A 72,089-nucleotide genomic window follows, 5' to 3' on the forward strand; every position below is an offset into this window, starting at 1 on the left:
GGACATTTCGACCTCTTTCAGGATTTCGTTGGATACGGGATTTCTTCATCTAATGCTAGACAGAAGAATTCTCAGTAACTTCTTTGGGTTGTATGTGTTCAACACACAGAGTTGAAACTTTCTTTAGGAAGAGCAGATTGGAAACCCTCTTGTTGTGGAATTTGCAAGTGGAGATTTCACCCGATTTGGGGCCAACTGTAGAAAAGGAAATATCTTCGTATGAAAACTAGAGAGAATCATTTTCAGAAACCACTTTGTGATGTGTGCGTTCCACTCACAGAGTTTAACCTATCTTTAGGAAGAGCAGATTTGAAACCCTCTTTTTGAGGAATCTGCAAGTGGAGATTTCACCCGATTTGGGGCCAACGGTAGAAAAGGAAATATCTTCGTATAAAAACTACAGAGAATCTTTGTCAGAAACCACTTTGTGACGTGTGCATTCCACTCACAGAGTTTAACCTTTCTTTTCATAGAGCAGTTTGTAAACACTCTGTTTGCAAAGTCTGCAAATGGACATTTGGACCTCTTTCAAGATTTCGTTGGAAACGGGATTTCTTCATCTAATGCTAGACAGAAGAATTCTCAGTAACTTCTTTGGGTTGCGTGTGTTCTACTCACAGAGTTGAACCTTTCTTTATGAAGAGCAGATTTGAAACCCTCTTTTTGTGGAATTTGCAAGTGGAGATTTCACCCGATTTGTGGCCAACGGTAGAATAGGAAATATCTTCGTATAAAAACTAGAGAGAATCATTTTCAGAAAGCACTTTGTGATGTGTGCGTTCCACTCACAGAGTTTAACCTTTCTTTTCATAGAGCAGTTTGGAAACACTCTGTTTGTAAAGTCTGCAAGTGGATATTTGGACCTCTTTCAGGATGTCGTTGGAAACGGGATTTCATCATCTAATGCAAGATAGAAGGATTCTCAGTAACTTCTTTGTTTTGCGTGTGTAGAACCCACAGAGTTGAACCTTCCTTTACACAGAGCAGATTTGAAACCCTCTTCTTTTGGAATTTGCATGTGGAGATTTCAAGCGCTTTGGGGCCAACGGTAGAAAAGGAAATATCTTCGTATAAAAGCTAGAGAGAATCATTTTCAGAAACCACTTTGTGACGTGTGCGTTCCACTCCAGAGTTTAACCTTTCTTTTCATAGAGCAGTTTGGAAACACTCTGTTTGTAAAGTCTGCAAGTGGATATTTGGACCTCTTTGAGTGTTTCGTTGGAAACGGGATTTCTTCATCAATGCTAGACAGAAGAATTCTCAGTAACATCTTTGTTTTGCGTGTGTACATCTCACAGAGTTGAAACTTTCTTTAGGAAGCGCAGATTTGAAACCCTCATTTTGTGGAATTTGCAAGTGGAGATTACACCCGATTTGCGGCCAACGGTAGAAAAGGAAATGTCTTCGTATGAAAACTAGAGAGAATCATTTTCAGAAACCACTTTGTGATGTGTGTGTTCCACTAACAGAGTTTAACCTTTCTTTTCATAGAACAGTTTGGAAACACTCCGTTTGTAAAGTCTGCAAGTGGATATTTGGACCTCTTTGAGGATTTCGTTGGAAACGGGGTTTCTTCATCAAATGCTAGGCGGAAGAATTCTCAGTTACTTCTCTGTTTTGTGTGTGTACAACTCACAGAGTTGAACCTTCCTTTAGACAGAGCAGAGTTGAAACCCTCTTTTTGTGGAATTTGCAAGTGGAGATTTTACCCGATTTGGGGACAACGGTAGAAAAGGAAATATCTTCGTATAAAAACTATAGAGAATCATTTTCAGAAACCACTTAGTGATGTGTGCGTTCCACTCACAGAGTTTAACTTTTCTTCTCATAGAGCAGTTTGGGAACACTCTGTTTGTAAAGTCTGCAAGTGGATATTTGGACCTCTTTGAGGATTTCGTTGGAAACGGGATTTTTCATCTAATGCTAGACAGAAGAATTCTCAGTAACTTTTTGGATTGCGTGTGTTCAAATCACAGAGTTGAACCTTTCTTTAGGAAGAAAAGATTTGAAACCCTCTTTTTGTGGAATTTGCAAGTGGAGATTTCACCCGATTTGGGGCTAATGGTAAAAAAGGAAATATCTTCGTATAAAAACTAGAGAGAATCATTTTCAGAAACCACTTTGTGATGTGTGTGTTCCACTCCAGAGTTTAACCTTTCTTTTCATAGAGCAGTTTGGAAACATTCTGTTTGTAAAGTCTGCAAGTGGATGTTTAGACCTCCTTGAGTATTTCGCTGGAAACGGGATTTCTTCTTCAAATGCTAGAGAGAAGAATTCTCAGTAACTTCTTTGTTTTGCGTGTGTACAACTCCAGAGTTGAACCTTCCTTTGGACAGAGCAGATTTGAAACCCTCTTTTTGTGGAATTTGCAAGTGAAGATTTCAAGAGCTTTGGGGCCAATGGTAGAAAAGGAGATATCTTCGATTAAAAACTAGAAAGAATCATTTTCAGAAACCACTTTGTGATGTGTGCGTTCCACTCACAGAGTTTAACCTTTCTTTTCATAGAGCAGTTTGGAAACACTCTGTTTGTAAAGTCTGCAAGTGGATATTTGGACCTCTTTGAGGATATCGTTGGAAACGGGATTTCTTCATCTAATGGTAGACAGAAGAATTCTCAGTAACTTCTTTGGGTTGCGTGTGTACAACTCACAGAATTGAACCTTCCTTTAGACAGAGCAGATTTGAAACCCTCTTTTTGTGGAATTTGCAAGTGGAGATTTCACCCGATTTGGGGCCAATGGTAGAAAAGGAAATATCTTCGTATAAATACTACAGAGAATCATTCTCAAAAACCACTTTGTGATGAGTGCGTTCCACTCACAGTGTTTAACCTTTCTTTTCATAGAGCACTTTGGAAACACTGTGTTTGTAAAGTCTGCAAGTGGATATTTGGACCTCTTTGAGGATTTCGCTGGAAACGGGATTTCCTCATCTAATGCTATACAGAAGAATTCTCAGTAACTTCTTTGTTTTGCGTGTGTAAAACTCACTGAGTTGAACCTTCCTTTAGACAGAGCACATTTGAAACCCTCTTTTTGTGGAATTTGCAAGAGGAGATTTCAAGCGCTTTGGGGCCAACGGTAGAATAGGAAATATCTTCGTAAAAATACTACAGAGAATCATTCTCAGAAACCACTTTGTGATGTGTGCATTCCACTCACATAGTTTAACCTTTCTTTTCATAGAGCAGTTTGGAAACACTCTGTTTGTAAAGTCTGCAAGTGGATATTTGGATCGCTATGAGGATTTCGTTGGAAACGGGATTTCTTCATCTAATGCTAGACAGAAGAATTCTCAGTAACTTCTTTGGGTTGCATGTGTACAACTCACAGAGTTGAACCTTCCTTTAGACAGAGCAGATTTGATACCCTCTTTTTGTGGAATTTGCAAGTGAAGATTTCACCCGATTTGGGGCCAACGGTAGAAAAGGAAATATCTTCGTATATATACTACATAGAATCATTCTCAAAAACCACTTTGTGATGTGTGCGTTCCACTCACAGTGTTTAACCTTTCTTTTCATAGAGCAGTTTGGAAACACTCTGTTTGTAAAGTCTGCAAGTGGATATTTGGACCTCTTTGAGGATTTCTTTGGAAACGGGATTTCTTCATCTAATGCTTGACAGAAGAATTCTCAGTAACTTCTTTGGGTTTCGTGTGTTGAACTCACAGAGTTTAACCTTTGTTTAGGAAGAGCAGATTTGAAACCCTCTTTTTGTGGAATTTGCAAGTGGAGATTTCAAGCGCTTTGGAGCCAACGGTAGAAATGGAAATATCTTCATATAAAAACTAGAGAGAATCATTTTCAGAAACCACTTTGTGATGTGTGCGTTCCACTCACAGAGTTTAAACTTTCTTTAGGAAGAGCAGATTTGAAACCCTCTTTTTGAGGAATCTGCAAGTGGAGATTTCACCCGATTTGGGGCCAACTGTAGAAAAGGAAATATCTTCGTATAAAAACTAGAGAGAATCATTTTCAGAAACCACTTTGTGATGTGTGCGTTCCACTCACAGAGCTTAACCTTTCTTTTCATAGAGCAGTTTGGGAACACTCTGTTTGTAAAGTCTGCAAGTGGATATTTGGACCTCTTTGAGGATTTCGTTGGAAACGGGATTTCTTCTTCAAATGCTAGACAGAAGAATTCTCAGTAACTTCTTTGTTTTGCGTGTGTACAACTCACAGAGTTGAACCTTCCTTTAGACAGAGCAGATTTGAAACCCTCTTTTTGTGTAATTTGCAAGTGGAGATTTCAAGCTAGTTGGGGCCAACGGTAGAAAAGGAAATATCTTCGTATAAAAACCACAGAGAATCTTTCTCAGAAACCACTTTGTGACGTGTGCATTCCACTCACAGAGTTTAACCTTTCTTTTCATAGAGCAGTTTGTAAACACTCTGTTTGTAAAGTCTGCAAGTGGACATTTCGACCTCTTTCAGGATTTCGTTGGATACGGGATTTCTTCATCTAATGCTAGACACAAGAATTCTCAGTAACTTCTTTGGGTTGTATGTGTTCAACACACAGAGTTGAAACTTTCTTTAGGAAGAGCAGATTGGAAACCCTCTTGTTGTGGAATTTGCAAGTGGAGATTTCACCCGATATGGGGCCAACGGTAGAAAAGGAAATATCTTCGTATGAAAACTAGAGAGAATCATTTTCAGAAACCACTTTGTGATGTGTGCGTTCCACTCACAGAGTTTAACCTTTCTTTAGGAAGAGCAGATTTGAAACCCTCTTTTTGAGGAATCTGCAAGTGGAGATTTCACCCGATTTGGGGCCAACGGTAGAAAAGGAAATATCTTCGTATAAAAACTACAGAGAATATTTCTCAGAAACCACTTTGTGACGTGTGCATTCCACTCACAGAGTTTAACCTTTCTTTTCATAGAGCAGTTTGTAAACACTCTGTTTGCAAAGTCTGCAAATGGACATTTGGACCTCTTTCAAGATTTCGTTGGAAACGGGATTTCTTCATCTAATGCTAGACAGAAGAATTCTCAGTAACTTCTTTGGGTTGCGTGTGTTCAACTCACATAGTTGAACCTTTCTTTATGAAGAGCAGATTTGAAACCCTCTTTTTGTGGAATTTGCAAGTGGAGATTTCAAGCTCTTTGGGGCCAACGGTGGAAAAGGAAATATCTTCGTATAAAAACTACAGAGAATCTTTCTCAGAAACCACTTTGTGATGTGTGCGTTGCACTCACAGAGTTTAACCTTTCTTTTCATAGAACAGTTTGAAAACACTCTGTTTCTAAAGTCTGCAAGTGGATATTTGGAACTCTTTGAGTGTTTCGTTGGAAACGGGATGTCTTCATCTAATGCTAGACAGAAGAATTCTCAGTAACTTCTTTGGGTTGCGTGTGTTCAACACACAGAGTTGAAACTTTCTTTAGGAAGCGCAGATTTGAAACCATCTTTTTGTGGAATTTGGAATTGGAGATTACACCCGATTTGCGGCCAACGGTAGAAAAGGAAATATCTTCGTATGAAAACTAGAGAGAATCATTTTCAGAAACCACTTTGTGATGTGTGTGTTCCACTAACAGAGTTTAACCTTTCTTTTCATAGAACAGTTTGGAAACACTCTGTTTGTAAAGTCTGCAAGTGGATATTTGGACCTCTTTGAGGATTTTGTTGGAAACGGGGTTTCTTCATCAAATGCTAGACAGAAGGTTTCTCAGTAACTTCTCTGTTTTGTGTGTGTACAACTCACAGAGTTGAACCTTCCTTTAGACAGAGCAGAGTTGAAACCCTCTTTTTGTGGAATTTGCAAGTGGAGATTTTACCCGATTTGGGGCCAACGGTAGAAAAGGAAATATCTTCGTATAAAAACTATAGAGAATCATTTTCAGAAACCACTTTGTGATGTGTGCGTTCCAGTCACAGAGTTTAACTTTTCTTCTCATAGAGCAGTTTGGGAACACTCTGTTTTAAAGTCTGCAAGTGGATATTTGGACCTCCTTGAGGATTTCATTGGAAACGGGATTTCTTCATCTAATGCTAGACAGAAGAATTCTCAGTAACTTTTTGGATTGTGTGTGTTCATCTCACAGAGTTGAACCTTTCTTTAGGAAGAAAAGATTTGAAACCCTCTTTTTGTGGAATTTGCAAGTGGAGATTTCAAGCGCTTTGGGGCCAACGGTAGAAAAGGAAATATCTTCGTATAAAAACTACAGAGAATCATTCTCAGAAAACACTTTGTGATGTGTGCATTCCACTCACAGAGTTTAACCTTTCTTTCATAGAGCAGTTTGGAAACACTCTGTTAGTAAAGTCTGCAAGTGGACAATTGGACCTATTTGAGAATTTCGTTGTAAACGGGATTTCTTCATCTAATGCTAGACAGAAGAATACTCAGTAACTTCTTTGGGTTGCATGTGTTCAACTCACAGAGTTGAACATTTCTTTTGGAAGAGCAGATGTGAAACCCTCTTTTTGTGGAATTTGCAAGTGGAGATTTCACCCGATTTGGGACCAATGGTAGAAAAGGAAATATCTTGGTATAAAAACTAGAGAGAATCATTTTCAGAAACCACTTTGTGATGTGTGCGTTCCACTCCAGAGTTTAGCCTTTCTTTTCATAGAGCAGTTTGAAAACACTCTGTTTGTAAAGTCTGCAAGTGGATATTTGGACCTCCTTGAGTATTTCGCTGGAAACGGGATTTCTTCTTCAAATGCTAGACAGAAGAATTCTCAGTAACTTCTTTGTTTTGCGTGTGTACAATTCCAGAGTTGAGCCTTCCTTTAGACAGAGCAGATTTGAAACCCTCTTTTTGTGGAATTTGCAAGTGAAGGTTTCAAGCGCTTTGGGGCCAACGGTACAAAAGGAGATATCTTCGATTAAAAACTAGAGAGAATCATTTTCAGAAACCACTTTGTGATGTGTGCGTTCCACTCACAGAGTTTAACCTTTCTTTTCATAGAGCAGTTTGGAAACACTCTGTTTGTAAAGTCTGCAAGTGGATATTTGGACCTCTTTGAGGATTTCGTTGGAAACGGGATTTCTTCATCTAATGCTAGACAGAAGAATTCTCAGTAACTTCTTTGGGTTGCATGTGTACAACTCACAGAATTGAACCTTCCTTTAGACAGAGCAGATTTAAAACCCTCTTTTTGTGGAATTTGCAAGTGGAGATTTCACCCGATTTGGGGCCAACGGTAGAAAAGGAAATATCTTCGTATAAATAGTACAGAGAATCATTCTCAAAAACCACTTTGTGATGAGTGCGTTCCACTCACAGTGTTTAACCTTTCTTTTCATAGAGCACTTTGGAAACACTCTGTTTGTGAAGTCTGCAAGTGGATATTTGGACCTCTTTGAGGATTTCGCTGGAAACGGGATTTCTTCACCTAATGCTATACAGAAGAATTCTCAGTAACTTCTTTGTTTTGCGTGTGTACAACTCACAGAGTTGAACCTTCCTTTAGACAGAGCAGATTTGAAACCCTCTTTTTGTGGAATTTCAAGTGGAGATTTCAAGCGCTTTGGGGCTAACCGTAGAAAAGGAAATATCTTAGTATAAATACTACAGAGAATCATTCTCAGAAACCGCTTTGTGATGTGTGCATTCCACTCACATAGTTTAACCTTTCTTTTCATAGAGCAGTTTGGAAACACTCTGTTTGTAAAGTCTGCAAGTGGATATTTGGACCTCTTTGAGGATTTCGTTGGAAACGGGATTTCTTCATCTAATGCTTGACAGAAGAATTCTCAGAAACTTCTTTGGGTTTCGTGTGTTGAACTCACAGAGTTTAACCTTTCTTTAGGAAGAGCAGATTTGAAACCCTCTTTTTGTGGAATTTGCAAGTGGAGATTTCAAGCGCTTTGGATCCAACGGTAGAAATGGAAATATCTTCATATAAAAACTAGAGAGAATCATTTTCAGAAACCACTTTGTGATGTGTGCGTTCCACTCACAGAGTTTAACCTTTCTTTAGGAAGAGCAGATTTGAAACCCTCTTTTTGAGGAATCTGCAAGTGGAGATTTCACCCGATTTGGGGCCAACGGTAGAAAAGGAAATATCTTCGTATAAAAACTAGAGAGAATCATTTTCAGAAACCACTTTGTGATGTGTGCGTTCCACTCACAGGGTTTAACCTTTCTTTTCATAGAGCAGTTTGGGAACACTCTGTTTGTAAAGTCTGCAAGTGGATATTTGGACCTCTTTGAGGATTTCATTGGAAACGGGATTTCTTCTTCAAATGCTAGACAGAAGAATTCTCAGTAACTTCTTTGTTTTGCGTGTGTACAACTCACAGAGTTGAACCTTCCTTTAGACAGAGCAGATTTGAAACCCTCTTTTTGTGGAATTTGCAAGTGGAGATTTCAAGCTCCTTGGGGCCAACGGTAGAAAAGGAAATATCTTCGTATAAATACTACAGAGAATCTTTCTCAGAAACCACTTTGTGACGTGTGCATTCCACTCACAGTGTTTAAGCTTTCTTTTCATAGAGCAGTTTCTAAACACTCTGTTTGCAAAGTCTGCAAGTGGACATTTGGACCTCTTTCAGGATTTCGTTGGAAACGGGATTTCTTCATCTAATGCTAGACAGAAGAATTCTCAGTAACTTCTTTGGGTTGCGTGTGTTCAACACACAGAGTTGAAACTTTCTTTAGGAAGAGCAGATTGGAAACCCTCTTTTTGTGGAATTTGCAAGTAGAGATTTCACCCGATTTGGGGCCAACGGTAGAAAAGGAAATATCTTCGAATAAAAACTCGAGAGAATCATTTTGAGAAACCACTTTGTGATGGGTGTATCCCACTCACAGAGTTTAACCTTTCTTTTCATAGAGCAGTTTGGGAACTCTCTGTTTGTAAAGTCTGCAAGTGGATATTTGGACCTCTTTGAGGATTTCGTTGGAAACGGGATTTCTTCTTCAAATGCTAGACACAAGAATTCTCAGTAACTTCTTTGTTTTGCGTGTGTACAACTCACAGAGTTGAACCTTCCTTTAGACAGAGCAGATTTGAAACCCTCTTTTTGTGGAATTTGCAAGTGGAGATTTCAAGCTCCTTGGGGCCAACGGTAGAAAAGGAAATATCTTCGTATAAAAACTACAGAGAATGTTTCTCAGAAACCACTTTGTGACGTGTGCATTCCACTCACAGAGTTTAACCTTTCTTTTCATAGAGCAGTTTCTAAACACTCTGTTTGCAAAGTCTGCAAGTGGACATTTGGACCTCTTTGAGGATTTCTTTGGAAACGGGATTTCTTCATCTAATGCTTCACAGAAGAATTCTCAGAAACTTCTTTGGGTTTCGTGTGTTGAACTCACAGAGTTTAACCTTTCTTTAGGAAGAGCAGATTTGAAACCCTCTTTTTGCAGAATTTGCAAGTGGAGATTTCAAGCGCTTCGGATCCAACGGTAGAAATGGAAATATCTTCATATAAAAACTAGAGAGAATCATTTTCAGAAACCACTTTGTGATGTGTGCGTTCCACTCACAGAGTTTAACCTTTCTTTAGGAAGAGCAGATTTGAAACCCTCTTTTTGAGGAATCTGCAAGTGGAGATTTCACCCGATTTGGGGCCAATGGTAGAAAAGGAAATATCTTCGTATAAAAACTAGAGAGAATCATTTTCAGAAACCACTTTGTGATGTGTGCGTTCCACTCACAGGGTTTAACCTTTCTTTTCATAGAGCAGTTTGGAAACACTCTGTTTGTAAAGTCTGCAAGTGGACATTTGGACCTCTTTGAGGATTTCGTTGGAAACGGGATTTCTTCATCTAATGCTAGACAGAAGAATTCTCAGTAAGTTCTTTGCTTCATGTTTGTACAACTCACAGAGTTGAACCTTTCTTTAGACAGAGCAGATTTGAAACCCTCTTTTTGTGGAATTTGCAAGTGGAGATTTCACCCGATTTGGGACCAATGGTAGAAAAGGAAATATCTTGGTATAAAAACTAGAGAGAATCATTTTCAGAAACCACTTTGTGATGTTTGCGTTCCACTCACAGAGTTTAACCTTTCTTTCATAGAGCAGTTTGGAAACACTCTGTTAGTAAAGTCTGCAAGTGGACAATTGGACCTCTTTGAGGATTTCGTTGTAAACGGGATTTCTTCATCTAATGCTAGACAGAAGAATACTCAGTAACTTCTTTGGGTTGCATGTGTTCAACTCACAGAGTTGAACATTTCTTTTGGAAGAGCAGATTTGAAACCCTCTTTTTGTGGAATTTGCAAGTGGAGATTTCACCCGATTTGGGACCAATTGTAGAAAAGGAAATATCTTGGTATAAAAACTAGAGAGAATCATTTTCAGAAACCACTTTGTGATGTGTGCGTTCCACTCCAGAGTTTAGCCTTTCTTTTCATAGAGCAGTTTGAAAACACTCTGTTTGTAAAGTCTGCAAGTGGATATTTGGACCTCCTTGAGTATTTCGCTGGAAACGGGATTTCTTCTTCAAATGCTAGACAGAAGAATTCTCAGTAACTTCTTTGTTTTGCGTGTGTACAATTCCAGAGTTGAGCCTTCCTTTAGACAGAGCAGATTTGAAACCCTCTTTTTGTGGAATTTGCAAGTGAAGGTTTCAAGCGCTTTGGGGCCAACGGTACAAAAGGAGATATCTTCGATTAAAAACTAGAGAGAATCATTTTCAGAAACCACTTTGTGATGTGTGCGTTCCACTCACAGAGTTTAACCTTTCTTTTCATAGAGCAGTTTGGAAACACTCTGTTTGTAAAGTCTGCAAGTGGATATTTGGACCTCTTTGAGGATTTCGTTGGAAACGGGATTTCTTCATCTAATGCTAGACAGAAGAATTCTCAGTAACTTCTTTGGGTTGCGTGTGTACAACTCACAGAATTGAACCTTCCTTTAGACAGAGCAGATTTAAAACCCTCTTTTTGTGGAATTTGCAAGTGGAGATTTCACCCGATTTGGGGCCAACGGTAGAAAAGGAAATATCTTCGTATAAATAGTACAGAGAATCATTCTCAAAAACCACTTTGTGATGAGTGCGTTCCACTCACAGTGTTTAACCTTTCTTTTCATAGAGCACTTTGGAAACACTCTGTTTGTGAAGTCTGCAAGTGGATATTTGGACCTCTTTGAGGATTTCGCTGGAAACGGGATTTCTTCATCTAATGCTATACAGAAGAATTCTCAGTAACTTCTTTGTTTTGCGTGTGTACAACTCACAGAGTTGAACCTTCCTTTAGACAGAGCAGATTTGAAACCCTCTTTTTGTGGAATTTCAAGTGGAGATTTCAAGCGCTTTGGGGCTAACCGTAGAAAAGGAGATATCTTCGTATAAATACTACAGAGAATCATTCTCAGAAACCGCTTTGTGATGTGTGCATTCCACTCACATAGTTTAACCTTTCTTTTCATAGAGCAGTTTGGAAACACTCTGTTTGTGAAGTCTGCAAGTGGATATTTGGACCGCTTAGAGGATTTCGTTGGAAACGGGATTTCTTCATCTAATGCTTGACAGAAGAATTCTCAGAAACTTCTTTGGGTTTCGTGTGTTGAACTCACAGAGTTTAACCTTTCTTTAGGAAGAGCAGATTTGAAACCCTCTTTTTGTGGAATTTGCAAGTGGAGATTTCAAGCGCTTTGGATCCAACGGTAGAAATGGAAATATCTTCATATAAAAACTAGAGAGAATCATTTTCAGAAACCACTTTGTGATGTGTGCGTTCCACTCACAGAGTTTAACCTTTCTTTTCATAGAGCAGTTTGGAAACACTCTGTTTGTAAAGTCTGCAAGTGGATATTTGGACCTCTTTGAGGATTTCGTTGGAAACGGGATTTCTTCATCTAATGCTAGACAGAAGAATTCTCAGTAACTTCTTTGGGTTGCGTGTGTACAACTCACAGAATTGAACCTTCCTTTAGACAGAGCAGATTTAAAACCCTCTTTTTGTGGAATTTGCAAATGGAGATTTCACCCGATTTGGGGCCAACGGTAGAAAAGGAAATATCTTCGTATAAATAGTACAGAGAATCATTCTCAAAAACCACTTTGTGATGAGTGCGTTCCACTCACAGTGTTTAACCTTTCTTTTCATAGAGAACTTTGGAAACACTCTGTTTGTGAAGTCTGCAAGTGGATATTTGGACCTCTTTGAGGATTTCGCTGGAAACGGGATTTCTTCATCTAATGCTATACAGAAGAATTCTCAGTAACTTCTTTGTTTTGCGTGTGTACAACTCACAGAGTTGAACCTTCCTTTAGACAGAGCAGATTTGAAACCCTCTTTTTGTGGAATTTCAAGTGGAGATTTCAAGCGCTTTGGGGCTAACCGTAGAAAAGGAGATATCTTCGTATAAATACTACAGAGAATCATTCTCAGAAACCGCTTTGTGATGTGTGCATTCCACTCACATAGTTTAACCTTTCTTTTCATAGAGCAGTTTGGAAACACTCTGTTTGTGAAGTCTGCAAGTGGATATTTGGACCGCTTAGAGGATTTCGTTGGAAACGGGATTTCTTCGTCTAATGCTTGACAGAAGAATTCTCAGAAACTTCTTTGGGTTTCGTGTGTTGAACTCACAGAGTTTAACCTTTCTTTAGGAAGAGCAGATTTGAAACCCTCTTTTTGTGGAATTTGCAAGTGGAGATTTCAAGCGCTTTGGATCCAACGGTAGAAATGGAAATATCTTCATATAAAAACTAGAGAGAATCATTTTCAGAAACCACTTTGTGATGTGTGCGTTCCACTCACAGAGTTTAACCTTTCTTTAGGAAGAGCAGATTTGAAACCCTCTTTTTGAGGAATCTGCAAGTGGAGATTTCACCCGATTTGGGGCCAACGGTAGAAAAGGAAATATCTTCGTATAAAAACTAGAGAGAATCATTTTCAGAAACCACTTTGTGATGTGTGCGTTCCACTCACAGGGTTTAACCTTTCTTTTCATAGAGCAGTTTGGGAACACTCTGTTTGTAAAGTCTGCAAGTGGATATTTGGACCTCTTTGAGGATTTCATTGGAAACGGGATTTCTTCTTCAAATGCTAGACAGAAGAATTCTCAGTAACTTCTTTGTTTTGCGTGTGTACAACTCACAGAGTTGAACCTTCCTTTAGACAGAGCAGATTTGAAACCCTCTTTTTGTGGAATTTGCAAGTGGAGATTTCAAGCTCCTTGGGGCCAACGGTAGAAAAGGAAATATCTTCGTATAAATACTACAGAGAATCTTTCTCAGAAACCACTTTGTGACGTGTGCATTCCACTCACAGTGTTTAAGCTTTCTTTTCATAGAGCAGTTTCTAAACACTCTGTTTGCAAAGTCTGCAAGTGGAGATTTGGACCTCTTTCAGGATTTCGTTGGAAACGGGATTTCTTCATCTAATGCTAGACAGAAGAATTCTCAGTAACTTCTTTGGGTTGCGTGTGTTCAACACACAGAGTTGAAACTTTCTTTAGGAAGAGCAGATTGGAAACCCTCTTTTTGTGGAATTTGCAAGTGGAGATTTCACCCGATTTGGGGCCAACGGTAGAAAAGGAAATATCTTCGAATAAAAACTCGAGAGAATCATTTTGAGAAACCACTTTGTGATGGGTGTATCCCACTCACAGAGTTTAACCTTTCTTTTCATAGAGCAGTTTGGGAACACTCTGTTTGTAAAGTCTGCAAGTGGATATTTGGACCTCTTTGAGGATTTCGTTGGAAATGGGATTTCTTCTTCAAATGCTAGACACAAGAATTCTCAGTAACTTCTTTGTTTTGCGTGTGTACAACTCACAGAGTTGAACCTTCCTTTAGACAGAGCAGATTTGAAACCCTCTTTTTGTGGAATTTGCAAGTGGAGATTTCAAGTTCCTTGGGGCCAACGGTAGAAAAGGAAATATCTTCGTATAAAAACTACAGAGAATGTTTCTCAGAAACCACTTTGTGACGTGTGCATTCCACTCACAGAGTTTAACCTTTCTTTTCATAGAGCAGTTTCTAAACACTCTGTTTGCAAAGTCTGCAAGTGGACATTTGGACCTCTTTGAGGATTATTTTGGAAATGGGATTTCTTCATCTAATGCTTCACAGAAGAATTCTCAGAAACTTCTTTGGGTTTCGTGTGTTGAACTCACAGAGTTTAACCTTTGTTTAGGAAGAGCAGATTTGAAACCCTCTTTTTGCGGAATTTGCAAGTGGAGATTTCAGGCGCTTCGGATCCAACGGTAGAAATGGAAATACCTTCACATAAAAACTAGAGAGAATCATTTTCAGAAACCACTTTGTGATGTGTGCGTTCCACTCACAGAGTTTAACCTTTCTTTAGGAAGAGCAGATTTGAAACCCTCTTTTTGAGGAATCTGCAAGTGGAGATTTCACCCGATTTGGGGCCAACGGTAGAAAAGGAAATATCTTCGTATAAAAACTAGAGAGAATCATTTTCAGAAACCACTTTGTGATGTGTGCGTTCCACTCACAGGGTTTAACCTTTCTTTTCATAGAGCAGTTTGGAAACACTCTGTTTGTAAAGTCTGCAAGTGGACATTTGGACCTCTTTGAGGATTTCTTTGGAAACGGGATTTCTTAATCTAATGCTTGACAGAAGAATTCTCAGAAAATTCTTTGCGTTGCGTGTGTTTAACACACAGAGTTGAAACTTTCTTTAGGAAGAGCAGATTGGAAACCCTCTTTTTGTGGAATTTGCAAGTGGAGATTTCACCCGATTTGGGGCTAACGGTAGAAAAGGAAATATCTTCGTATAAAAACTCGAGAGAATCATTTTCAGAAACCACTTTGTGATGTGTGCATCCCACTCACAGGGTTTAACCTTTCTTTTCATAGAGCTGTTTGGAAACACTCTATTTGTAAAGTCTGCAAGTGGATATATGGACCTCATGGAGGATTTCGTTGGAAACGGGATTTCTTCCTCTAATGCTAGACAGAAGAATTCTCAGTAACTTCTTTGGGTTGCGTGTGTTCAACTCACAGAGTTGAACCTTTCTTTAGGAAGAGCAGATTTGAAACCCTCTTTTTGTGGAATTTGCAAGTGGACACTTCAAGCGCTTTGGGGCCAACGGTAGAAAAGGAAATATCTTCGTATAAAAACTACAGAGAATCATTCTCACAAACCACTTTGTGATGTGTGCGTTCCACTCACTGTGTTAATCCTTTCTTTTCATAGAGCAGTTTGGAAACACTCTGTTTGTAAAGTCAGCAAGTGGATATTTGGACCTGTTTCAGGATTTCGTTGGAAACGGGATTTCTTCATCTAATTCTAGACAGAAGAATTCTCAGTAACTTCTTTGTTTTGTGTGTGTACAACTCACAGAGTTGAACCTTACTTTAGGCAGAGCAGATATGAAACCCTCTTTTTGTGGAATCTGCAAGTGGAGATTTCACCCGATTTGGGGCCAATGGTAGAAAAGGAAATATCTTCGAATAAAAACTAGAGAGAATCATTTGCAGAAACCACTTTGTGATGTGTGCGTTCCACTCACAGAGTTTTACCTTTCTTTTCATTGAGCAGTTTGGAAACACTCTGTTTGTAAAGTCGGCAAGTGGATATTTGGACCTCTTTGAGGATTTCGTTGGAAACGGGATTTCTTCATCTAATGCTAGACAGAAGAATTCTCAGTAACCTCTTTGTTTTGCGTGTGTACAACTCACAGAGTTGAACCTTCCTTTAGACCGAGCAGATTTGAAACCCTCTTTTTGTGGAATTTGCAAGTGGAGATTTCACCCGATTTGGGGCCCACGGTACAAAAGGAAATATCTTCGTATAAAAACTACAGAGAATCATTCTCAGAAACCACTTTGTGATGTGTGCGTTCCACTCACAGAGTTTAACCTTTCTTTTCATTGAGCACTTTGGAAACATTCAGTTTGTAAAGTCTGCAAGTGGATATTTGGACCTCTTTGAGGATTTCGTAGGAAACGGGATTTCTTCATCTAATGCTAGACAGAAGAATTCTCAGTAACTTCTTTGGGTTGCATGTGTTCAACTCACAGAGTAGAAACTTTCTTTAGACAGAGCAGATTTGAAACCCTCTTTTTGTGGAATTTGCAAGTGGACATTTCACCCAATTTGGGGCCAACGGTAGAAAAGGAAATATCTTCTTATGAAAACTAGAGAGAATCATTTTCAGAAACCACTTTGTGATGTGTGCGTTCCACTCACAGAGTTTAACCTTTCTTTTCATAGAGCACATTGGAAACACTCTGTTTGTAAAGTCTGCAAGTGGATATTTGGACCTCTTTGAGGATTTCATTGGAAACGGGATTTCTTCATCTAATTCTGGACAGAAGAATTCTCAATAACTTCTTTGTTTTTGGTGTGTACAAGTCACAGAGTTGAACCTTACTTTAGGCAGAGCAGATTTGAAACCCTCTTTTTGTGGAATTTGCAAGTGGAGATTTCAAGCGCTTTGGGGCCAGCGGTAGAAAAGGATTTATCTTTGTATGAAAACTACAGAGAATCATTCTCAGAAACCACTTTGTGATGTGTGCGTTCCACTCACAGAGTTTAACCTTTCTTTTCATAGAGCACTCTGGAAACACTCTGTTTGTAAAGTCTGCAAGTGGATATTTGACATCTTTGAGGATTTCGTTGGAAACGGGATTTCTTCATCTAATGCTAGACAGAAGAATTCTCAGTAACTTCTTTGGGTTGCGTGTCTTGAACTAACAGAGTTGAACCTTTCTTTAGGAAGAGCAGATTTGAAACCCTCTTTTTGTGGAATTTGCAAGTGCAGATTTCAAGCGCTTTGGGGCCAACGGTAGAAAAGGATATATCTTAATATAAAAACTAGAGAGAATCATTTTCAGAAACCACTTTGTGATGTGTGCGTTCCACTCTCAGAGCTTAACTTTTTTTTACATAGAGCACTATTGAAAAACGCTGTTTGTAAAGTCTGCAAGTGGATATTTGGACCTCTTTGAGGATTTCACTGGAATCCGGATTTCTTCTTCAAATGCTAGACAGAAGAATTCTCAGTAACTTCTTTGTTTTGCGTGTTTACAACTCACAGAGTTGAACCTTCCTTTAGAAAGAGCAGATTTGAAACCCTCTTTTTGTGGAATTTGCCAGTGGAGATTTCAAGCGCTTTGGGGCCAACGGTAGAAAAGGAAATATCTTTGAATAAAAACTACAGAAAATCATTCTCAGAAACCGCTTTGTGATGTGTGCATTCCACTCACAAAGCTTAACCTTTCTTTTCATAGAGCAGTTTGGAAACACTCTTTTTGTAAAGTCTGCAAGTGGATATATGGACCTCTTTGAGGATTTCGTTGGAAACGGGATTTCTTCATCTAATGCTAGACAGAAGAATTCTCAGTAACTTCTTTGTTTTGCGTGTGTACAACTCACAGAGTTAAACCTTTCTTTAGACAGAGCAGATTTGAAACCCTCTTTTTGTGGAATTTGCAAGTGGAGATTTCACCCGATTTGGGGTCAACGGTAGAAAAGGAAATATCTTCATATAAAAACTACAGAGAATCATTCTCAGAAACCACTTTGTGATGAGTGCGTTCCACTCACAGAGTTTAACCTTTCTTTTCATAGAGCACTTTGGAAACACTTTGTTAGTAAAGTCTGCAAGTGGATATTTGGACTTCTTTGAGGATTTTGTTGGAAACGGGATCTCTTCATCTAATGCTAGACAGAAGAATACTCAGAAACTTCTTTGGGTTTCGTGTGTTGAACTCACAGAGTTGAACTTTTCTTTAGGAAGAGCAGATTTGAAACCCTCTTTTTGTGGAATTTGCAACTGGAGATTTCAAGCGCTTTGGGGCCAACGGTAGAAAAGGAAATATCTTCGTTTAAAAACTGGAGAGAATCATTTTCAGAAACCACTTTGTGATGTGAGCATTCCACTCCAGAGTTTAACCTTTCTTTTCATAGAGGAGTTTGGAAACACTCTGTTTGTAAAGTCTGCAAGTGGATATTTGGACCTCTTTGAGTATTTCTCAGGAAACGGGATTTCTTCTTCAAATGCTAGACAGAAGAATTCTCAGTAACTTCTTTGTTTTGTGTGTGTACAACTCACAGATTTGAACCTTCCTTTAGACAGAGCAGATTTGAAACCCTCTTTTTGTGGAATTTGCAAGTGGAGATTTCACCCGATTTGGGGCCAATGGTAGAAAAGGAAATGTCTTCGTATAAATACTACAGAGAATCATTCTCAAAATCCACATTGTGATGTGTGCGTTCCACTCACAGCGTTTAACCTTTCTTTTCATAGAGCACTTTGGAAACACTCTGTTTGTAAAGTCTGCAAGTGGATATTTGGACCTCTTTGAGGATTTCTTTGGAAACGTGATCTCTTCATCTAATGCTAGACAGAAGAATTCTCAGAAACTTCTTTGGGTTTCGTGTGTTGAACTCACAAAGTTGAACCTTTCTTTAGGAAGAGCAGATTTAAAACCCTCTTTTTGTGGAATTTGCAAGTGGATATTTCAAGCGCTTTGGGGCCAACGGTAGAAAATTAAATATCTTCGTATAAAAACTACAGAGAATCATTCTCAGAAACCACTTTGTGATGTGTGCGTTCCACTCCAGGGTTTAACCTTTCTTTTCATAGAGCAGTTTGGAAACACTCTGTTTGTAAAGTCTGCAACTGGATATTTGGACCTCTTTGAGGATTTCGTTGGAAACGGGACTTCTTCATCTAATGCGAGACAGAAGAATTCTCAGTAACTTCTTTGTTTTGAGTGTGTTCAACTCACAGAGTTGAACCTTTCTTTTGGAGGAGCAGATTTGAAACTCTCTTTTTGTGGAATTTGCAAGTGGAGATTTCAAGCTCTTTGGGGTCAACGGTAGAAAAGGAAATATCTTCGTATAAAAACTACAGAGAATCATTCTCAGAAACCAATTTGTGATGTGTGCGTTCCACTCACAGAGTATATCCTTTCTTTTCATAGAGCAGTTTGGAAACACTCTGTTGTAAAGTCTGCAAGTGGATATTTGGACCTCTTTGAGGATTTCGTTGGAAACGGGATTTCTTCATCTAATGCTAGACTGAAGAATTGTCAGTAACTTCTTTGTTTTGCATGCGTACAACTCACAGAGTTGAACCTTCCTTTAGACAGAGCAGATTTGAAACCCTCTTTTTGTGGAATTTTCAAGTGGAGATTTAAAGCGCTTTTGGGCCAATGGTAGAAAAGGGAATATCTTCATATAAAAACTACAGAGAATCATTCTCAGAAACCACTTTGTGATGTGTGCATTATACACACAGAGTTTAACCTTTCTTTTCATTGAGCACTTTTGAAACACTCCGTTTGTAAAGTCTGCAAGTGGATATTTGGACCTCTTTGAGGATTTCCTTTGAAACGGGATTTCTTCATCTAATGCTAGACAGAAGAATTCTCAGTAACTTCTTTGGGTTGTGTGTGTTCAACAAACAGAGTTGAACCTTTCTTCAGGAAGAGCAGATTTGAAACCCTCTTTTTGTGGAATTTGCAAGTGGAGATTTCACCCGATTTGGGGCCAAAGGTAGAAAAGGAAATATCTTCGTATAAAAACTACGGAGAATCAATCTCAGAAACCACTTTGTGATGTGTGCGTTCCACTCACAGAGTTTAACCTTTCTTTTCATAGAGCAGTTTGGAAACACTCTGTTTGTAAACTCTGCAAGTGGATATTTGGACCTCTTTGAGGATTTCGTTGTAAACGGGATTTCTTCATCTAATGCTAGACAGAAGAATTCTCAGTAACTTCTTTGGGTTGCATGTGTTCAACTCACAGAGTTGAACCTTCTTTTAGACAGAGCAGATTTGAAACCCTCTTTTTGTGGAATTTGCAAGTGGAGATTTCACCCGATTTGGGGCCAACGGTAGAAAAGGAAATATCTTCGTAAAAACTACAGAGAATCATTCTCAGAAACCACTTTATGATGTGTGCATTCCACTCACAGAGTTTAACCTTTCTTTTCATAGAGCGCTTTGGAAACACTCTGTTTGTAAAGTCTGCAAGTGAATATTTGGACCTCTTTGAGGATTTCGTTGGAAATGGGATTTCTTCATCTAATGCTAGACAGAAGAATTCTCAGTAACTTCTTTGGGTTGCGTGTGCTGAACTCACGGAGTTGAACCTTTCTTTAGGAAGAGCAGATTTGAAACCCTCTTTTTGTGGAATTTGCAAGTGGAGATTTCACGTGATTTGGGGCCAACTGTAGAAAAGGAAATATCTTCGTATAAAAACTACAGAGAATCAATCTCAGAAACCACTTTGTGATGTGTGCGTTCCACTCCAGAGTTTAACCTTTCTTTTCATAGAGCAGTTTGGGAACACTCTTTTTGTAAAGTCTGCAAGTGGATATTTGGACCTCTTTGAGGATTTCGTTGGAGACGGGATTACTTCTTCAAATGCTAGACAGAAGAATTCTCAGTAACTTCTTTGTTTTGCGTGTGTACAACTCACAGAGTTGAACCTTTCTTTAGACAGAGCAGATTTGAGACCCTCTTTTTGTGGAATTTTCAAGTGGAGATTTCACCGGATTTGGGGCCAACGGTAGAAAAGGAAATATCTTCGGATAAAAACTACAGAGAATCATTCTCAGAAACAACTTTGTTATGTGTGCGTTCCACTCACTGAGTTTAACCTTTCTTTTCATGGAGCACTTTGGAAACACTTTGTTTATAAAGTCTGCAAGTGGATATTTGTACCTCTTTGAGGATTTCTTTCGAAATGGGATTTGTTCATCTAATGCTAGACAGAAGAATTCTCAGTAACTTCATTGTTTTGCATGTGATCAACTCACAGAGTTGAACCTTCCTTTAGACAGAGCAGATTAGAAACCCTCTTTTTGTGGAATTTGCAAGTGGACATTTCAAGCGCTTTGGGGCCAACGGTGTTAAAGGAAACATCTTTGTATTAAAACTACAGAGAATCATTCTCAGAAAGCACTTTGTGATGTGTGCGTTCCACTCACAGAGTTTAACCTTTCTTTTCATAGAGCACTTTGGAAACACTTTGTTTGTAAAGTCTGCAAGTGGATATTTGTACCTCTTAGAGGATTTCCTTGGAAATGGGATTTCTTCATCTAATGCTAGACAGAAGAATTCTCAGTAACTTCTTTGGTTTGTGTGTGTACAACTCACAGAGTTGAACCTTCCTTTAGACAGAGCAAATTTGAAACCCTCTTTTTGTGGAATTTGCAAGTGGAGATTTCACCCGATTTGGGGCCAACGGTAGAAAAGGAAATATCTTCGTATAAAAACTTCAGAGAATCAATCTCAGAAACCACTCTGTGATGTGTGCATTCCACTCACAGAGTTTAAACTTTCTTTTCATAGAGCACTTTGGAAACACTCTGTTTGTAAAGTCTGCAAGTGGATATTTGGACCTCTTTGAGGATTTCTTTGGAAACGGGATTTCTTCATCTAATGCTTGACAGAAGAATTCTCAGAAAATTCTTTGCGCTGCGTGTGTTTAAGGCACAGAGTTGAAACTTTCTTTAGGAAGAGCAGATTTGAAACCCTCTTTTTGTGGAATTTGCAAGTGGAGATTTCACCCGATTTGGGGCTAACGGTAGAAAAGGAAATATCTTCGTATAAAAACTCGAGAGAATCATTTTCAGAAACCACTTTGTGATGTGTGCATCCCACTCACAGGGTTTAACCTTTCTTTTCATAGAGCTGTTTGGAAACACTCTGTTTGTAAAGTCTGCAAGTGGATATATGGACCTCATGGAGGATTTCGTTGGAAACGGGATTTCTTCCTCTAATGCTAGACAGAAGAATTCTCAGTAACTTCTTTGGGTTGCGTGTGTTCAACTCACAGAGTTGAACCTTTCTTTAGGAAGAGCAGATTTGAAACCCTCTTTTTGTGGAATTTGCAAGTGGACACTTCAAGCGCTTTGGGGCCAACGGTAGAAAAGGAAATATCTCAGAATAAAAACAACAAAGAATCATTCTCAGAAACCACTTGGTGATGTGTGCATTCCACTCCCAGAGTTTAACCTTTCTTTTCATAGAGCAGTTCGGAAACACTCTGTTTGTAAAGTCTGCAAGTGGATATTTGGACCTCTTAGAGGACTTCGTTGGAAACGGGATCTCTTCATCTGATGCTAGACAGAAGAATTCTCAGATACTTCCTTGGATCTCGTGTGTTGAACTCACAAAGTTGAACCTTTCTTAGTAAGTGCAGATTTAAAACCCTCTTTTTGTGGAATTTTCAAGTGGAGATTTCAGGCGCTTTGGGGCCAATGGTAGAAAAGGAAATATCTTCGTATAAAAACTAGAGAGAATCATTTTCGGAAACCACTTTGTGATGTGTGCGTTCCACTCACAGAGTTTAACCTTTCTTTTCATAGAGCAGTTTGGGAACACTCTGTTTGTAAAGTTTGCAAGTGGATATTTGGACCTCTTTGAGGATTTCGTTGGAAACGGGATTTGTTCTTCAAATGCTAGGCAGAAGAATTCTCAGTAACTTCTTTGTTTTGCGTGTGTAGAACTCACAGAGTTGAACCTTCCTTTAGACAGAGCAGATTTGAAACCCTCTTTTTGTGGAATTTACAAGTGTAGATATCAAGCTCCTTGGGGCCAATGGTAGAAAAGGAAACATCTAAGTATCAAAACTACAGAGAATCTTTCCCAGAAACCACTTTGTGATGTGTGCATTCCACTCACAGAGTTTAACCTTTCTTTTCATAGAGCAGTTTGTAAACACTCTGTTTGTAAAGTCTGCAAGTTGGCATTTGGACCTCTTTCAGGATTTCGTTGGAAACGGGATTTCTTCATCTAATGCTAGACAGAAGAATTCTCAGTAACTTCTTTGTTTTGCGTGTGTACAACTCACAGAGTTGAACCTTCTTTTAGACAGAGCAGATTTGATACCCTCTTTTTGTGGAATTTGCAAGTGGAGATTTCAAGCTCTTTTGGGCCAACGGTAGAAAAGGAAATATCTTCGTATAAAAACTACAGAGAATCTTTCTCAGAAACCACTTTGTGATGTGTGTGTTCCACTCACAGAGTTTAACCTTTCTTTAAATAGAACAGTTTGAAAACACCCTGTTTGTAAAGTCTGTAAGTGGATATTTGGAACTCTTTGAGTATTTCGTTGGAAACGGGATTTCTTCATCTAATGCTAGACAGAAGAATTCTCAGTAACTTCTTTGGGTTGCGTGTGTTCAACACACAGAGTTGAAACTTTCTTTAGGAAGCGCAGATTTGAAACCCTCTTTTTGTGGAATTTGCAAGTGGAGATTACACCCGATTTGCGGCCAACGGTAGAAAAGGAAATATCTTCGTATAAAAACTAGAGAGAATCATTTTCAGAAACCACTTTGTGATGTGTGTGTTCCACTAACAGTGTTTAACCTTTCTTTTCATAGAACAGTTTGGAAACACTCTGTGTGTAAAGTCTGCAAGTGGATATTTGGACCTCTTTGAGGATTTCGCTAGAAACGGGATTTCTTCTTCAAATGCTAGACAGAAGTAGTCTCAGTAACTTCTTTGTTTTGCGTGTGTACAACTCACAGAGTTGAACCTTCCTTTAGACAGAGCAGATTTGAAACCCTCTTTTAGTGGAATTTGTAAGTGGAGATTTCACCCGATTTGGGGCCAAAGGTAGAAAAGGAAATATCTTCGTATAAAAATTAGAGAGAATCATTTGCAGAAACCACTTTGTGATGTGTGCATTCCACTCACAGAGTTTAACCTTTCTTTTCATACAGCAGTTTGGAAACACTCTGTTTGTAAAGTCTGCAAGTGGATATTTGGACCTCTTTGAGGAGTTCGTTGGAAACGGAATTTCTTCATCCAATGCTAGACAGAAGAATTCTCAGTTACTTTTTGGGTTGCGTGTGTTCAACTCACAGAGTTGAACCTTTCTTTAGGAAGAGCAGATTTGAAACCCTCGTTTTGTGGAATTTGCAAGTGGAGATTGCAAGAGCTTTGGGGCCAACGGTAGAAAAGGAAATATCTTCCTATAAAAAATACAGAGAATCATTCTCAGAAACCACTTTGTGATGTGTGCATTCCACTCACAGAGTTTAACCTTTCTTTCATAGAGCAGTTTGGAAACACTCTGTTTGTAAAGTCTGCAAGTGGATAATTGGACCTCTTTGAGGATTTCGTTGTAAATGGGATTTCTTCATCTAATGCTAGACAGAAGAATACTCAGTAAGTTCTTTGGGTTGCGTGTGTTCAACTCACAGAGTTGAACATTTCTTTAGGAAGAGCAGATTCGAAACCCTCTTTTTGTGGAATTTGCAAGTGGAGATTTCACCCGATTTGGGACCAATGGTAGAAAAGGAAATAACTTCGTATAAAAACTAGAGAGAATCATTTTCAGAAACCACTTTGTGATGTGTGCATTGCACTCCAGAGTTTAAGCTTTCTTTTCATAGAGCAGTTTGGAAACACTCTGTTTGTAAAGTCTGCAAGTGGATATTTGGACCTCTTTGAGGATTTCATTGGAAACGGGACTTCTTCATCTAATGCTAGACAGAAAAATACTCAGTAACTTCCTTGCGTTGCATGTGTTCAACTCACAGAGTTGAACCGCTCTTTAGGAAGAGCAGATTTGAAACCCTCTTTTTGTGGAATTTGTAAGTGGAGATTTCACCCGATTTGGGACCAATGGTAGAAAAGGAAATATCTTCGTATAAAAACTACAGAGAATCATTCTCAGAAACCAACTTGTGATGTGTGCGTTCCACTCACAGAGTTTAGCCTTTCTTTTCATAGAGCAGTTTGGAAACACTCTGTTTGTAAAGTCTGCAAGTGGATATTTGGACTTCTTTGAGGATTTCGTTGGAAACCGGATTTCTTCATCTAATGCTAGACAGAAGAATTCTCAGTAACTTCTTTGGGTTGCGTGTGTTGAACTCACAGAGTTGAACCTTTCTTTAGGAGGAGCAGATTTGAAACCCTCTCTTTGTGGAATTTGCAAGTGGATATTTCAACGGCTTTGGGGCCATCGGTAGAAAAGGAAATATCTTCGTATAAATACTACAGAGAATCATTCTCAAAAACCACTTTGTGATGTGTGCGTTCCACTCACAGTGTTTAACCTTTCTTTTCATAGAGCACTTTGGAAACACTCTGTTTGTAAAGTCTGCAAGTGGATATTTGGACCTCTTAGAGGATTTCGTTGGAAACGGGATCTCTTCATCTGATGCTAGACAGAAGAATTCTCAGATACTTCCTTGGATCTCGTGTGTTGAACTCACAAAGTTGAACCTTTCTTTAGGAAGTGCAGATTTAAAACCCTCTTTTTGTGGAATTTGCAAGTGGAGATTTCAGGCGCTTTGGGGCCAACGGTAGAAAAGGAAATATCTTCGTATACAAACTAGAGAGAATCATTTTCAGAAACCACTTTGTGATGTGTGCGTTCCACTCCAGAGTTTAACCTTTCTTTTCATAGAGCAGTTTGGAAACACTCTGTTTGTAAAGTCTGCAAGTGGATATTTGGACCGCTTTGAGGATTTCGTTGGAAACGGGATTTATTCATCTAACGCTAGACAGAAGAATTCTCAGTAACTTCTTTGGGTTGCATGTGTACAACTCACAGAGTTGAACCTTCCTTTAGACAGAGCAGATTTGAAACCCTCTTTTTGTGGAATTTGCAAGTGTAGATTTCACCCGATTTGTGGTCAACGGTAGAAAAGGAAATATCTTCGTATAAATACTACAGAGAATCATTCTCAAAAACCACTTTGTGATGTGTGCGTTCCACTCACAGTGTTTAACCTTTCTTTTCATAGAGCACTTTGGAAACACTCTGTTTGTAAAGTCTGCAAGTGTATATTAGGACCTCTATGAGGATTTCATTGGAAACGGGATCTCTTCATCTAATGCTAGACAGAAGAATTCTCAGAAACTTCTTTCGGTCTTATGTGTTGAACTCACAAAGTTGAACCTTTCTTTAGGAAGAGCAGATTTAAAACCCTCTTTTTGTGAAATTTCTAAGTGGAGATTTCAAGCGCTTTGGGGCCAACGGTAGAAAAGGAAATATCTTCGTATAAAAACTACAGAGAATCTTTCTCAGAAACCACTTTGTGATGTGTGTGTTCCACTCACAGAGTTTAACCTTTCTTTTCATAGAACAGTTTGAAAACACTCTGTTTGTAAAGTCTGCAAGTGGATATTTGGAACTCTTTGAGTATTTCGTTGGAAACGGGATTTCTTCATCTAATGCTAGACAGAAGAATTCTCAGTAACTTCTTTGGGTTGCGTGTTTTCAACACACAGAGTTGAAACTTTCTTTAGGAAGCGCAGATTTGAAACCCTCCTTTTGTGGAATTTGCAAGTGGAGATTACACCCGATTTGCGGCCAACGGTAGAAAAGGAAATATCTTCGTATAAAAACTAGAGAGAATCATTTTCAGAAACCACTTTGTGATGTGTGTGTTCCACAAACAGTGTTTAACCTTTCTTTTCATAGAACAGTTTGGAAACACTCTGTGTGTAAAGTCTGCAAGTGGATATTTGGACCTCTTTGAGGATTTCGCTAGAAACGGGATTTCTTCTTCAAATGCTAGACAGAAGTAGTCTCAGTAACTTCTTTGTTTTGCGTGTGTACAACTCACAGAGTTGAACCTTCCTTTAGACAGAGCAGATTTGAAACCCTCTTTTAGTGGAATTTGCAAGTGGAGATTTCACCCGATTTGGGGCCAAAGGTAGAAAAGGAAATATCTTCGTATAAAAATTAGAGAGAATCATTTGCAGAAACCACTTTGTGATGTGAGCATTCCACTCACAGAGTTTAACCTTTCTTTTCATACAGCAGTTTGGAAACACTCTGTTTGTAAAGTCTGCAAGTGGATATTTGGACCTCTTTGAGGAGTTCGTTGGAATCGGAATTTCTTCATCCAGTGCTAGACAGAAGAATTCTCAGTAACTTTTTGGGTAGCGTGTGTTCAACTCACAGAGTTGAACCTTTCTTTAGGAAGAGCAGATTTGAAACCCTCTTTTTGTGGAATTTGCAAGTGGAGATTTCAAGCGCTTTGGGGCCAACGGTAGAAAAGGAAATATCTTCGTATAAAAACTAGAGAGAATCATTTTCAGAAACCACTTTGTGATGTGTGCGTTGCACTCCAGAGTTTAAGCTTTCTTTTCATAGAGCAGTTTGGAAACCCTCTGTTTGTAAAGTCTGCAAGTGGATATTTGGACCTCTTTGAGGATTTCATTGGAAACGGGACTTCTTCATCTAATGCTAGACAGAAAAATACTCAGTAACTTCTTTGCGTTGTGTGTGTTCAACTCACAGAGTTGAACCGCTCTTTAGGAAGAGAAGATTTGAAACCCTCTTTTTGTGGAATTTGTAAGTGGAGATTTCACCCGATTTGGGACCAATGGTAGAAAAGGAAATATCTTCGTATAAATACTACAGAGAATCATTCTCAGAAACCACTTTGTGATGTGTGCGTTCCACTCACAGTGTTTAACCTTTCTTTTCATAGAGCACTTTGGAAACACTCTGTTTGTAAAGTCTGCAAGTGGATATTAGGACCTCTATGAGGATTTCATTGGAAACGGGATCTCTTCATCTAATGCTAGAGAGAAGAATTCTCAGAAACTTCTTTCGGTCTCGTGTGTTGAACTCACAAAGTTGAACCTTTCTTTAGGAAGAGCAGATTTAAAACCCTCTTTTTGTGAAATTTCCAAGTGGAGATTTCAAGCGCTTTGGGGCCAACGGTAGAAAAGGAAATATCTTCGTATAAAAACTAGAGAGAATCATTTTCAGAAACCACTTTGTGATGTGTGCATTCCACTCCAGAGTTTAACCTTTCTTTTCATCGAGCAGTTTGGAAACACTCTGTTTGTAAAGTCTGCAAGTGGATATTTGGACCTCTTTGAGGATTTCGTTGGAAACGGGACTTCTTCATCTAATGCCAGACAGAAGAATTCTCAGTAACTTCTTTGTTTTGCGTGTGTACAACTCACAGAGTTGAACCTTCCTTTAGACAGAGCAGATTTGAAACCCTCTTTTTGTGGAATTTGCAAGTGGAGATTTAAATCTCTTTGGGGCCAACGGTAGAAAAGGAAATATCTTCGTTTAAAAACTACAGAGAATCATTCTCAGAAACCACATTGTGATGTGTGCGTTCCACTCACAGAGTTTATCCTTTCTTTTCATAGTGCAGTTTGGAAACACTCTGTTTGTAATGTCTGCAAGTGGATATTTTTTCTTCTTTGAGGATTTCGTTGGAAACGGGATTTCTTCATCTAATGCTAGACAGAAGAATTCTCAGTAACTTCTTTGTTTTCCGTGTGTACAACTAACAGAGTTGAACCTTCCTTTAGACAGAGCAGATTTGAAACCCTCTTTTTGTGGAATTTGCAAGTTGAGGTTTCAAGCGCTTTGGGGCCAACGGTAGAAAAGGAAATATCTTCGTATAAAAACTACAGAGAATCATTCTCACAAACCACTTTGTGATGTGTGCGTTCCACTCACAGTGTTAATCCTTTCTTTTCATAGAGCAGTTTGGAAACACTCTGTTTGTAAAGTCAGCAAGTGGATATTTGGACCTCTTTCAGGATTTCGTTGGAAACGGGATTTCTTCATCTAATTCTAGACAGAAGAATTCTCAGTAACTTCTTTGTTTTGTGTGTGTACAACTCACAGAGTTGAACCTTACTTTAGGCAGAGCAGATATGAAACCCTCTTTTTGTAGAATCTGCAAGTGGAGATTTCACCCGATTTGGGGCCAATGGTAGAAAAGGAAATATCTTCGTATAAAAACTAGAGAGAATCATTTGCAGAAACCACTTTGTGATGGGTGCGTTCCACTCACAGAGTTTAACCTTTCTTTTCATTGAGCAGTTTGGAAACACTCTGTTTGTAAAGTCTGCAAGTGGATATTTGGACCTCTTTGAGGATTTCGTTGGAAACGGGATTTCTTCATCTAATGCTAGACAGAAGAATTCTCAGTAACCTCTTTGTTTTGCGTGTGTACAACTCACAGAGTTGAACCTTCCTTTAGACCGAGCAGATTTGAAACCCTCTTTTTGTGGAATTTGCAAGTGGAGATTTCACCCGATTTGGGGCCCACGGTACAAAAGGAAATATCTTCGTATAAAAACTACAGAGAATCATTCTCAGAAACCACTTTGTGATGTGTGCGTTCCACTCACAGAGTTTAACCTTTCTTTTCATTGAGCACTTTGGAAACATTCAGTTTGTAAAGTCTGCAAGTGGATATTTGGACCTCTTTGAGGATTTCGTAGGAAACGGGATTTCTTCATCTAATGCTAGACAGAAGAATTCTCAGTAACTTCTTTGGGTTGCATGTGTTCAACTCACAGAGTTGAAACTTTCTTTAGACAGAGCAGATTTGAAAACCTCTTTTTGTGGAATTTGCAAGTGGAGATTTCACCCGATTTGGGGCCAAATGTGGAAAAGGAAATATCTTCGTTTAAAAACTAGAGTGAATCATTTTCAGAAACCATTTTGTGATGTGTGCGTTCCACTCACAGAGTTTATCCTTTCTTTTCATAGAGCAGTTTGGAAACACTCTGTTTGTAAAGTCTGCAAGGGGATATTTGGACATCTTTGAGGATTTCGTTGGAAAAGGGATTTCTTCTTCTAATGGTAGACAGAAGAATTCTCAGTATCTTCTTTGGGTTGCATGTGTTCAACTCACAGAGTTGAAGCTTTCTTTACGAAGAGCTGATTTGAAACCATCTTTTTGTGGAATTTGCAAGTGGACATTTCAAGCGCTTAGGGGCCAACGGTAGAAAAGGAAATATCTTCGTATGAAAACTAGAGAGAATCATTTTCAGAAACCACTTTGTGATGTGTGCGTTCCAGTCCAGAGTTTAACCTTTCTTTTCATAGAGCTGTTTGGAAACACTCTGTTTGTAAAGTCTGCAAGTGGATATTAGGACCTCTTTGAGGATTTCGTTGGAAACGGGATTTCTTCGTCTAATGCTAGACAGAAGAATTCTCAGTAACTTCTTTGGGTTGTGTGTGTTCAACTCACAGAGTTGAACCTTTCTTTAGGAAGAGCAGATTTGAAACCCTCTTTTTGTGGAATTTGCAAGTGGACATTTCACCCAATTTGGGGCCAACGTTAGAAAAGGAAATATCTTCGTATGAAAACTAGAGAGAATCATTTTCAGAAACCACTTTGTGATGTGTGCGTTCCACTCACAGAGTTTAACCTTTCTTTTCATAGAGCACATTGGAAACACTCTGTTTGTAAAGTCTGCAAGTGGATATTTGGACCTCTTTGAGGATTTCATTGGAAACGGGATTTCTTCATCTAATTCTAGACAGAAGAATTCTCAGTAACTTCTTTGTTTTCGGTGTGTACAAGTCACAGAGTTGAACCTTACTTTAGGCAGAGCAGATTTGAAACCCTCTTTTTGTGGAATTTGCAAGTGGAGATTTCAAGCGCTTTGGGGCCAGCGGTAGAAAAGGATTTATCTTTGTATGAAAACTACAGAGAATCATTCTCAGAAACCACTTTGTGATGTGTGCGTTCCACTCACAGAGTGTAACCTTTCTTTTCTTAGAGCACTCTGGAAACACTCTGCTTGTAAAGTCTGCAAGTGGATATTTGACATCTTTGAGGATTTCGTTGGAAACCGGATTTCTTCATCTAATGCTAGACAGAAGAATTCTCAGTAACTTCTTTGGGTTGCGTGTCTTGAACTCACAGAGTTGAACCTTTCTTTAGGAAGAGCAGATTTGAAACCCTCTTTTTGTTGAATTTGCAAGTGGAGATTTCAAGCGCTTTGGGGCCAGCGGTAGAAAAGGATTTATCTTTGTATGAAAACTACAGAGAATCATTCTCAGAAACCACTTTGTGATGGGTGCGTTCCACTCACAGAGTTTAACCTTTCTTTTCATAGAGCACTCTGGAAACACTCTGTTTGTAAAGTCTGCAAGTGGATATTTGACATGTTTGAGGATTTCGTTGGTAACGGGATTTCTTCATCTAATGCTAGACAGAAGAATTCTCAGCAACTTCTTTGTTTTGCGTGTGTACAACTCACAGAGTTGAACATTCTTTTAGACAGAGCAGATTTGAAACCCTCTTTTTGTGGAATTTGCAAGTGGAGATTTCACCCGATTTACGTCCAACGGTAGAAAAGGATATATCTTCATATAAAAACTAGAGAGAATCATTTTCAGAAACCACTTTGTGATGTGTGCGTTCCACTCTCAGAGCTTAACTTTTTTTTACATAGAGCACTTTTGAAACACGCTGTTTGTAAAGTCTGCAAGTAGATATTTGGACCTCTTTGAGGATTTCACTGGAAACCGGATTTCTTCTTCAAATGCTAGACAGAAGAATTCTCAGTAACTTCTTTGTTTTGCGTGTTTACAACTCACAGAGTTGAACCTTCCTTTAGAAAGAGCAGATGTGAAACCCTCTTTTTGTGGAATTTGCAAGTGGAGATTTCAAGCGCTTTGGGAACAACGGTAGAAAAGGAAATATCTTTGAATAAAAACTACAGAAAATCATTCTCAGAAACCGCTTTGTGATGTGTGCATTCCACTCACAAAGTTTAACCTTTCTTTTCATAGAGCAGTTTGGAAACACTCTTTTTGTAAAGTCTGCAAGTGGATATATGGACCTCTTTGAGGATTTCGTTGGAAACGGGATTTCTTCATCTAATGCTAGACAGAAGAATTCTCAGTAACTTCTTTGTTTTGCGTGTGTACAACTCACAGAGTTGAACCTTTCTTTAGACAGAGCAGATTTGAAACCCTCTTTTTGTGGAATTTGCAAGTGGAGATTTCACCCGATTTGGGGTCAACGGTAGAAAAGGAAATATCTTCATATAAAAACTGCAGAGAATCATTCTCAGAAACCACTTTGTGATGAGTGCGTTCCACTCACAGAGTTTAACCTTTCTTTTCATAGAGCACTTTGGAAACACTTTGTTTTTAAAATCTGCAAGTGGATATTTGGACCTCTCTGAGGATTTCGTTGGAAACGGGATTTGTTCTTCAAATGCTAGGCAGAAGAATTCTCAGTAACTTCTTTGTTTTGCGTGTGTAGAACTCACAGAGTTGAACCTTCCTTTAGACAGAGCAGATTTGAAACCCTCTTTTTGTGGAATTTACAAGTGTAGATATCAAGCTCCTTGGGGCCAGTGGTAGAAAAGGAAACATCTACGTATAAAAACTACAGAGAATCTTTCCCAGAAACCACTTTGTGACGTGTGCATTCCACTCACAGAGTTTAACCTTTCTTTTCATAGAGCAGTTTGTAAACACTCTGTTTGTAAAGTCTGCAAGTTGGCATTTGGACCTCTTTCAGGATTTCGTTGGAAACGGGATTTCTTCATCTAATGCTAGACAGAAGAATTCTCAGTAACTTTTTGGGTTGCGTGTGTTCAACACACAGAGTTGAAATTTTCTTTAGGAAGAGCAGATTTGAAACCCTCTTTTTGTGAAATTTGCAAGTGGAGATTTCAACCGTTTTGTGGCCAACGGTAGAATAGGAAATATCTTCGTATAAAAACTAGAGAGAATCATTTTCAGAAACCACTTTGTGATGTGTGCGTTCCACTCACAGAGTTTAACCTTTCTTTTCATAGAGCAGTTTGTAAACACTCAGTTTGTAAAGTCTGCAAGTGGATATTTGGACCTCTTTCAGAATTTCGTTGGAAATTGGATTTCATCATCTAATGCTAGATAGAAGAATTCTCAGTAACTTCTTTGTTTTGCATGTGTAGAACTCACCGAGTTGAACCTTCCTTTAGACAGAGCAGATTTGAAACCCTCTTTTTGTGGAATTTGCAAGTGGAGACTTCAAGAGCTTTGGGGCCAACGGTAGAAAAGGAAATATCTTCGTATAAAAGTTAGAGAGAATCATTTTCAGAAACCACTTTGTGATGTGCGGGTTCCACTCCAGAGTTTAACCTTTCTTTTCATAGAGCAGTTTGGAAACACTCTGTTTGTAAAGTCTGCAAGTGGATATTTGGACCTCTTTGAGGATTTCGTTGTAAACAGGATTTCTTCATCTAATGCTAGACAGAAGAATTCTCAGTAACTTCTTTGTTTTGCGTGTGTACAACTCACAGAGTTGAACCTTCTTTTAGGCAGAGCAGATTTGATACCCTCTTTTTGTGGAATTTGCAAGTGGAGATTTCAAGCTCTTTGGGGCCAACGGTAGAAAAGGAAATATCTTCGTATAAAAACTAGAGAGAATCATTTTCAGAAACCACTTTGTGATGTGTGCGTTGCACTCCAGAGTTTAAGCTTTCTTTTCATAGAGCAGTTTGGAAACCCTCTGTTTGTAAAGTCTGCAAGTGGATATTTGGACCTCTTTGAGGATTTCATTGGAAACGGGACTTCTTCATCTAATGCTAGACAGAAAAATACTCAGTAACTTCTTTGCGTTGTGTGTGTTCAACTCACAGAGTTGAACCGCTCTTTAGGAAGAGAAGATTTGAAACCCTCTTTTTGTGGAAATTGTAAGTGGAGATTTCACCCGATTTGGGACCAATGGTAGAAAAGGAAATATCTTCGTATAAATACTACAGAGAATCATTCTCAAAAACCACTTTGTGATGTGTGCGTTCCACTCACAGTGTTTAACCTTTCTTTTCATAGAGCACTTTGGAAACACTCTGTTTGTAAAGTCTGCAAGTGGATATTAGGACCTCTATGAGGATTTCATTGGAAACGGGATCTCTTCATCTAATGCTAGAGAGAAGAATTCTCAGAAACTTCTTTCGGTCTCGTGTGTTGAACTCACAAAGTTGAACCTTTCTTTAGGAAGAGCAGATTTAAAACCCTCTTTTTGTGAAATTTCCAAGTGGAGATTTCAAGCGCTTTGGGGCCAACGGTAGAAAAGGAAATATCTTCGTATAAAAACTAGAGAGAATCATTTTCAGAAACCACTTTGTGATGTGTGCATTCCACTCCAGAGTTTAACCTTTCTTTTCATCGAGCAGTTTGGAAACACTCTGTTTGTAAAGTCTGCAAGTGGATATTTGGACCTCTTTGAGGATTTCGTTGGAAACGGGACTTCTTCATCTAATGCCAGACAGAAGAATTCTCAGTAACTTCTTTGTTTTGCGTGTGTACAACTCACAGAGTTGAACCTTCCTTTAGACAGAGCAGATTTGAAACCCTCTTTTTGTGGAATTTGCAAGTGGAGATTTAAATCTCTTTGGGGCCAACGGTAGAAAAGGAAATATCTTCGTTTAAAAACTACAGAGAATCATTCTCAGAAACCACATTGTGATGTGTGCGTTCCACTCACAGAGTTTATCCTTTCTTTTCATAGTGCAGTTTGGAAACACTCTGTTTGTAATGTCTGCAAGTGGATATTTTTTCTTCTTTGAGGATTTCGTTGGAAACGGGATTTCTTCATCTAATGCTAGACAGAAGAATTCTCAGTAACTTCTTTGTTTTCCGTGTGTACAACTAACAGAGTTGAACCTTCCTTTAGACAGAGCAGATTTGAAACCCTCTTTTTGTGGAATTTGCAAGTTGAGGTTTCAAGCGCTTTGGGGCCAACGGTAGAAAAGGAAATATCTTCGTATAAAAACTACAGAGAATCATTCTCACAAACCACTTTGTGATGTGTGCGTTCCACTCACAGTGTTAATCCTTTCTTTTCATAGAGCAGTTTGGAAACACTCTGTTTGTAAAGTCAGCAAGTGGATATTTGGACCTCTTTCAGGATTTCGTTGGAAACGGGATTTCTTCATCTAATTCTAGACAGAAGAATTCTCAGTAACTTCTTTGTTTTGTGTGTGTACAACTCACAGAGTTGAACCTTACTTTAGGCAGAGCAGATATGAAACCCTCTTTTTGTAGAATCTGCAAGTGGAGATTTCACCCGATTTGGGGCCAATGGTAGAAAAGGAAATATCTTCGTATAAAAACTAGAGAGAATCATTTGCAGAAACCACTTTGTGATGGGTGCGTTCCACTCACAGAGTTTAACCTTTCTTTTCATTGAGCAGTTTGGAAACACTCTGTTTGTAAAGTCTGCAAGTGGATATTTGGACCTCTTTGAGGATTTCGTTGGAAACGGGATTTCTTCATCTAATGCTAGACAGAAGAATTCTCAGTAACCTCTTTGTTTTGCGTGTGTACAACTCACAGAGTTGAACCTTCCTTTAGACCGAGCAGATTTGAAACCCTCTTTTTGTGGAATTTGCAAGTGGAGATTTCACCCGATTTGGGGCCCACGGTACAAAAGGAAATATCTTCGTATAAAAACTACAGAGAATCATTCTCAGAAACCACTTTGTGATGTGTGCGTTCCACTCACAGAGTTTAACCTTTCTTTTCATTGAGCACTTTGGAAACATTCAGTTTGTAAAGTCTGCAAGTGGATATTTGGACCTCTTTGAGGATTTCGTAGGAAACGGGATTTCTTCATCTAATGCTAGACAGAAGAATTCTCAGTAACTTCTTTGGGTTGCATGTGTTCAACTCACAGAGTTGAAACTTTCTTTAGACAGAGCAGATTTGAAAACCTCTTTTTGTGGAATTTGCAAGTGGAGATTTCACCCGATTTGGGGCCAAATGTGGAAAAGGAAATATCTTCGTTTAAAAACTAGAGTGAATCATTTTCAGAAACCATTTTGTGATGTGTGCGTTCCACTCACAGAGTTTATCCTTTCTTTTCATAGAGCAGTTTGGAAACACTCTGTTTGTAAAGTCTGCAAGGGGATATTTGGACATCTTTGAGGATTTCGTTGGAAAAGGGATTTCTTCTTCTAATGGTAGACAGAAGAATTCTCAGTATCTTCTTTGGGTTGCATGTGTTCAACTCACAGAGTTGAAGCTTTCTTTACGAAGAGCTGATTTGAAACCATCTTTTTGTGGAATTTGCAAGTGGACATTTCAAGCGCTTAGGGGCCAACGGTAGAAAAGGAAATATCTTCGTATGAAAACTAGAGAGAATCATTTTCAGAAACCACTTTGTGATGTGTGCGTTCCAGTCCAGAGTTTAACCTTTCTTTTCATAGAGCTGTTTGGAAACACTCTGTTTGTAAAGTCTGCAAGTGGATATTAGGACCTCTTTGAGGATTTCGTTGGAAACGGGATTTCTTCGTCTAATGCTAGACAGAAGAATTCTCAGTAACTTCTTTGGGTTGTGTGTGTTCAACTCACAGAGTTGAACCTTTCTTTAGGAAGAGCAGATTTGAAACCCTCTTTTTGTGGAATTTGCAAGTGGACATTTCACCCAATTTGGGGCCAACGTTAGAAAAGGAAATATCTTCGTATGAAAACTAGAGAGAATCATTTTCAGAAACCACTTTGTGATGTGTGCGTTCCACTCACAGAGTTTAACCTTTCTTTTCATAGAGCACATTGGAAACACTCTGTTTGTAAAGTCTGCAAGTGGATATTTGGACCTCTTTGAGGATTTCATTGGAAACGGGATTTCTTCATCTAATTCTAGACAGAAGAATTCTCAGTAACTTCTTTGTTTTCGGTGTGTACAAGTCACAGAGTTGAACCTTACTTTAGGCAGAGCAGATTTGAAACCCTCTTTTTGTGGAATTTGCAAGTGGAGATTTCAAGCGCTTTGGGGCCAGCGGTAGAAAAGGATTTATCTTTGTATGAAAACTACAGAGAATCATTCTCAGAAACCACTTTGTGATGTGTGCGTTCCACTCACAGAGTGTAACCTTTCTTTTCTTAGAGCACTCTGGAAACACTCTGCTTGTAAAGTCTGCAAGTGGATATTTGACATCTTTGAGGATTTCGTTGGAAACCGGATTTCTTCATCTAATGCTAGACAGAAGAATTCTCAGTAACTTCTTTGGGTTGCGTGTCTTGAACTCACAGAGTTGAACCTTTCTTTAGGAAGAGCAGATTTGAAACCCTCTTTTTGTTGAATTTGCAAGTGGAGATTTCAAGCGCTTTGGGGCCAGCGGTAGAAAAGGATTTATCTTTGTATGAAAACTACAGAGAATCATTCTCAGAAACCACTTTGTGATGGGTGCGTTCCACTCACAGAGTTTAACCTTTCTTTTCATAGAGCACTCTGGAAACACTCTGTTTGTAAAGTCTGCAAGTGGATATTTGACATGTTTGAGGATTTCGTTGGTAACGGGATTTCTTCATCTAATGCTAGACAGAAGAATTCTCAGCAACTTCTTTGTTTTGCGTGTGTACAACTCACAGAGTTGAACATTCTTTTAGACAGAGCAGATTTGAAACCCTCTTTTTGTGGAATTTGCAAGTGGAGATTTCACCCGATTTACGTCCAACGGTAGAAAAGGATATATCTTCATATAAAAACTAGAGAGAATCATTTTCAGAAACCACTTTGTGATGTGTGCGTTCCACTCTCAGAGCTTAACTTTTTTTTACATAGAGCACTTTTGAAACACGCTGTTTGTAAAGTCTGCAAGTAGATATTTGGACCTCTTTGAGGATTTCACTGGAAACCGGATTTCTTCTTCAAATGCTAGACAGAAGAATTCTCAGTAACTTCTTTGTTTTGCGTGTTTACAACTCACAGAGTTGAACCTTCCTTTAGAAAGAGCAGATGTGAAACCCTCTTTTTGTGGAATTTGCAAGTGGAGATTTCAAGCGCTTTGGGAACAACGGTAGAAAAGGAAATATCTTTGAATAAAAACTACAGAAAATCATTCTCAGAAACCGCTTTGTGATGTGTGCATTCCACTCACAAAGTTTAACCTTTCTTTTCATAGAGCAGTTTGGAAACACTCTTTTTGTAAAGTCTGCAAGTGGATATATGGACCTCTTTGAGGATTTCGTTGGAAACGGGATTTCTTCATCTAATGCTAGACAGAAGAATTCTCAGTAACTTCTTTGTTTTGCGTGTGTACAACTCACAGAGTTGAACCTTTCTTTAGACAGAGCAGATTTGAAACCCTCTTTTTGTGGAATTTGCAAGTGGAGATTTCACCCGATTTGGGGTCAACGGTAGAAAAGGAAATATCTTCATATAAAAACTGCAGAGAATCATTCTCAGAAACCACTTTGTGATGAGTGCGTTCCACTCACAGAGTTTAACCTTTCTTTTCATAGAGCACTTTGGAAACACTTTGTTTTTAAAATCTGCAAGTGGATATTTGGACCTCTTTGAGGATTTCGTTGGAAACGGGATTTGTTCTTCAAATGCTAGGCAGAAGAATTCTCAGTAACTTCTTTGTTTTGCGTGTGTAGAACTCACAGAGTTGAACCTTCCTTTAGACAGAGCAGATTTGAAACCCTCTTTTTGTGGAATTTACAAGTGTAGATATCAAGCTCCTTGGGGCCAGTGGTAGAAAAGGAAACATCTACGTATAAAAACTACAGAGAATCTTTCCCAGAAACCACTTTGTGACGTGTGCATTCCACTCACAGAGTTTAACCTTTCTTTTCATAGAGCAGTTTGTAAACACTCTGTTTGTAAAGTCTGCAAGTTGGCATTTGGACCTCTTTCAGGATTTCGTTGGAAACGGGATTTCTTCATCTAATGCTAGACAGAAGAATTCTCAGTAACTTTTTGGGTTGCGTGTGTTCAACACACAGAGTTGAAATTTTCTTTAGGAAGAGCAGATTTGAAACCCTCTTTTTGTGAAATTTGCAAGTGGAGATTTCAACCGTTTTGTGGCCAACGGTAGAATAGGAAATATCTTCGTATAAAAACTAGAGAGAATCATTTTCAGAAACCACTTTGTGATGTGTGCGTTCCACTCACAGAGTTTAACCTTTCTTTTCATAGAGCAGTTTGTAAGCACTCAGTTTGTAAAGTCTGCAAGTGGATATTTGGACCTCTTTCAGAATTTCGTTGGAAAGGGGATTTCATCATCTAATGCTAGATAGAAGAATTCTCAGTAACTTCTTTGTTTTGCATGTGTAGAACTCACCGAGTTGAACCTTCCTTTAGACAGAGCAGATTTGAAACCCTCTTTTTGTGGAATTTGCAAGTGGAGACTTCAAGAGCTTTGGGGCCAACGGTAGAAAAGGAAATATCTTCGTATAAAAGTTAGAGAGAATCATTTTCAGAAACCACTTTGTGATGTGCGGGTTCCACTCCAGAGTTTAACCTTTCTTTTCATAGAGCAGTTTGGAAACACTCTGTTTGTAAAGTCTGCAAGTGGATATTTGGACCTCTTTGAGGATTTCGTTGTAAACAGGATTTCTTCATCTAATGCTAGACAGAAGAATTCTCAGTAACTTCTTTGTTTTGCGTGTGTACAACTCACAGAGTTGAACCTTCTTTTAGGCAGAGCAGATTTGATACCCTCTTTTTGTGGAATTTGCAAGTGGAGATTTCAAGCTCTTTGGGGCCAACGGTAGAAAAGGAAATATCTTCGTATAAAAACTAGAGAGAATCATTTTCAGAAACCACTTTGTGATGTGTGCGTTGCACTCCAGAGTTTAAGCTTTCTTTTCATAGAGCAGTTTGGAAACCCTCTGTTTGTAAAGTCTGCAAGTGGATATTTGGACCTCTTTGAGGATTTCATTGGAAACGGGACTTCTTCATCTAATGCTAGACAGAAAAATACTCAGTAACTTCTTTGCGTTGCGTGTGTTCAACTCACAGAGTTGAACCGCTCTTTAGGAAGAGAAGATTTGAAACCCTCTTTTTGTGGAATTTGTAAGTGGAGATTTCACCCGATTTGGGACCAATGGTAGAAAAGGAAATATCTTCGTATAAAAACTACAAAGAATCATTCTCAGAAACCAACTTGTGATGTGTGCGTTCCACTCACAGAGTTTAACCTTTCTTTTCATAGAGCAGTTTGGAAACACTCTGTTTGTAAAGTCTGCAAGTGGATATTTGGACCTCTTTGAGGATTTCGTTGGAAACCGGATTTCTTCATCTAATGCTAGACAGAAGAATTCTCAGTAACTTCTTTGGGTTGCGTGTGTTGAACTCACAGGGTTGAACCTTTCTTTAGGAGGAGCAGATTTGAAACCCTCTCTTTGTGGAATTTGCAAGTGGACATTTCAAGGGCTTTGGGGCCATCGGTAGAAAAGGAAATATCTTCGTATAAATACTACAGAGAATCATTCTCAAAAACCACTTTGTGATGTGTGCGTTCCACTCACAGTGTTTAACCTTTCTTTTCATAGAGCACTTTGGAAACACTCTGTTTGTAAAGTCTGCAAGTGGATATTTGGACCTCTTAGAGGATTTCGTTGGAAACGGGATCTCTTCATCTGATGCTAGACAGAAGAATTCTCAGATACTTCCTTGGATCTCGTGTGTTGAACTCACAAAGTTGAACCTTTCTTTAGGAAGTGCAGATTTAAAACCCTCTTTTTGTGGAATTTGCAAGTGGAGATTTCAGGCGCTTTGGGGCCAACGGTAGAAAAGGAAATATCTTCGTATACAAACTAGAGAGAATCATTTTCAGAAACCACTTTGTGATGTGTGCGTTCCACTCCAGAGTTTAACCTTTCTTTTCATAGAGCAGTTTGGAAACACTCTGTTTGTAAAGTCTGCAAGTGGATATTTGGACCGCTTTGAGGATTTCGTTGGAAACGGGATTTATTCATCTAATGCTAGACAGAAGAATTCTCAGTAACTTCTTTGGGTTGCATGTGTACAACTCACAGAGTTGAACCTTCCTTTTGACAGAGTAGATTTGAAACCCTCTTTTTGTGGAATTTGCAAGTGTAGATTTCACCCGATTTGTGGTCAACGGTAGAAAAGGAAATATCTTCGTATAAATACTACAGAGAATCATTCTCAAAAACCACTTTGTGATGTGTGCATTCCACTCACAGTGTTTAACCTTTCTTTTCATAGAGCACTTTGGAAACACTCTGTTTGTAAAGTCTGCAAGTGGATATTAGGACCTCTATGAGGATTTCATTGGAAACGGGATCTCTTCATCTAATGCTAGACAGAAGAATTCTCAAAAACTTCTTTCGGTCTCGTGTGTTGAACTCACAAAGTTGAACCTTTCTTTAGGAAGAGCAGATTTAAAACCCTCTTTTTGTGAAATTTCCAAGTGGAGATTTCAAGCGCTTAGGGGCCAACGGTAGAAAAGGAAATATCTTCGTATAAAAACTACAGAGAATCTTTCTCAGAAACCACTTTGTGATGTGTGTGTTCCACTCACAGAGTTTAACCTTTCTTTTCATAGAACAGTTTGAAAACACTCTGTTTGTAAAGTCTGCAAGTGGATATTTGGAACTCTTTGAGTATTTCGTTGGAAACGGGATTTCTTCATCTAATGCTAGACAGAAGAATTCTCAGTAACTTCTTTGGGTTGCGTGTGTTCAACACACAGAGTTGAAACTTTCTTTAGGAAGCGCAGATTTGAAACCCTCTTTTTGTGGAATTTGCAAGTGGAGATTACACCCGATTTGCGGCCAACGGTAGAAAAGGAAATATCTTCGTATAAAAACTAGAGAGAATCATTTTCAGAAACCACTTTGTGATGTGTGTGTTCCACTAACAGTGTTTAACCTTTCTTTTCATAGAACAGTTTGGAAACACTCTGTGTGTAAAGTCTGCAAGTGGATATTTGGACCTCTTTGAGGATTTCGCTAGAAACGGGATTTCTTCTTTAAATGCTAGACAGAAGTAGTCTCAGTAACTTCTTTGTTTTGCGTGTGTACAACTCACAGAGTTGAACCTTCCTTTAGACAGAGCAGATTTGAAACCCTCTTTTAGTGGAATTTGCAAGTGGAGATTTCACCCGATTTGGGGCCAAAGGTAGAAAAGGAAATATCTTCGTATAAAAATTAGAGAGAATCATTTGCAGAAACCACTTTGTGATGTGTGCATTCCACTCACAGAGTTTAACCTTTCTTTTCATACAGCAGTTTGGAAACACTCTGTTTGTAAAGTCTGCAAGTGGATATTTGGACCTCTTTGAGGAGTTCGTTGGAAATGGAATTTCTTCATCCAATGCTAGACAGAAGAATTCTCAGTAACTTTTTGGGTTGCGTGTGTTCAACTCACTGGGTTGAACCTTTCTTTAGGAAGAGCAGATTTGAAACCCTCTTTTTGTGGAATTTGCAAGTGGAGATTTCAAGCGCTTTGGGGCCAACGGTAGAAAAGGAAATATCTTCCTATAAAAAATACAGAGAATCATTCTCAGAAACCACTTTGTGATGTGTGCATTCCACTCACAGAGTTTAACCTTTCTTTCATAGAGCAGTTTGGAAACACTCTGTTTGTAAAGTCTGCAAGTGGATAATTGGACCTCTTTGAGGATTTCGTTGTAAATGGGATTTCTTCATCTAATTCTAGACAGAAGAATTCTCAGTAACTTCTTTGGGTTGCGTGTGTTCAACTCACAGAGTTGAACATTTCTTTAGGAAGAGCAGATTCGAAACCCTCTTTTTGTGGAATTTGCAAGTGGAGATTTCACCCGATTTGGGACCAATGGTAGAAAAGGAAATAACTTCGTATAAAAACTAGAGAGAATCATTTTCAGAAACCACTTTGTGATGTGTGCGTTGCACTCCAGAGTTTAAGCTTTCTTTTCAAAGAGCACTTTGGAAACACTCTGTTTGTAAAGTCTGCAAGTGGATATTTGGACCTCTTAGAGGATTTCGTTGGAAACGGGATCTCTTCATCTGATGCTAGACAGAAGAATTCTCAGATACTTCCTTGGATCTCGTGTGTTGAACTCACAAAGTTGAACCTTTCTTTAGGAAGTGCAGATTTAAAACCCTCTTTTTGTGGAATTTGCAAGTGGAGATTTCAGGCGCTTTGGGGCCAACGGTAGAAAAGGAAATATCTTCGTATAAAAACTAGAGAGAATCATTTTCAGAAACCACTTTGTGATGTGTGTGTTCCACTAACAGTGTTTAACCTTTCTTTTCATAGAACAGTTTGGAAACACTCTGTGTGTAAAGTCTGCAAGTGGATATTTGGACCTCTTTGAGGATTTCGCTAGAAACGGGATTTCTTCTTTAAATGCTAGACAGAAGTAGTCTCAGTAACTTCTTTGTTTTGCGTGTGTACAACTCACAGAGTTGAACCTTCCTTTAGACAGAGCAGATTTGAAACCCTCTTTTAGTGGAATTTGCAAGTGGAGATTTCACCCGATTTGGGGCCAAAGGTAGAAAAGGAAATATCTTCGTATAAAAATTAGAGAGAATCATTTGCAGAAACCACTTTGTGATGTGTGCATTCCACTCACAGAGTTTAACCTTTCTTTTCATACAGCAGTTTGGAAACACTCTGTTTGTAAAGTCTGCAAGTGGATATTTGGACCTCTTTGAGGAGTTCGTTGGAAATGGAATTTCTTCATCCAATGCTAGACAGAAGAATTCTCAGTAACTTTTTGGGTTGCGTGTGTTCAACTCACTGGGTTGAACCTTTCTTTAGGAAGAGCAGATTTGAAACCCTCTTTTTGTGGAATTTGCAAGTGGAGATTTCAAGCGCTTTGGGGCCAACGGTAGAAAAGGAAATATCTTCCTATAAAAAATACAGAGAATCATTCTCAGAAACCACTTTGTGATGTGTGCATTCCACTCACAGAGTTTAACCTTTCTTTCATAGAGCAGTTTGGAAACACTCTGTTTGTAAAGTCTGCAAGTGGATAATTGGACCTCTTTGAGGATTTCGTTGTAAATGGGATTTCTTCATCTAATTCTAGACAGAAGAATTCTCAGTAACTTCTTTGGGTTGCGTGTGTTCAACTCACAGAGTTGAACATTTCTTTAGGAAGAGCAGATTCGAAACCCTCTTTTTGTGGAATTTGCAAGTGGAGATTTCACCCGATTTGGGACCAATGGTAGAAAAGGAAATAACTTCGTATAAAAACTAGAGAGAATCATTTTCAGAAACCACTTTGTGATGTGTGCGTTGCACTCCAGAGTTTAAGCTTTCTTTTCAAAGAGCACTTTGGAAACACTCTGTTTGTAAAGTCTGCAAGTGGATATTTGGACCTCTTAGAGGATTTCGTTGGAAACGGGATCTCTTCATCTGATGCTAGACAGAAGAATTCTCAGATACTTCCTTGGATCTCGTGTGTTGAACTCACAAAGTTGAACCTTTCTTTAGGAAGTGCAGATTTAAAACCCTCTTTTTGTGGAATTTGCAAGTGGAGATTTCAGGCGCTTTGGGGCCAACGGTAGAAAAGGAAATATCTTCGTATACAAACTAGAGAGAATCATTTTCAGAAACCACTTTGTGATGTGTGCGTTCCACTCCAGAGTTTAAACTTTCTTTTCATAGAGCAGTTTGGAAACACTCTGTTTGTAAAGTCTGCAAGTGGATATTTGGACCGCTTTGAGGATTTCGTTGGAAACGGGATTTATTCATCTAATGCTAGACAGAAGAATTCTCAGTAACTTCTTTGGGTTGCATGTGTACAACTCACAGAGTTGAACCTTCCCTTAGACAGAGCAGATTTGAAACCCTCTTTTTGTGGAATTTGCAAGTGGAGATTTAAAGCTCTTTGGGGCCAAAGGTAGAAAAGGAAATATCTTCGTTTAAAAACTACAGAGAATCATTCTCAGAAACCACATTGTGATGTGTGCGTTCCACTCACAGAGTTTATCCTTTCTTTTCATAGTGCAGTTTGGAAACACTCTGTTTGTAATGTCTGCAAGTGGATATTTTTTCTTCTTTGAGGATTTCGTTGGAAACGGGATTTCTTCATCTAATGCTAGACAGAAGAATTCTCAGTAACTTCTTTGTTTTCCGTGTGTACAACTCACAGAGTTGAACCTTCCTTTAGACAGAGCAGATTTGAAACCCTCTTTTTGTGGAATTTGCAAGTTGAGGTTTCAAGCGCTTTGGGGCCAACAGTAGAAAAGGAAATATCTTCGTATAAAAACTACAGAGAATCATTCTCACAAACCACTTTGTGATGTGTGCGTTCCACTCACAGTGTTAATCCTTTCTTTTCATAGAGCAGTTTGGAAACACTCTGTTTGTAAAGTCAGCAAGTGGATATTTGGACCTCTTTCAGGATTTCGTTGGAAACGGGATTTCTTCATCTAATTCTAGACAGAAGAATTCTCAGTAACTTCTTTGTTTTGTGTGTGTACAACTCACAGAGTTGAACCTTACTTTAGGCAGAGCAGATATGAAACCCTCTTTTTGTAGAATCTGCAAGTGGAGATTTCACCCGATTTGGGGCCAATGGTAGAAAAGGAAATATCTTCGTATAAAAACTAGAGAGAATCATTTGCAGAAACCACTTTGTGATGGGTGCGTTCCACTCACAGAGTTTAACCTTTCTTTTCATTGAGCAGTTTGGAAACACTCTGTTTGTAAAGTCTGCAAGTGGATATTTGGACCTCTTTGAGGATTTCGTTGGAAACGGGATTTCTTCATCTAATGCTAGAGAGAAGAATTCTCAGTAACCTCTTTGTTTTGCGTGTGCACAACTCACAGAGTTGAACCTTCCTTTAGACCGAGCAGATTTGAAACCCTCTTTTTGTGGAATTTGCAAGTGGAGATTTCACCCGATTTGGGGCCCACGGTACAAAAGGAAATATCTTCGTATAAAAACTACAGAGAATCATTCTCAGAAACCACTTTGTGATGTGTGCGTTCCACTCACAGAGTTTAACCTTTCTTTTCATTGAGCACTTTGGAAACATTCAGTTTGTAAAGTCTGCAAGTGGATATTTGGACCTCTTTGAGGATTTCGTAGGAAACGGGATTTCTTCATCTAGTGCTAGACAGAAGAATTCTCAGTAACTTCTTTGGGTTGCATGTGTTCAACTCACAGAGTTGAAACTTTCTTTAGACAGAGCAGATTTGAAACCCTCTTTTTGTGGAATTTGCAAGTGGAGATTTCACCCAATTTGGGGCCAAATGTGGAAAAGGAAATATCTTCGTTTAAAAACTAGAGTGAATCATTTTCAGAAACCATTTTGTGATGTGTGCGTTCCACGCACAGAGTTTATCCTTTCTTTTCATAGAGCAGTTTGGAAACACTCTGTTTGTAAAGTCTGCAAGGGGATATTTGGACATCTTTGAGGATTTCGTTGGAAAAGGGATTTCTTCTTCTAATGGTAGACAGAAGAATTCTCAGTATCTTCTTTGGGTTGCATGTGTTCAACTCACAGAGTTGAAGCTTTCTTTAGGAAGAGCAGATTTGAAACCATCTTTTTGTGGAATTTGCAAGTGGACATTTCAAGCGCTTAGGGGCCAACGGTAGAAAAGGAAATATCTTCGTATGAAAACTAGAGAGAATCATTTTCAGAAACCACTTTGTGATGTGTGCGTTCCAGTCCAGAGTTTAACCTTTCTTTTCATAGAGCTGTTTGGAAACACTCTGTTTGTGAAGTCTGCAAGTGGATATTAGGACCTCTTTGAGGATTTCGTTGGAAACGGGATTTCTTCGTCTAATGCTAGACAGAAGAATTCTCAGTAACTTCTTTGGGTTGTGTGTGTTCAACTCACAGAGTTGAACCTTTCTTTAGGAAGAGCAGATTTGAAACCCTCTTTTTGTGGAATTTGCAAGTGGACATTTCACCCAATTTGGGGCCAACGTTAGAAAAGGAAATATCTTCGTATGAAAACTAGAGAGAATCATTTTCAGAATCCACTTTGTGATGAGTGCGTTCCACTCACAGAGTTTAACCTTTCTTTTCATAGAGCACATTGGAAACACTCTGTTTGTAAAGTCTGCAAGTGGATATTTGGACCTCTTTGAGTATTTCTCTGGAAACGGGATTTCTTCTTCAAATGCTAGACAGAAGAATTCTCAGTAACTTCTTTGTTTTGCGTGTGTACAACTCACAGATTTGAACCTTCCTTTAGACAGAGCAGATTTGAAACGCTCTTTTTGTGGAATTTGCAAGTGGAGATTTCACCCGATTTGGGGCCAACGGTAGAAAAGGAAATATCTTCGTATAAATACTACAGAGAATCATTCTCAAAATCCACATTGTGATGTGTGCGTTCCACTCACAGTGTTTAACCTTTCTTTTCATAGAGCACTTTGGAAACACTCTGTTTGTAAAGTCTGCAAGTGGATATATGGACCTCTTTGAGGATTTCTTTGGAAACGTGATCTCTTCATCTAATGATAGACAGAAGAATTCTCAGAAACTTCTTTGGGTCCCGTGTGTTGAACACACAAAGTTGAACCTTTCTTTAGGAAGAGCAGATTTAAAACCCTCTTTTTGTGGAATTTGCAAGTGGATATTTCAAGCGCTTTGGGGCCAACGGTAGAAAAGGAAATCTCTTCGTATAAAAACTACAGAGAATCATTCTCAGAAACCACTTTGTGATGTGTGCGTTCCACTCCAGGGTTTAACCTTTCTTTTCATAGAACAGTTTGGAAACACTCTGTTTGTAAAGTCTGCAACTGGATATTTGGACCTCTTTGAGGATTTCGTTGGAAACGGGACTTCTTCATCTAATGCGAGACAGAAGAATTCTCAGTAACTTCTTTGTTTTGAGTGTGTTCAACTCACAGAGTTGAACCTTTCTTTAGGAGGAGCAGATTTGAAACTCTCTTTTTGTGGAATTTGCAAGTGGAGATTTCAAGCTCTTTGGGGTCAATGGTAGAAATGGAAATATCTTCGTATAAAAACTAGAGAGAATCATTCTCAGAAACCACTTTGTGATGTGTCCGTTCCACTCACAGAGTATATCCTTTCTTTTCATAGAGCAGTTTGGAAACACTCTGTTTGTAAAGTATGCAAGTGGATATTTGGACCTCTTTGAGGATTTCGTTGGAAACGGGATTTCTTCATCTAATGCTAGACTGAAGAATTCTCAGTAACTTCTTTGTTTTGCGTGCGTACAACTCACAGAGTTGAACCTTCCTTTAGACAGAGCAGATTTGAAACCCTCTTTTTGTGGAATTTGCAAGTGGAGATTTCACCCGATTTGTGGCCAACTTTAGAAAAGGAAATATCTTCGCATAAAAACTACAGAGAATCAATCCCAGAAACCACTTTGTGATGTGTGCGTTCCACTCACAGAGTTTAACCTTTCTTTTCATAGAGCAGTTTGGAAACACTCTGTTTGTAAAGTCTGCAAGTGGATATTTGGACCTCTTTGAGGATTTCGTTGGAAACGGGATTTCTTCATCTAATGCTAGACAGAAGAATCCTCAGTAACTTCTTTGGGTTGCCTGTGTTCAACTCACAGTGTTGAACCTTTCCTTAGGAAGAGCAGATTTGAAACTCTCTTTTTGTGGAATTTGCAAGTGGACATTTCAAGCGCTTTGGGTGCAACGGTAGAAAAGGAAATATCTTCGTTTAAAAACTACAGAGAATCATTCTCAGAAACCGCTTTGTGATGTGTGTATTCCACTCACAGAGTGTAACCTTTCTTTTCATAGAGCAGTTTGGAAACACTCTGTTTGTAAAGTCTGCAAGTGGATATTTGGACCTCTTTGAGGATTTCGTTGGAAATGGGATTTCTTTATCCAATGCTAGACAGAAGAATTCTCAGTAACTTCTTTGTTTTTTGTGTGTAAAACTCACAGAGTTGAACCTTCCTTTAGACCGAGCAGATTTGAAACCCTCTTTTTGTGGAATTTGCAAGGGAAGATTTCACCCGATTTGGGGCCAATGGTAGAAAAGGAAATATCTTCGTATAAAAACTACAGAGAATCATTCTCAGAAACCACTTTGTGATGTGTGCCTTCCACTCACAGAGTTTAACCTTTCTTTTCATAGAGCAGTTTGGAAACACTCTGTTTGTAAAGTCTGCAAGTGGATATTTGGACCTCTTTGAGGATTTCGCTGGAAACGGGATTTCTTCTTCAAATGCTACACAGAAGAATTCTCAGTAACTTCTTTGTTTTGCGTGTGTACAACTCACAGAGTTGAACCTTCCTTTTGACAGAGCAGATTTGAAACCCTCTTTTTGTGGAATTTTCAAGTGGAGATTTAAAGCGCTTTTGGGCCAATGGTAGAAAAGGGAATATCTTCATATAAAAACTACAGAGAATCATTCTCAGAAACCACTTTGTGATGTGTGTGTAATACACACAGAGTTTAACCTTTCTTTTCATTGAGCACTTTTGAAACACTCCGTTTGTAAAGTCTGCAAGTGGATATTTGGACCTCTTTGAGGATTTCCTTTGAAACGGGATTTCTTCATCTAATGCTAGACAGAAGAATTCTCAGTAACTTCTTTGGGTTGTGTGTGTTCAACAAACGGAGTTGAACCTTTCTTCAGGAAGAGCAGATTTGAAACCCTCCTTTTGTGGAATTTGCAAGTGGAGATTTCACCCGATTTGGGGCCAACGGTAGAAAAGGAAATATCTTCACATGAAAAGTAGAGAGAATCATTTTCAGAAACCACTTTGTGATGTGTGCGTTCCACTCACAGAGTTTAACCTTTCTTTTCATAGAGCATTTTGGGAACACTCTGTTTGTAAAGTCTGCAAGTGGATATTTGGACCTCTTTGAGGATTTCCTTGGAAACGGGATTTCTTCATCTAATTCTAGACAGAAGAATTCTCAGTAACTTCTTTGTGTTGCGTGTGTTCAACTCACAGAGTTGAACCTTCCTTTTGACAGAGCAGATTTGAAACCCTCTTTTTGTGGAATTTGCAAGTGGACATTTCAAGCGCTTTGGGGCCAACGGTAGAAAAGGAAATATCTTCGTATAAAAACTAGAGAGAATCATTCTCAGAAACCACTTTGTGATGTGTGCGTTCCACTCACAGAGTGTAACCTTTCTTTTCATAGAACAGTTTGGAAACACTCTGTTTGTAAAGTCTGCAAGTGGATATTTGGACCTCTTTGAGGATTTCGTTGGAAACGGGATTTCTTCATCTAATGCTAGACAGAAGAATTCTCAGTAACTTCTTTGGGTTGCGTGTGTTCAACTCACAGAGTTGAACCTTCCTTTTGACAGAGCAGATTTGAAACCCTCCTTTTGTGGAATTTGCAAGTGGAGATTTCAAGCGCTTTGGGGCCAACGGTAGAAAAGGAAATATCTTCATATGAAAACTACAGAGAATCATTCTCAGAAACCACTTTGTGATGTGTGCGTTCCTGTCACAGAGTTTAACCTTTCTTTTCATAGAGCACTTTAGAAACACTCTCTTTGTAAAGCCTGCAAGTGGATATTTGTACCTCTTTGAGGATTTCGTTGGAAACGGTATCTCTTCATCTAATGCTAGACAGAAGAATTCTCAGTAACTTCTTTGGGTTGCGTGTGTTCAACTCACAGAGTTGAACCTTTCTTTAGGAAGAGCAGATTTGAAACCCTCTTTTTGTGGAAGTTGCAAGTGGACATTTCATGCGCTTTTGGGCCAACGGTAGAAAAGGAAATATCTTCATATAAAAACTAGAGAGAATCATTTTCAGAAACCACTTTGTGATGTGTGCGTTCCACTCACAGAATTTAACCTTACTTTTCATAGAGCAGTTTGGAAACGCTCTGTTTGTAATGTCTGCAAGTGGATATTTGGACCTCTTTGAGGATTTCGTTGGAAACGGGATTTCTTCATCTAATGCTAGACAGAGGAATTCTCAGTAACTTCTTTGTTTTGCGTGTGTGCAACTCACAGAGTTGAACCTTACTTTAGACAGCGCAGATTTGAAACCCTCTTTTTGTGGAATTTGCAAGTGGATATTTCACCAGATTTGGGGCCAAAGGTAGAAAAGGAAATATCTTCGTATAAAAACTACAGAGAATCATTCTCAGAAAGCACGTTGTGATGCGTGCGTTCCGCTCACCGAGTTTAACCTTTCTTTTCATAGAGCAGTTTGGAAACACTCTGTTTGAAAAGTCTGCAAGTGGATAATTGGAGCGCTATGAGGATTTCGTTGTAAACGGGATTTCTTCATCTAATGCTAGACAGAAGAATTCTCAGTAACTTCTTTCGGTTGCGTGTGTTCAACTCACAGTGTTGAAACTTTCTTTAGGAAGAGCAGATTTGAAACCCTGTTTTGTTGGATTTGCAAGTGGACATTTCAAGCGTTTTGGGTCCAACGGTAGAAAACGAAATATCTTCGTATAAAAACTAGAGAGAATCATTTTGAGAAACCACTTTGTGATGTGTGCGTTCCACTCACAGAGTTTAACCTTTCTTTTCATAGAGCTGTTTGGAAACACTCTGTTTGTAAAGTCTGCAAGTGGATAATTGGACCTCTTTGAGGATTTCGTTGTAAACGGATTACTTCATCCAATGCTCGACAGAAGAATTCTCAGTAACTTCTTTGCTTTGCGTGTGTACAACTCACAGAGTTGAACCCTCCTTTAGATAGAGCAGACTTGAATAACTCTTTTTGTGGAATTTTCAAGTGGAGATTTAAATCGCTTTGGGGCCAACGGTAGAAAAGGAAATATCTTCGTATAAAAACTACAGAGAATCATTCTCAGAAACCACTTTGTGATGTGTGCATTCCACTCACAGAGTTTAACCTTTCTTTTCATAGAGCAGTTTGGAAACACTCTGTTTGAAAAGTCTGCAAGGGGATATTTGGACCTCTTTGAGGATTTCGCTGGAAACGGGATTTCTTCATCTAATGCTAGACAGAAGAATTCTCAGTAACTTCTTTGTTTTGCGTGTGTACAACTCACGGAGTTGAACCTTCTTTTAGACAGAGCAGATTTGAAACCCTCATTTTGTGGAATTTGCAAGTGGAGATTTCACCCGATTTAGGGCCAATGGTAGAAAAGGAAATATCTTCGTATAAAAACTAGAGAGAATCATTTTCAGAAACCACTTTGTGATGTGTGCATTCCACTCACAGAGTTTAACCTTTCTTTTCATAGAGCAGTTTGGAAACACTCTGTTTGTAAAGTCTGCAAGTGGATATTTGGACCTCTTTGAGGATTTAATTGGAATCGGGATTTCTTCATCTAATGCTAGACAGAAGAATTCTCTGTAGCTTCTTTGGGTTGCGTGTGTTCAACTCACAGAGTTGAACCTTTCTTTAGACAGAGCAGACTTGAATATCTCTTTTTTGTGGAATTTGCAAGTGGAGATTTCAAGCGCTTTGGGGCCAACGGTAGAAAAGCAAATATCTTCGTATAAAAACTAGAGAGAATCATTTTCAGAAACCACTTTGTGATGTGTGCGTTCCACTCACAGAGTTAACCTTTCTTTTCATAGAGAACTTTAGAAACACTCTGTTTGTAAAGTCTTCAAGTGGATATTTGGACCTGTTTGAGGATTTAGTTGTAAACGGATTTCTTCATCCAATGCTCAACAGAAGAATTCTCAGTAACTTCTTTGTTTTCCGTGTGTACAACTCACAGAGTTGAACCTTCTTTTAGACAGAGCAGACTTGAATAACTCTGTTTGTGGAATTTGCAAGTGGAGAATTAAAGCGCTTTGGGGCCAACGGAAGAAAAGGAAATATGTTCGTATAAAAAGTACAGAGAATCATTCTCAGAAACCACTATGGGATGTGTGCATTCCACTCCAGAGTTTAACCTTTCTTTTCATAGAGCAGTTTGGAAACACTCTGTTGTAAAGTCTGCAAGTGGATATTTGGACCTCTTTGAGGATTTCGTTGGTAACGGGATTTCTTCATCTAATGCTAGACAGAAGAATTCTCAGTAACTTCTTTGGGTTGCGTGTGTTGAACTCACAGAGTTGAACCTTTCTTTAGGAAGAGCAGATTTGAAACCCTCTTTTTGTGGAAGTTGCAAGTGGACATTTCAAGCGCTTTGGCGCCAACGATAGAAAAGGAAATATCTTCATATAAAAACTAGAGAGAATCATTTTCAGAAACCACTTTGTGATGTGTGCGTTCCACTCACAGAGTTTAACTTTTCGTTTCATAGAGCAGTTTGGAAACACTCTGTTTTTAAAGTCTGCAAGTGGATAATTGGACCTCTTTGAGGATTTCGTTGTAAACGGATTTCTTCATCTAATGCTCGACAGAAGAATTCTCAGTAACTTCTTTGTTTTGCGTGTGTACAACTCACAGAGTTGAACCTTCCTTTAGATAGAGCAGACTTGAATAACTCTTTTTGTGGAATTTGCAAGTGGAGATTTAAATCGTTTTGGGGCCTACGGTAGAAAAGGAAATATCTTCGTATAAAAACTACAGAGAATCATTTTCAGAAACCACTTTGTGATGTGTGCATTCCACTCACAGAGTTTAACCTTTCTTTTCATAGAGCAGTTTGGGAACACTCTGTTTGTAAAGTCTGCAAGTGGATATTTGGACCTCTTTGAGGATTTCCTTGGAAACGGGATTTCTTCATCTAATGCTAGACAGAAGAATTCTCAGTAACTTCTTTGTTTTGCGTGTGTACAACTCACAGAGTTGAAGCTTCATTTAGACAGAGCAGATTTGAAACCCTCTTTTTGTGGAATTTGCAAGTGGAGATTTCACCCGATTTGGGGCCAAAGGTAGAAAAGGAAATATCTTCGTATAAAAACTACAGAGAATCATTCTGAGAAAGCACGTTGTGATGCGTGCGTTCCGCTTACCGAGTTTAACCTTTCTTTTCATAGAGCAGTTTGGAAACACTCTGTTTGTAAAGTCTGCAAGTGGATATTTTGACCTCTTTGAGGATTTCGTTGTAAACGGGATTTCTTCATCTAATGCTAGACAGAAGAATTCTCCGTAACTTCTTTGGGTTGCATGTGTTCAACTCACAGGGTTGAACCTTTCTTTAGGAAGAGCAGATTTGAAACCCTGGTATGTTGGATTTGCAAGTGGACATTTGAAGCGCTTTGGGGCCAACGGTTTAAAAGGAAATATCTTCGTATAAAAACTACAGAGAATCATTCTCAGAAACCACTTTGTGATGTGTGTATTCCACTCACAGAGTTTAACCTTTCTTTTCATAGAGCAATTTGGAAACACTCTGTTTGTAAAGTCTGCAAGTGGACATTTGGACCTCTTTGAGGATTTCGCTGGAAACGGGATTTCTTCATTTAATGCTAGACATAAGAATTCTCAGCAACTTCTTTGTTTTGCGTGTGTACAACTCACAGAGTTGAACCTTCTTTTAGACAGAGCAGATTTGAAACCCTCTTTTTGTGGAATTTGCAAGTGGAGATTTCACCCGATTTACGGCCAACGGTAGAAAAGGAAATATCTTCGTATTAAAACTACAGAGAATCATTCTCAGAAACCACTTTGTGATGTGTGCGTTCCAGTCACAGAGTTTAACCTTTCTTTTCATAGAGCACTTTAGAAACACTCTGTTTGTAAAGTCTGCAAGTGGATATTTGGACCTCTTTGAGGATTTCGTTGTAAACGGGATTTCTTCATCTAATGCTAGACAGAAGAATTCTCAGTAACTTCTTTTGGTTGCGTGTGTTCAACTCACAGTGTTGAACCTTTCTTTAGGAAGAGCAGATTTGAAACCCTGTTTTGTTGGATTTGCAAGTGCACATTTCAAGCGCTTTGGGGCCAACGGTAGAAAAGGAAATATCTTCGTATAAAAACTAGAGAAAATCATTTTCAGAAACCACTTTGTGATGTGTGCGTTCCACTCACAGAGTTTAACCTTTTTTTTCATAGAGCAGTTTGGAAACACTCTGTTTGCAAAGTCTGCAAGTGGATACTTGGACCTCTTTGAGGATTTCGTTGTAAACGGATTTCTTCATCTCATGCTCGACAGAAGAATTCTCAGTAACTTGTTTGTTTTGCGTGTGTACAACTCACAGAGTTGAACCTTCCTTTAGATAGTGCAGACTTGAATAACTCTTTTTTGTGGAATTTGCAAGTGGAGATTTAAATCGCTTTGGGGCCTACGGTAGAAAAGGAAATATCTTCGTATAAAAACTACAGAGAATCATTCTCAGAAAGCACGTTGTGATGCGTGCGTTCCGCTCACCGAGTTTAACCTTTCTTTTCATAGAGCAGTTTGGAAACACTCTGTTTGAAAAGTCTGCAAGTGGATAATTGGAGCTCTTTGAGGATTTCGCTGGAAACGGGATTTCTTCATCTAATGCTAGACAGAAGAATTCTCAGTAACTTCTTTCGGTTGCGTGTGTTCAACTCACAGTGTTGAACCTTTCTTTAGGAAGACCAGATTTGAAACCCTGCTTTGTTGGATTTGCAAGTGGACATTTCAAGCGTTTTGGGTCCAATGGTAGAAAACGAAATATCTTCGTATAAAAACTAGAGAGAATCATTTTGAGAAACCACTTTGTGATGTGTGCGTTCCACTCACAGAGTTTAACCTTTCTTTTCATAGAGCTGTTTGGAAACACTCTGTTTGTAAAGTCTGCAAGTGGATAATTGGACCTCTTTGAGGATTTCGTTGTAAACGGATTACTTCATCCAATGCTCGACAGAAGAATTCTCAGTAACTTCTTTGCTTTGCGTGTGTACAACTCACAGAGTTGAACCTTCCTTTAGATAGAGCAGACTTGAATAACTCTTTTTGCGGAATTTTCAAGTGGAGATTTAAATCGCTTTGGGGCCAACGGTAGAAAAGGAAATATCTTCGTATAAAAACTACAGAGAATCATTCTCAGAAACCACTTTGTGATGTGTGCATTCCACTCACAGAGTTTAACCTTTCTTTTCATAGAGCAGTTTGGAAACACTCTGTTTGTAAAGTCTGCAAGTGGATATTTGGACCTCTTTGAGGATTTCCTTGGAAACGGGATTTCTTCATCTAATGCTAGACAGAAGAATTCTCAGTAACTTCTTTGTTTTGCGTGTGTACAACTCACAGAGTTGAAGCTTCATTTAGACAGAGCAGATTTGAAACCCTCTTTTTGTGGAATTTGCAAGTGGAGATTTCACCCGATTTGGGGCCAAAGGTAGAAAAGGAAATATCTTCGTATAAAAACTACAGAGAATCATTCTGAGAAAGCACGTTGTGATGCGTGCGTTCCGCTTACCGAGTTTAACCTTTCTTTTCATAGAGCAGTTTGGAAACACTCTGTTTGTAAAGTCTGCAAGTGGATATTTTGACCTCTTTGAGGATTTCGTTGTAAACGGGATTTCTTCATCTAATGCTAGACAGAAGAATTCTCCGTAACTTCTTTGGGTTGCGTGTGTTCAACTCACAGGGTTGAACCTTTCTTTAGGAAGAGCAGATTTGAAACCCTGTTATGTTGGATTTGCAAGTGGACATTTGAAGCGCTTTGGGGCCAACGGTTTAAAAGGAAATATCTTCGTATAAAAACTACAGAGAATCATTCTCAGAAACCACTTTGTGATGTGTGCATTCCACTCACAGAGTTTAACCTTTCTTTTCATAGAGCAATTTGGAAACACTCTGTTTGTAAGTCTGCAAGTGGACATTTTGACCTCTTTGAGGATTTCGCTGGAAACGGGATTTCTTCATTTAATGCTAGACATAAGAATTCTCAGCAACTTCTTTGTTTTGCGTGTGTACAACTCACAGAGTTGAACCTTCTTTTAGACAGAGCAGATTTGAAACCCTCTTTTTGTGGAATTTGCAAGTGGAGATTTCACCCGATTTACGGCCAACGGTAGAAAAGGAAATATCTTCGTATTAAAACTACAGAGAATCATTCTCAGAAACCACTTTGTGATGTGTGCGTTCCAGTCACAGAGTTTAACCTTTCTTTTCATAGAGCACTTTAGAAACACTCTGTTTGTAAAGTCTGCAAGTGGATATTTGGACCTCTTTGAGGATTTCGTTGTAAACGGGATTTCTTCATCTAATGCTAGACAGAAGAATTCTCAGTAACTTCTTTTGGTTACATGTGTTCAACTCACAGTGTTGAACCTTTCTTTAGGAAGAGCAGATTTGAAACCCTGTTTTGTTGGATTTGCAAGTGCACATTTCAAGCGCTTTGGGGCCAACGGTAGAAAAGGAAATATCTTCGTATAAAAACTAGAGAAAATCATTTTCAGAAACCACTTTGTGATGTGTGCGTTCCACTCACAGAGTTTAACCTTTTTTTTCATAGAGCAGTTTGGAAACACTCTGTTTGTAAAGTCTGCAAGTGGATACTTGGACCTCTTTGAGGATTTCGTTGTAAACGGATTTCTTCATCCCATGCTCGACAGAAGAATTCTCAGTAACTTGTTTGTTTTGCGTGTGTACAACTCACAGAGTTGAACCTTCCTTTAGATAGTGCAGACTTGAATAACTCTTTTTTGTGGAATTTGCAAGTGGAGATTTAAATCGCTTTGGGGCCTACGGTAGAAAAGGAAATATCTTCGTATAAAAACTACAGAGAATCATTCTCAGAAAGCACGTTGTGATGCGTGCGTTCCGCTCACCGAGTTTAACCTTTCTTTTCATAGAGCAGTTTGGAAACACTCTGTTTGAAAAGTCTGCAAGTGGATAATTGGAGCTCTTTGAGGATTTCGCTGGAAACGGGATTTCTTCATCTAATGCTAGACAGAAGAATTCTCAGTAACTTCTTTCGGTTGCGTGTGTTCAACTCACAGTGTTGAACCTTTCTTTAGGAAGACCAGATTTGAAACCCTGTTTTGTTGGATTTGCAAGTGGACATTTCAAGCGTTTTGGGTCCAACGGTAGAAAACGAAATATCTTCGTATAAAAACTAGAGAGAATCATTTTGAGAAACCACTTTGTGATGTGTGCGTTCCACTCACAGAGTTTAACCTTTCTTTTCATAGAGCTGTTTGGAAACACTCTGTTTGTAAAGTCTGCAAGTGGATAATTGGACCTCTTTGAGGATTTCGTTGTAAACGGATTACTTCATCCAATGCTCGACAGAAGAATTCTCAGTAACTTCTTTGCTTTGCGTGTGTACAACTCACAGAGTTGAACCTTCCTTTAGATAGAGCAGACTTGAATAACTCTTTTTGTGGAATTTTCAAGTGGAGATTTAAATCGCTTTGGGGCCAACGGTAAAAAAGGAAATATCTTCGTATAAAAACTACAGAGAATCATTCTCAGAAACCACTTTGTGATGTGTGCATTCCACTCACAGAGTTTAACCTTTCTTTTCATAGAGCAGTTTGGAAACACTCTGTTTGAAAAGTCTGCAAGGGGATATTTGGACCTCTTTGAGGATTTCGCTGGAAACGGGATTTCTTCATCTAATGCTAGACAGAAGAATTCTCAGTAAATTCTTTGTTTTGTGTGTGTACAACTCACGGAGTTGAACCTTCTTTTAGACAGAGCAGATTTGAAACCCTCATTTTGTGGAATTTGCAAGTGGAGATTTCACCCGATTTAGGGCCAACGGTAGAAAAGGAAATATCTTCGTATAAAAACTAGAGAGAATCATTTTCAGAAACCACTTTGTGATGTGTGCATTCCACTCACAGAGTTTAACCTTTCTTTTCATAGAGCAGTTTGGAAACTCTCTGTTTGTAAAGTCTGCAAGTGGATATTTGGACCTCTTTGAGGATTTCATTGGAATCGGGATTTCTTCATCTAATGCTAGACAGAAGAATTCTCTGTAACTTCTTTGGGTTGCGTGTGTTCAACTCACAGAGTTGAACCTTTCTTTAGACAGAGCAGACTTGAATATCTCTTTTTTGTGGAATTTGCAAGTGGAGATTTCAAGCGCTTTGGGGCCAACGGTAGAAAAGCAAATATCTTCGTATAAAAACTAGAGAGAATCATTTTCAGAAACCACTTTGTGATGTGTGCGTTCCACTCACAGAGTTATCCTTTCTTTTCATAGAGCACTTTAGAAACACTCTGTTTGTAAAGTCTTCAAGTGGATATTTGGACCTGTTTGAGGATTTAGTTGTAAACGGATTTCTTCATCCAATGCTCAACAGAAGAATTCTCAGTAACTTCTTTGTTTTCCGTGTGTACAACTCACAGAGTTGAACCTTCTTTTAGACAGAGCAGACTTGAATAACTCTGTTTGTGGAATTTGCAAGTGGAGGTTTAAAGCGCTTTGGGGCCAACGGAAGAAAAGGAAATATGTTCGTATAAAAACTACAGAGAATCATTCTCAGAAACCACTATGGGATGTGTGCATTCCACTCCAGAGTTTAACCTTTCTTTTCATAGAGCAGTTTGGAAACACTCTGTTGTAAAGTCTGCAAGTGGATATTTGGACCTCTTTGAGGATTTCGTTGGAAACGGGATTTCTTCATCTAATGCTAGACAGAAGAATTCTCAGTAACTTCTTTGGGTTGCGTGTGTTGAACTCACAGAGTTGAACCTTTCTTTAGGAAGAGCAGATTTGAAACCCTCTTTTTGTGGAAGTTGCAAGTGGACATTTCAAGCGCTTTGGCGCCAACGGTAGAAAAGGAAATATCTTCATATAAAAACTAGAGAGAATCATTTTCAGAAACCACTTTGTGATGTGTGCGTTCCACTCACAGAGTTTAACTTTTCGTTTCATAGAGCATTTTGGAAACACTCTGTTTTTAAAGTCTGCAAGTGGATATTTGGACCTCTTTGAGGATTTCGTTGTAAACGGATTTCTTCATCTAATGCTAGACAGAAGAATTCTCAGTAACTTCTTTGTTTTGCGTGTGTACAACTCACAGAGTTGAACCTTCCTTTAGATAGAGCAGACTTGAATAACTCTTTTTGTGGAATTTGCAAGTGGAGATTTAAATCGTTTTGCGGCCTACGGTAGAAAAGGAAATATCTTCGTATAAAAACTACAGAGAATCATTTTCAGAAACCACTTTGTGATGTGTGCATTCCACTCACAGAGTTTAACCTTTCTTTTCATAGAGCAGTTGGGGAACACTCTGTTTGTAAAGTCTGCAAGTGGATATTTGGACCTCTTTGAGGATTTCCTTGGAAACGGGATTTCTTCATCTAATGCTAGACAGAAGAATTCTCAGTAACTTCTTTGTTTTGCGTGTGTACAACTCACAGAGTTGAAGCTTCATTTAGACAGAGCAGATTTGAAACCCTCTTTTTGTGGAATTTGCAAGTGGAGATTTCACCCGATTTGGGGCCAAAGGTAGAAAAGGAAATATCTTCGTATAAAAACTACAGAGAATCATTCTGAGAAAGCACGTTGTGATGCGTGCGTTCCGCTTACCGAGTTTAACCTTTCTTTTCATAGAGCAGTTTGGAAACACTCTGTTTGTAAAGTCTGCAAGTGGATATTTTGACCTCTTTGAGGATTTCGTTGTAAACGGGATTTCTTCATCTAATGCTAGACAGAAGAATTCTCCGTAACTTCTTTGGGTTGCGTGTGTTCAACTCACAGTGTTGAACCTTTCTTTAGGAAGAGCAGATTTGAAACCCTGTTATGTTGGATTTGCAAGTGGACATTTGAAGCGCTTTGGGGCCAACGGTTTAAAAGGAAATATCTTCGTATAAAAACTACAGAGAATCATTCTCAGAAACCACTTTGTGATGTGTGCATTCCACTCACAGAGTTTAACCTTTCTTTTCATAGAGCAATTTGGAAACACTCTGTTTGTAAAGTCTGCAAGTGGACATTTGGACCTCTTTGAGGATTTCGCTGGAAACGGGATTTCTTCATTTAATGCTAGACATAAGAATTCTCAGCAACTTCTTTGTTTTGCGTGTGTACAACTCACAGAGTTGAACCTTCTTTTAGACAGAGCAGATTTGAAACCCTCTTTTTGTGGAATTTGCAAGTGGAGATTTCACCCGATTTACGGCCAACGGTAGAAAAGGAAATATCTTCGTATTAAAACTACAGAGAATCATTCTCAGAAACCACTTTGTGATGTGTGCGTTCCAGTCACAGAGTTTAACCTTTCTTTTCATAGAGCACTTTAGAAACACTCTGTTTGTAAAGTCTGCAAGTGGATATTTGGACCTCTTTGAGGATTTCGTTGTAAACGGGATTTCTTCATCTAATGCTAGACAGAAGAATTCTCAGTAACTTCTTTTGGTTGCGTGTGTTCAACTCACAGTGTTGAACCTTTCTTTAGGAAGAGCAGATTTGAAACCCTGTTTTGTTGGGTTTGCAAGTGCACATTTCAAGTGCTTTGGGGCCAACGGTAGAAAAGGAAATATCTTCGTATAAAAACTAGAGAAAATCATTTTCAGAAACCACTTTGTGCTGTGTGCGTTCCACTCACAGAGTTTAACCTTTTTTTTCATAGAGCAGTTTGGAAACACTCTGTTTGTAAAGTCTGCAAGTGGATACTTGGACCTCTTTGAGGATTTCGTTGTAAACGGATTTCTTCATCCCATGCTCGACAGAAGAATTCTCAGTAACTTGTTTGTTTTGCGTGTGTACAACTCACAGAGTTGAACCTTCCTTTAGATAGTGCAGACTTGAATAACTCTTTTTGTGCAATTTGCAAGTGGAGATTTAAATCGCTTTGGGGCCTACGGTAGAAAAGGAAATATCTTCGTATAAAAACTACAGAGAATCATTCTCAGAAAGCACGTTGTGATGCGTGCGTTCCGCTCACCGAGTTTCACCTTCCTTTTCATAGAGCAGTTTGGGAACACTCTGCTTGTAAAGTCTGCAACTGGATATTTGGACCTCTTTGAGGATTTCGCTGGAAACGGGATTTCTTCATCTAATGCTAGACAGAAGAATTCTCAGTAACTTCTTTGTTTTGCGTGTGTATAACTCACAGAGTTGAACCTTCTTTTAGACAGAGCAGATTTGAAACCCTCTTTTTGTGGAATTTGCAAGTGGAGATTTCACCCGCTTTAGGGCCAACGGTAGAAAAGGAAATATCTTCGTATAAAAACTACAGAGAATCATTCTCAGAAACCACTTTGTGATGTGTGCATTACACTCACAGAGTTTAACCTTTGTTTTCATAGAGCACTTTCGAAACACTCTGTTTGTAAGGTCTGAAAGTGCATATTTGGACCTCTTTGAGGATTTCGTTGTAAACGGGATTTCTTCATCTAATGCTAGACAGAAGAATTCTCAGTAACTTCTTTGTTTTGCGTGTGTGCAACTCACAGAGTTGAACCTTACTTTAGACAGCGCAGATTTGAAACCCTCTTTTTGTGGAATTTGCAAGTGGAGATTTCACCCGATTTGGGGCCAAAGGTACAAAAGGAAATATCTTCGTATAAAAACTACAGAGAATCATTCTCAGAAAGCACGTTGTGATGCGTGCGTTCCACTCAACGAATTTAACCTTTCTTTTCATAGAGCAGTTTGGAAACATTCTGTTTGAAAAGTCTGCAAGTGGATAATTGGAGCTCTTTGAGGATTTCGTTGTAAACGGGATTTCTTCATCTAATGCTAGACAGAAGAATTCTCAGTAACTTCTTTCTGTTGCGTGTGTTCAACTCACAGTGTTGAACCTTTCTTTAGGAAGAGCAGATTTGAAACCCTGTTTTGTTGGATTTGCAAGTGGACATGTCAAGCGCTTTGGGTCCAATGGTAGAAAACGAAATATCTTCGTATAAAAACTAGAGAGAATCATTTTGAGAAACCACATTGTGATGTGTGCGTTCCACTCACAGAGTTTAACCTTTCTTTTCATAGAGCTGTTTGGAAACACTCTGTTTGTAAAGTCTGCAAGTGGATAATTGGACCTCATTGAGGATTTCGTTGTAAACGGATTTCTTCATCCAAAGCTCGACAGAAGAATTCTCAGTAACTTCTTTGTTTTGTGTGTGTACAACTCACAGAGTTGAACCTTCCTTTAGATAGAGCAGACTTGAATAACTCTTTTTGTGGAATTTTCAAGTGGAGATTTAAATCGTTTGGGGCCAACGGTAGAAAAGGAAATATCTTCGTATAAAAACTACAGAGAATCATTCTCAGAAACCACTTTGTGATGTGTGCATTCCACTCACAGAGTTTAACCCTTCTTTTCATAGAGCAGTTTGGAAATATTCTGTTTGAAAAGTCTGCAAGGGGATATTTGGACCTCTTTGAGGATTTCGCTGGAAACGGGGTTTCTTCATCTAATGCTAGACAGAAGAATTCTCAGTAACTTCTTTGTTTTGCGTGTGTACAACTCACGGAGTTGAACCTTCTTTTAGACAGAGCAGATTTGAAACCCTCATTTTGTGGAATTTGCAAGTGGAGATTTCACCCGAATTAGGGCCAACGGTAGAAAAGGAAATATCTTCGTATAAAAACTAGAGAGAATCATTTTCAGAAACCACTTTGTGATGTGAACATTCCACTCACAGAGTTTAACCTTTCTTTTCATAGAGCAGTTTGGAAACACTCTGTTTGTAAAGTCTGCAAGTGGATATTTGGACCTCTTTGAGGATTTCATTGGAATCGGGATTTCTTCATCTAATGCTAGACAGAAGAATTCTCTGTAGCTTCTTTGGGTTGCGTGTGTTCAACTCACAGAGTTGAACCTTTCTTTAGACAGAGCAGACTTGAATATCTCTTTTTTGTGGAATTTGCAAGTGGAGATTTCAAGCGCTTTGGGGCCAACGGTAGAAAAGGAAATATCTTCATATAAAAACTAGAGAGAATCATTTTCAGAAACCACTTTGTGATGTGTGCGTTCCACTCACAGAGTTTAACTTTTCGTTTCATAGAGCAGTTTGGAAACACTCTGTTTTTAAAGTCTGCAAGTGGATATTTGGACCTCTTTGAGGATTTCGTTGTAAACGGATTTCTTCATCTAATGCTAGACTGAAGAATTCTCAGTAACTTCTTTGTTTTGCGTGTGTACAACTCACAGAGTTGAACCTTCCTTTAGATAGAGCAGACTTGAATAACTCTTTTTGTGGAATTTGCAAGTGGAGATTTAAATCGCTTTGGGGCCTACGGTAAAAAAGGAAATATCTTCGTATAAAAACTACAGAGAATCATTTTCAGAAAACACTTTGTGATGTGTGCATTCCACTCACAGAGTTTAACCTTTCTTTTCATAGAGCATTTGCGGAACACTCTGTTTGTAAAGTCTGCAAGTGGATATTTGGACCTCTTTGAGGATTTCCTTGGAAACGGGATTTCTTCATCTAATGCTAGACAGAAGAATTCTCAGTAACTTCTTTGTTTTGCGTGTGTACAACTCACAGAGTTGAAGCTTCATTTAGACAGAGCAGATTTGAAACCCTCTTTTTGTGGAATTTGCAAGTGGAGATTTCACCCGATTTGGGGCCAAAGGTAGAAAAGGAAATATCTTCGTATAAAAACTACAGAGAATCATTCTGAGAAAGCATGTTGTGATGCGTGCGTTCCGCTTACCGAGTTTAACCTTTCTTTTCATAGAGCAGTTTGGAAACACTCTGTTTGTAAAGTCTGCAAGTGGATATTTGGACCTCTTTGAGGATTTCGTTGTAAACGGCATTTCTTCATCTAATGCTAGACAGAAGAATTCTCAGTAACTTCTTTTGGTTGCGTGTGTTCAACTCACAGTGTTGAACCTTTCTTTAGGAAGAGCAGATTTGAAACCCTGTTTTGTTGGATTTGCAAGTGCACATTTCAAGCGCTTTGGGGCCAACGGTAGAAAAGGAAATATCTTCGTATAAAAACTACAGAGAATCATTCTCAGAAACCACTTTGTGATGTGTGCGTTCCAGTCACAGAGTTTAACCTTTCTTTTCATAGAGCACTTTAGAAACACTCTGTTTGTAAAGTCTGCAAGTGGATATTTGGACCTCTTTGAGGATTTCGTTGTAAACGGGATTTCTTCATCTAATGCTAGACAGAAGAATTCTCAGTAACTTCTTTTGGTTGCGTGTGTTCAACTCACAGTGTTGAACCTTTCTTTAGGAAGAGCAGATTTGAAACCCTGTTTTGTTGGATTTGCAAGTGCACATTTCAAGCGCTTTGGGGCCAACGGTAGAAAAGGAAATATCTTCGTATAAAAACTAGAGAAAATCATTTTCAGAAACCACTTTGTGATGTGTGCGTTCCACTCACAGAGTTTAACCTTTTTTTTCATAGAGCAGTTTGGAAACACTCTGTTTGTAAAGTCTGCAAGTGGATACTTGGACCTCTTTGAGGATTTCGTTGTAAACGGATTTCTTCATCCCATGCTCGACAGAAGAATTCTCAGTAACTTGTTTGTTTTGCGTGTGTACAACTCACAGAGTTGAACCTTCCTTTAGATAGTGCAGACTTGAATAACTCTTTTTGTGGAATTTGCAAGTGGAGATTTAAATCGCTTTGGGGCCTACGGTAGAAAAGGAAATATCTTCGTATAAAAACTACAGAGAATCATTCTCAGAAAGCACGTTGTGATGCGTGCGTTCCGCTCACCGAGTTTAACCTTTCTTTTCATAGAGCAGTTTGGAAACACTCTGTTTGAAAAGTCTGCAAGTGGATAATTGGAGCTCTTTGAGGATTTCGCTGGAAACGGGATTTCTTCATCTAATGCTAGACAGAAGAATTCTCAGTAACTTCTTTCGGTTGCGTGTGTTCAACTCACAGTGTTGAACCTTTCTTTAGGAAGAGCAGATTTGAAACCCTGTTTTGTTGGATTTGCAAGTGGACATTTCAAGCGTTTTGGGTCCAACGGTAGAAAACGAAATATCTTCGTATAAAAACTAGAGAGAATCATTTTGAGAAACCACTTTGTGATGTGTGCGTTCCACTCACAGAGTTTAACCTTTCTTTTCATAGAGATGTTTGGAAACACTCTGTTTGTAAAGTCTGCAAGTGGATAATTGGACCTCTTTGAGGATTTCGTTGTAAACGGATTACTTCATCCAATGCTCGACAGAAGAATTCTCAGTAACTTCTTTGCTTTGCGTGTGTACAACTCACAGAGTTGAACCTTCCTTTAGATAGAGCAGACTTGAATAACTCTTTTTGTGGAATTTTCAAGTGGAGATTTAAATCGCTTTGTGGCCAACGGTAGAAAAGGAAATATCTTCGTATAAAAACTACAGAGAATCATTCTCAGAAACCACTTTGTGATGTGTGCATTCCACTCACAGAGTTTAACCTTTCTTTTCATAGAGCAGTTTGGAAACACTCTGTTTGAAAAGTCTGCAAGGGGATATTTGGACCTCTTTGAGGATTTCGCTGGAAACGGGATTTCTTCATCTAATGCTAGACAGAAGAATTCTCAGTAACTTCTTTGTTTTGCGTGTGTACAACTCACGGAGTTGAACCTTCTTTTAGACAGAGGAGATTTGAAACCCTCATTTTGTGGAATTTGCAAGTGGAGATTTCACCCGATTTAGGGCCAACGGTAGAAAAGGAAATATCTTCGTATAAAAACTAGAGAGAATCATTTTCAGAAACCACTTTGTGATGTGTGCATTCCACTCACAGAGTTTAACCTTTCTTTTCATAGAGCAGCTTGGAAACACTCTGTTTGTAAAGTCTGCAAGTGGATATTTGGACCTCTTTGAGGATTTCATTGGAATCGGGATTTCTTCATCTAATGCTAGACAGAAGAATTCTCTGTAGCTTCTTTGGGTTGCGTGTGTTCAACTCACAGAGTTGAACCTTTCTTTAGACAGAGCAGACTTGAATATCTCTTTTTTGTGGAATTTGCAAGTGGAGATTTCAAGGGCTTTGGGGCCAATTGTAGAAAAGCAAATATCTTCGTATAAAAACTAGAGAGAATCATTTTCAGAAACCACTTTGTGATGTGTGCGTTCCACTCACAGAGTTATCCTTTCTTTTCATAGAGCACTTTAGAAACACTCTGTTTGTAAAGTCTTCAAGTGGATATTTGGACCTGTTTGAGGATTTAGTTGTAAACGGATTTCTTCATCCAATGCTCAACAGAAGAATTCTCAGTAACTTCTTTGTTTTCCGTGTGTACAACTCACAGAGTTGAACCTTCTTTTAGACAGAGCAGACTTGAATAACTCTGTTTGTGGAATTTGCAAGTGGAGGTTTAAAGCGCTTTGGGGCCAACGGAAGAAAAGGAAATATGTTCGTATAAAAACTACAGAGAATCATTCTCAGAAACCACTATGGGATGTGTGCATTCCACTCCAGAGTTTAACCTTTCTTTTCATAGAGCAGTTTGGAAACACTCTGTTGTAAAGTCTGCAAGTGGATATTTGGACCTCTTTGAGGATTTCGTTGGAAACGGGATTTCTTCATCTAATGCTAGACAGAAGAATTCTCAGTAACTTCTTTGGGTTGCGTGTGTTGAACTCACAGAGTTGAACCTTTCTTTAGGAAGAGCAGATTTGAAACCCTCTTTTTGTGGAAGTTGCAAGTGGACATTTCAAGCGCTTTGGCGCCAACGGTAGAAAAGGAAATATCTTCATATAAAAACTAGAGAGAATCATTTTCAGAAACCACTTTGTGATGTGTGCGTTCCACTCACAGAGTTTAACTTTTCGTTTCATAGAGCATTTTGGAAACACTCTGTTTTTAAAGTCTGCAAGTGGATATTTGGACCTCTTTGAGGATTTCGTTGTAAACGGATTTCTTCATCTAATGCTAGACAGAAGAATTCTCAGTAACTTCTTTGTTTTGCGTGTGTACAACTCACAGAGTTGAACCTTCCTTTAGATAGAGCACACTTGAATAACTCTTTTTGTGGAATTTGCAAGTGGAGATTTAAATCGTTTTGGGGCCTACGGTAGAAAAGGAAATATCTTCGTATAAAAACTACAGAGAATCATTTTCAGAAACTACTTTGTGATGTGTGCATTCCACTCACAGAGTTTAACCTTTCTTTTCATAGAGCAGTTTGGGAACACTTTGTTTGTAAAGTCTGCAAGTGGATATTTGGACCTCTTTGAGGATTTCCTTGGAAACGGGATTTCTTCATCTAATGCTAGACAGAAGAATTCTCAGTAACTTCTTTGTTTTGCGTGTGTACAACTCACAGAGTTGAAGCTTCATTTAGACAGAGCAGATTTGAAACCCTCTTTTTGTGGAATTTGCAAGTGGAGATTTCACCCGATTTGGGGCCAAAGGTAGAAAAGGAAATATCTTCGTATAAAAACTACCGAGAATCATTCTGAGAAAGCACGTTGTGATGCGTGCGTTCCGCTTACCGAGTTTAAGCTTTCTTTTCATAGAGCAGTTTGGAAACACTCTGTTTGTAAAGTCTGCAAGTGGATATTTTGACCTCTTTGAGGATTTCGTTGTAAACGGGATTTCTTCATCTAATGCTAGAGAGAAGAATTCTCCGTAACTTCTTTGGGTTGCGTGTGTTCAACTCACAGTGTTGAACCTTTCTTTAGGAAGAGCAGATTTGAAACCCTGTTATGTTGGATTTGCAAGTGGACATTTGAAGCGCTTTGGGGCCAACGGTTTAAAAGGAAATATCTTCGTATAAAAACTACAGAGAATCATTCTCAGAAACCACTTTGTGATGTGTGCATTCCACTCACAGAGTTTAACCTTTCTTTTCATAGAGCAATTTGGAAACACTCTGTTTGTAAAGTCTGCAAGTGGACATTTGGACCTCTTTGAGGATTTCGCTGGAAACGGGATTTCTTCATTTAATGCTAGACATAAGAATTCTCAGCAACTTCTTTGTTTTGCGTGTGTACAACTCACAGAGTTGAACCTTCTTTTAGACAGAGCAGATTTGAAACCCTCTTTTTGTGGAATTTGCAAGTGGAGATTTCACCCGATTTATGGCCAACGGTAGAAAAGGAAATATCTTCGTATTAAAACTACAGAGAATCATTCTCAGAAACCACTTTGTGATGTGTGCGTTCCAGTCACAGAGTTTAACCTTTCTTTTCATAGAGCACTTTAGAAACACTCTGTTTGTAAAGTCTGCAAGTGGATATTTGGACCTCTTTGAGGATTTCGTTGTAAACGGGATTTCTTCATCTAAAGCTAGACAGAAGAATTCTCAGTAACTTCTTTTGGTTGCGTGTGTTCAACTCACAGTGTTGAACCTTTCTTTAGGAAGAGCAGATTTGAAACCCTGTTTTGTTGGATTTGCAAGTGCACATTTCAAGCGCTTTGGGGCCAACGGTAGAAAAGGAAATATCTTCGTATAAAAACTAGAGAAAATCATTTTCAGAAACCACTTTGTGATGTGTGCGTTCCACTCACAGAGTTTAACCTTTTTTTTCATAGAGCAGTTTGGAAACACTCTGTTTGTAAAGTCTGCAAGTGGATACTTGGACCTCTTTGAGGATTTCGTTGTAAACGGATTTCTTCATCCCATGCTCGACAGAAGAATTCTCAGTAACTTGTTTGTTTTGCGTGTGTACAACTCACAGAGTTGAACCTTCCTTTAGATAGTGCAGACTTGAATAACTCTTTTTGTGGAATTTGCAAGTGGAGATTTAAATCGCTTTGGGGCCTACGGTAGAAAAGGAAATATCTTCGTATAAAAACTACAGAGAATCATTCTCAGAAAGCACGTTGTGATGCGTGCGTTCCGCTCACCGAGTTTCACCTTCCTTTTCATAGAGCAGTTTGGGAACACTCTGCTTGTAAAGTCTGCAACTGGATATTTGGACCTCTTTGAGGATTTCGCTGGAAACGGGATTTCTTCATCTAATGCTAGACAGAAGAATTCTCAGTAACTTCTTTGTTTTGCGTGTGTATGACTCACAGAGTTGAACCTTCTTTTAGACAGAGCAGATTTGAAACCCTCTTTTTGTGGAATTTGCAAGTGGAGATTTCACCCGGTTTAGGGCCAACGGTAGAAAAGGAAATATCTTCGTATAAAAACTACAGAGAATCATTCTCAGAAACCACTTTGTGATGTGTGCATTCCACTCACAGAGTTTAACCTTTGTTTTCATAGAGCACTTTGGAAACACTCTGTTTGTAAGGTCTGAAAGTGCATATTTGGACCTCTTTGAGGATTTCGTTGGAAACGGGATTTCTTCATCTAATGCTAGACAGAAGAATTCTCAGTAACTTCTTTGTTTTGCGTGTGTGCAACTCACAGAGTTGAACCTTACTTTAGACAGCGCAGATTTGAAACCCTCTTTTTGTGGAATTTGCAAGTGGAGATTTCACCCGATTTGGGGCCAAAGGTAGAAAAGGAAATATCTTCGTATAAAAACTACAGAGAATCATTCTCAGAAAGCACGTTGTGATGCGTGCGTTCCGATCAACGAATTTAACCTTTCTTTTCATAGAGCAGTTTGGAAACACTCTGTTTGAAAAGTCTGCAAGTGGATAATTGGAGCTCTTTGAGGATTTCGCTGGAAACGGGATTTCTTCATCTAATGCTAGACAGAAGAATTCTCAGTAACTTCTTTCGGTTGCGTGTGTTCAACTCACAGTGTTGAACCTTTCTTTAGGAAGAGCAGATTTGAAACCCTGTTTTGTTGGATTTGCAAGTGGACATTTCAAGCGTTTTGGGTCCAACGGTAGAAAACGAAATATCTTCGTATAAAAACTAGAGAGAATCATTTTGAGAAACCACTTTGTGATGTGTGCGTTCCACTCACAGAGTTTAACCTTTCTTTTCATAGAGATGTTTGGAAACACTCTGTTTGTAAAGTCTGCAAGTGGATAATTGGACCTCTTTGAGGATTTCGTTGTAAACGGATTACTTCATCCAATGCTCGACAGAAGAATTCTCAGTAACTTCTTTGCTTTGCGTGTGTACAACTCACAGAGTTGAACCTTCCTTTAGATAGAGCAGACTTGAATAACTCTTTTTGTGGAATTTTCAAGTGGAGATTTAAATCGCTTTGTGGCCAACGGTAGAAAAGGAAATATCTTCGTATAAAAACTACAGAGAATCATTCTCAGAAACCACTTTGTGATGTGTGCATTCCACTCACAGAGTTTAACCTTTCTTTTCATAGAGCAGTTTGGAAACACTCTGTTTGAAAAGTCTGCAAGGGGATATTTGGACCTCTTTGAGGATTTCGCTGGAAACGGGATTTCTTCATCTAATGCTAGACAGAAGAATTCTCAGTAACTTCTTTGTTTTGCGTGTGTACAACTCACGGAGTTGAACCTTCTTTTAGACAGAGGAGATTTGAAACCCTCATTTTGTGGAATTTGCAAGTGGAGATTTCACCCGATTTAGGGCCAACGGTAGAAAAGGAAATATCTTCGTATAAAAACTAGAGAGAATCATTTTCAGAAACCACTTTGTGATGTGTGCATTCCACTCACAGAGTTTAACCTTTCTTTTCATAGAGCAGCTTGGAAACACTCTGTTTGTAAAGTCTGCAAGTGGATATTTGGACCTCTTTGAGGATTTCATTGGAATCGGGATTTCTTCATCTAATGCTAGACAGAAGAATTCTCTGTAGCTTCTTTGGGTTGCGTGTGTTCAACTCACAGAGTTGAACCTTTCTTTAGACAGAGCAGACTTGAATATCTCTTTTTTGTGGAATTTGCAAGTGGAGATTTCAAGGGCTTTGGGGCCAATTGTAGAAAAGCAAATATCTTCGTATAAAAACTAGAGAGAATCATTTTCAGAAACCACTTTGTGATGTGTGCGTTCCACTCACAGAGTTATCCTTTCTTTTCATAGAGCACTTTAGAAACACTCTGTTTGTAAAGTCTTCAAGTGGATATTTGGACCTGTTTGAGGATTTAGTTGTAAACGGATTTCTTCATCCAATGCTCAACAGAAGAATTCTCAGTAACTTCTTTGTTTTCCGTGTGTACAACTCACAGAGTTGAACCTTCTTTTAGACAGAGCAGACTTGAATAACTCTGTTTGTGGAATTTGCAAGTGGAGGTTTAAAGCGCTTTGGGGCCAACGGAAGAAAAGGAAATATGTTCGTATAAAAACTACAGAGAATCATTCTCAGAAACCACTATGGGATGTGTGCATTCCACTCCAGAGTTTAACCTTTCTTTTCATAGAGCAGTTTGGAAACACTCTGTTGTAAAGTCTGCAAGTGGATATTTGGACCTCTTTGAGGATTTCGTTGGAAACGGGATTTCTTCATCTAATGCTAGACAGAAGAATTCTCAGTAACTTCTTTGGGTTGCGTGTGTTGAACTCACAGAGTTGAACCTTTCTTTAGGAAGAGCAGATTTGAAACCCTCTTTTTGTGGAAGTTGCAAGTGGACATTTCAAGCGCTTTGGCGCCAACGGTAGAAAAGGAAATATCTTCATATAAAAACTAGAGAGAATCATTTTCAGAAACCACTTTGTGATGTGTGCGTTCCACTCACAGAGTTTAACTTTTCGTTTCATAGAGCATTTTGGAAACACTCTGTTTTTAAAGTCTGCAAGTGGATATTTGGACCTCTTTGAGGATTTCGTTGTAAACGGATTTCTTCATCTAATGCTAGACAGAAGAATTCTCAGTAACTTCTTTGTTTTGCGTGTGTACAACTCACAGAGTTGAACCTTCCTTTAGATAGAGCACACTTGAATAACTCTTTTTGTGGAATTTGCAAGTGGAGATTTAAATCGTTTTGGGGCCTACGGTAGAAAAGGAAATATCTTCGTATAAAAACTACAGAGAATCATTTTCAGAAACTACTTTGTGATGTGTGCATTCCACTCACAGAGTTTAACCTTTCTTTTCATAGAGCAGTTTGGGAACACTTTGTTTGTAAAGTCTGCAAGTGGATATTTGGACCTCTTTGAGGATTTCCTTGGAAACGGGATTTCTTCATCTAATGCTAGACAGAAGAATTCTCAGTAACTTCTTTGTTTTGCGTGTGTACAACTCACAGAGTTGAAGCTTCATTTAGACAGAGCAGATTTGAAACCCTCTTTTTGTGGAATTTGCAAGTGGAGATTTCACCCGATTTGGGGCCAAAGGTAGAAAAGGAAATATCTTCGTATAAAAACTACCGAGAATCATTCTGAGAAAGCACGTTGTGATGCGTGCGTT

Source organism: Gorilla gorilla, chromosome 10 (genome assembly GCF_029281585.2).
Source record: "Gorilla gorilla gorilla isolate KB3781 chromosome 10, NHGRI_mGorGor1-v2.1_pri, whole genome shotgun sequence".
Classification (NCBI taxonomy): Eukaryota; Metazoa; Chordata; class Mammalia; order Primates; family Hominidae; genus Gorilla; species Gorilla gorilla.